Source organism: Chiloscyllium plagiosum, unplaced genomic scaffold (assembly GCF_037043375.1).
Source record: "Chiloscyllium plagiosum isolate Xiang-an unplaced genomic scaffold, Cpla_swu_hap1 HiC_scaffold_41, whole genome shotgun sequence".
Taxonomy (NCBI): Eukaryota; Metazoa; Chordata; class Chondrichthyes; order Orectolobiformes; family Hemiscylliidae; genus Chiloscyllium; species Chiloscyllium plagiosum.
Genome location: NW_028270179.1, coordinates 1,748,738 through 1,820,826, shown reverse-complemented (window position 1 = coordinate 1,820,826; position 72,089 = coordinate 1,748,738).

Genomic DNA, 72,089 nt, shown 5'->3' with positions numbered 1-72,089 from the left:
GAAACGTGTCAGTTTTTACAGGGAAGTGTTGGGCATTCTGTCAGTATTTAAAAATGTGTTGCTGGAAAAGCGCAGCAGGTCAGGCAGCATCAAAGGAAAAGGAGAATCAACATTTCGGGCATATGCCCTTCTTCAGTATTCCTGAAGAAGGCCCGAAACGTCGATTCTCCTGCTTTTAAACTCTGATCTCCAGCATCTGCAGTCCTCACTTTCTCCATTTTGTCAGTATTTACAGGGTCTCCCCAGGCAGTGTGTCAGTATTCACAGGGAGTCCTGGTGAGTGAGTTAGTACTGACAGGGTGATCCAAGGTATAGTGCCAGTATTCACAAGTGTGGTCCCGCGGAGATTGCCAGCATTTACCGAGATGTCCCGGGGAGTAACTTCGACTTTACACAGTGGTGTTGTGAATGTGCGTCCCAGCCAATACGGCAGTCCTTGCAGGAGGTTCTGCGGTATGCATCAGCATTTGCACGTGTGTCACGCATAAGTGGCAGAATTTAAATTGAGGGCCAAGAGTGTGTGTCGTGGTTTAATGGGATGTGGAGGAGAGTGTGCCATTGTTTACAGGTGCACTTCGGGGTGAATAGATTAGAATAGATTACTTACAGTGTGGAAACAGGCCCTTCGGCCCAACAAGTCCGCACCGACCCGCCGAAGCGTAACCCACCCAGACCAATTCTCTACATTTACCCCTTTCCCTAACACTACGGGCAATTTAGCATGGCCAATTCACCTAACCCCTGCACATTTTTTGGATTGTGGGAGGAAACCGGAGCACCCGGAGGAAACCCACGCAGACACGGGGAGAATGTGCAGACTCCACACAGAGAGTCGCCTGAGGCGGGAATTGAACCCACGTCTCTGGCGCTGTGAAGCAGCAGTGCTAACCACTGTGCTACCGTGCCGCCCACAAGGGTGTGTGTCAGTATTTGTGGCGTGTCCCAGGAAGTGCGTCTATATTTACATGAGTGGTGTGAGGAGTGTGTCAGTACTTCGAGTGGAGTTCCTGTGCAGTGTGACGGTATTTACAGGGTTGACTTGGGGGGTGGGTAAGGTTTTACACGGCAGGTCCCAGACACTGTATCAGTATTTACAGGAGGTTCCTGTGAAAGAGACTGTATTTATCGGGTGGGTCCCGGGGAGTATGTCAGAATTTACAGCAGGGGTCCAGAGGAGTGTGTTGGCATTTACAGGTCGTTCAAAGTTTGTGCAACGAATTGTAGCTCGGGTGCTCGTTGTTGTGGTTCTGTTCGTCGAGCTGGAAGTTTTTGTTGCAAACGTTTCGTCCCCTGGCTAGGCCACATCATCAGTGCTTGGGGGCCTCCTGCGAAGCGCTTCTTTGATGTTTCCTTCGGTGTTTATAGTGGTCTGTCCCTGCCGCTTCCGGTTGTCAGTTTCAGCTGTCCGCTGTAGTGGTTGGTATACTGGGTCCAGGTCGATGTGTTTGTTGATGGAGTTTGTGGATGCATGCCATGCCTCGAGGAATTCCCTGGCTGTTCTCTGTCTGGCTTGCCCTATGATAGTAGTGTTGTCCCAGTCGAATTCATGTTGCTTGTTGTCTGCGTGTGTGGCTACAAAGGATATCTGTTCGTGTCGTTTCGTGGCTTTTTGATGTTCATGTATGCGGATTGTTAGCTGTCTTCCTGTTTGTCCTATATAGTGTTTTGTGCAGTCCTTGCATGGGATTTTGTACACTACATTAGTTTTGCTCATGTTGGGTATCGGGTCCTTCGTTCTGGTGAATTGTTGTCTGAGCGTGGCTGTTGGTTTGTGTACCGTTATGAATTCTAGGCGTCGCAGTAGTCTGGCTGTCAGTTCCGAGATGCTCCTGATGTATGGTAGTGTGGCTAGTACTTTTGATTGTGGTATGTCCTCGTTCCGTGGTCTTTCTCTTAGACATCTGTTGATGAAGTTGCGCGGGTATCCGTTTTGGCGAATACCTTGTATAGGTGTTCCTCTTCTTCTTTTTGCAGTTCTGGTGTACTACAGTATGTTGTGGCCCTTTTGAATAATGTCCTGATGCAGCTTCGTTTGTGTATGTTGGAGTGGTTACTTTCATACTTTAGGACTTGGTCTGTGTGTGTGGCGTTCCTGTATACCCTTGCAGTGAAAACACTATATAGGACAAACATTGAAGACAGCTAACAATCCGCATACATGAACATCAACTAGCCACGAAACGACACGACCAGCTATCCTTAGTAGCCACACACGCAGACAACAAGCAACATGAATTCGACTGGGACAACACTCCTATCATAGGGCAAGCCAGACAGAGAACAGCCAGGGAATTCATAGAGGCATGGCATTCATCCACAAACTCCATCAACAAACACATCGACCTGGACCCAATATACCAACCACTAAAGCGGACAGCTGAAACTGACAACTGGAAGCGGCAGGGACAGACCACTATCAACACCGGAGGAAACATCAAAGAAGCGCTTCGCAGGAGGCTCCCAAGCACTGATGATGTGGCCTAGCCAGGGGACAAAACGTTTGCAAAAAAACTTCCAGCTCGGCGAACAGAACCACAACAATTTACAGGAGTGTTCCCGAGGAATGAGTCAGTTCCTCCGGTGGGGGGGGGGGGGGGTGTCACGAGGAATATGTCGGGACTTACGAGGATGAAGTTACCAGGGACTATGTCAGTATTAATTGTTTTTTTCCTGGGCAGTGTGTTCGTAATTAACGGTTGATGCCGAGGTATGTATCAGTGTTTACAGGGTTGTGGCGGGGAAATTGCTCGTATTTACGGGGACGTGGTCTCGTGAAGCATGTCCATATTAACAATTTACAGATACGTTTCGGGAAGTGTGTCCTTATTTACAGGAAGGGTCGTGGGGAGAATGTTGGTAATGAACAAAGACCATAGAACATTACAGCGTCGACCTGTCACACCAATCTGAAGCCCATCTAACCTACACTATTCCATGTACAACCATATGCTTGTCCAATGACGACTTTAATGTACGTAAAGTTGGCAAATTTACTAAATTGCAGGCAAAGCATTTCATACCTTTACTATTCTCTGAGTAAAGAAACTACCTCTGACATCTGTCCGATATCTGTCACCTCTCAATTGTCCGCTCGTGCTCGCAGTCACTATACTTGGAAAAAGGCTCTCTCTGTCCTCCCTATCTCACCCTGTTATTATCTTATACATCTCTATTAAGTCATCTCTCAACCTTTTTCTCTCATACGAAAACAGTCTCAAGTCCCTCAGCCTTTCTTCGTAGGATCTTTCCCCTACACCAGGCAATATCCCAGTAAATCTCCTCTGCACCCTTTCGAAACTAATTAGCTTAGCCTCTTGGTGTCAGTGATATGTTGTCACAGCGATGCTATTGGTAAATTAAGGGGATGACTCAAATTAAACTAAACTGCCTGTGAGAGCGATTTATTCCAGACTTCCAAAGAGTGTGATCTCTGGGATGATCTTAGAGAGAGACTTTACATTTCTGAGTCCACAAGAGATTTTCTGGGCCAGTTGAAATCTCAACTTTAAGACTCCCTTGCCAATTCGGCCTACTGGTCATAAGTGCGAGGTTCTAGGCTTTTCATGAATGCAATTTCTTCTTATTAATAACTAAGAGCTAGGCCCAGGCCTTTTGGCCACCTTTATCCCTTGTGATCAGTCCAGCTGATGACGAGGAGCTAGGCTTTAGGCTTCAGTCACTCCAGATCCTTGACACCTCAGCCCATCCAGTGTGTGATGATGTAGTAGTCGTTGACTTGGCCTCCCAGTGTGTCATGCCCGAGGGTGGGATGGAATGTTCCTGGGGCTGCTTGACGCTTAGCAGCTTGTTGGAGGCCAAGCGCAGTGAGGTCACGATGCAGCACATTTTGGCATCCGGGCCCTGGAGGCCTGTAATGGTTCACTGCAGCTACTGGTGAAGGTTTTGCCTGGCTTTGTTCAGCTACCCACTCACTCAGGATAAGTTGCAGGAGGGCAGCCAGGTGATGGCATGGGGCACGATGTTGACGCAGGTGGAGAGCAGGCTCCCAAACATCCAAGTCGTTGTCAGGGCTGGGCGTGCAGGTAGCTGGAGTTGGGCATCTGGGGACCCTGAAGTGACGTCGGCGACTCCTGCTGATCCATTCGCTGGGAGGGAAGGATGATGGTTCTCAGGGACGGGGAGGCTGCACTCACCCGTGGAACAGTCGTGGCCCCCCACGCCAATTAGACAGTGCTGAGGCCTCAGTCAAAGACCCAGCTGATTGATGAAGCAAGTGAAAATGAAGCCTGAGTGTTAATTTCCCTGAACTGAGCTTCTCAATAAGTCCTGCACTTGGATTGGCTCCTTCAGCACTAGGCCCATTATACCATTTGGTCCTATATTTCCCCTCATTTAATCCATAACTGAGTGTGAAATTGTCTAACCCAGCTCTCGCCCCTTGACACATGCTGAGCCGATATTTTCCAGCATTGTGGAGATATTGGCTAATTGCCTAACTCAGCATTAGGCCTGAGATGCAACCTGGACCTTTATCATGGCCAGGGTAGGAGTGGGATATGGCTCATTTAATCCACCACCATGAATTACATTGGCTGACGAGGACCAAGATACATCTTTACCTCTGGTGTATGGGTGGTGTTGATAATCACTGATCTGATACCGGGAGTGGAATTGGCTAATCCAGTCCACGGCCAAAATTCGACCTGGGCTACATCTTCCAATTCTGTTGGTTTCAACTACCCCTCGATTAGCAGTAAATATTTGGTTCGGGACTGGATGTTCGGCCTAAGTTTCCCCACACTGTGCTTCTCGATTCATCCCACATCATCGAGTGTGAGATCAGTGTAAGGATGTGCCTAAGAATGGAGCCTGAGACTCTCCGGCTCTGTATGCACATGTATATCGCTGGGACGGTGAGGAACCTTGGTTCCACATTATTCCATTAGATCAATTAGCTCTAGGCATACGATGAAGCCTAAGTTTACGTTTGCTTACGTTGTGGGTTTTGGTCAGTTCGAGAAGGAAATGTCAGGAAAACTGGCAGATGAGGCAGATTGATCTGGGTCACCTGGTTTACTTCAAAACAGAGGACCAGTACATTTACTTCCAAGGATTACTGGTTTTTACTCTCTCTGGTTAAGAATGAGATTGGTAATCTCAGAAGTATTAAGCCAAGGTATAAGCGTGCCTGAGACAGAGCCTGCACGTAAATTACACAGTCTGTGTCTCCAGATTTCTCACATTGGATAGAATTATTAAATTCAGTGCTCTGCTGATAATGGTACCTGAGGCCTACATTTCTCAACATGGGGCTCCAAAGCTCCCACATTAAATCATAGAATACTTATAGCGTGGAAACGGGCCCTTCGATCCAACAAATCTACACTGATCTTCTGAAGAGGATCCCACCCATAGACCCATTCCCCTAAACTCTTACTCTTTATTTCACCTGACTAAGGTGCACCTGACCCACACATCCCTGAACACTGTGGGCAATTTAGCATGGACAGTCCATCTAACCTGCACACCTTCGGACTGGGAGGAACCCGGAGCACCCGAAGGAAACACACACAGACACAGGGAGAACATGCAAATGCCACAGAAGCAGTGATCTAAGGCTGGAATCCAACCTGCCTCCCTGGCGCCATGAGGCAGCAGTGCTAACCGCTGAATCATCGTGCCACCTCACCACTGATCCACCGTGCCACATTGGGTGGAATTGTTATATTCAGAACTAGGTCCAAGATGGAGACTGAGGTCCACATTACCCCACACGGGGCTCGAACATCCCACACCAGGTGAAATTAGGAAAAGAAGTGTTAGGCCGTGGATAGAGAAATCCCGAGTCTTTGATGTGCATCGCCAGATGGGAGGAGGATTAAGTTCCTGGCCAAACAACGATTCAAGGAATAATATCAAAGATCAAGGGCAGAGTTTAATCGCTTAAAAGTCAGGAATAGGAAAGGTGAAACCACAATGGTATACGACAGGACACACAACAGCCAGCGGAGACAGAGGAGAGAACATGTGGACAGTTTTGGATAGACGCAACATTAGCAGGATTGCTGTTTTGGGTAATTTTCATTTCCTGTACATTGACTGGGACTCACTGTGTGCTCGGGACTTGGATGGGCCAGAATTTGTAAGGATCATTCAAGAGGGATTCTTGACATGATATGTAAACAGTACGACCAGGGAAGGGATTATATGAAACCTGGATTTGGGAAATGAGCCCGGACAGGTGAGTGAAGTTTCAGTCGGGGTCAGGAATCGAAACTGAGTCCGTAGCGCCATTGGACAGCAGTACTCACCGTTGAATCACCGTGCCACCCCACCACTGTTCCAACGTGCCACATTGGGGAGGGGGGGAGGGGGGGACTTGGTGGGGGAGGTGGGGTATTTTGGGAGTAGCGACCATAATACCGTAAGATGCTCGTGGATTAGCTGCCTCAGGTGAAGGCCTTAAATTAGAGGAAGGGGAGCTACTACAAGGCTGGAACTGGACATTATTGATCGGAGCCGGCTGTTTGAGGGTAAATAGACATCGGAGATGTGGGAGTATTTCAAACAAAAGTTGATAAGAGTTCAGGAGTGGCACAATCCTGGGAGAAAGAGGGATGCGAATCGCAAGATGCATGAACTTCGGATGATCAGGGATGTTAAGACCATGGTCAGAAAGAAAAATAAAGCATTCCTAAGGTTTGATTTGAAGTTGCTAGTATTGGACGATTGTGGACAATGTTAAAAATCACACACCAGGTTATAGTCCAACAGGTTTAATTGGATGCTCGAGCTTACTGCACGCTGCTACTTCATCAGGTGGTTGTGGAGTATAAGATTGTAAGGCACAGAATTAAGAGCAAATGTCCACAGCGTGATATAACTGAAGTTATATATTGGAAAAGATCTGAAATGTTTTTTAAGTTTCTTATTTTTTAGAATGGGCATGATGGTTTCAGTTCTTTCATATGCAAATTCCAGAACTTTCTAAAAGTTACATTTTCTCGGAAACTTTCACCCTCGGTGCCACGTTGGCTCAGGTAATGCATTGGAGGTGTGAGATGCCCTGTGTGAGGCTATCTGTGCCCTAGTGTTCAGACTGATACTAATCTAAAATAAGGATCTACAGAATCTTACATGGGGTTAAGCCGTTTTTGAGCGAAATAAAATGTAATTCTGCAAGTGAAAATTCACCCCAAAAAACTAAGAGGTGTGTGTGTGTGTGTCACCTGTAGGGTCGCATAAACCTAAGGTCCCGGTTGAGGCCATCCCCCTGAGTGCGTGGCACGTAGTTATGTAGTCATGTGACTCTGCCAACGTTGTCTATCTCATACACTGCAGGAATGAATGCCCTGAGGTATGGTATATTGGCGAGAACAAGCAGAGGCTACGGCAATGGTGAGTGGGCACCGCACAACAGTCAACAGACAGGAATGTTCCTTCCCAGTCTGAGAACACTTCAGCAGTCCAGGATATTCGACTTCAGACCTTCGGGTGACCATCCCCCAAGGCAGACTTTAGGACAGGCAACAACGAAAAGTGGCCGAGCAGAGGCTGATCGCCAAGGTTGGAACCCATGGGGTTGGCCTCAACCAGGGGCTTGGGTTCATGTCACACTACACGTGACCCCACGACATTAGGCACACACACACACACACACACACACACACAGACACATACACACACACACACCTACAGACCCATTTACCCACAATTCTACAGACCCATACACTCACGCAAATATTCTCTCATATGCAAGCTGTCTCTCATAAGCTCACGCACACTACCACACTCACTCAAGCACCCTCTCACATACTTATAACCCTATTCACTCACACTCACACGCATACACAGACACGCTCTGTCTCACAGACACTCAACCACACTCCCCCAAGTCCACATGCACGCGTGTGCACACACACACATATCAGTTTGTGGGGAGATTTTGTGCTTGCAGAATTACATTTCATATTGCTCAAAAATTCTTCAATGCATGTAAGATACTGTATAATCCTTTTTTAGATGAGAATCAGTCTGAACATTGGGGCACTGACAGCCTCAGGGCATCTTGCACCTTCAATGCACTGTCTGGGACAATACGGCACAGAGGGTTAAAGGTCATTTGAGAATGCAACTTCAAGAAACTACTGGAATTTACCTATGAAATGACAAAACCCTTGAAGTAAAGAAATAAAGTAGAAATGGACTTATAAAAGGAATTAGAATGGCTAAAAGGGGCCACAAAAAGTCATTAGCAAACAGTATTAAGGAGAATCACAAAGCTTTTCACACATATATAAAATAAACAAGAATGTAGCCAGGGAAAAGATTGGCCCACTCAAGGATAAAGGAGGGGATCTATGTGTAGAGTCAGAAGAGGTAGGTGAGGTCCTAAACGAATACTTTATGTCAGTATTCACCAAAGAGAACGAATTGGTGGAGGATGACCTCAGGGAAGGGAATGGCAAGTATTTAAGCCAGGTTACTGTTAAAAAGGAAGAGGTGTGCGTTTAAAAACATATTAAGATAGACGAAACACCAGGTTCTGATGGGATCTGTCCCAGAGTATTGAGTGAGGCAAGAGAGCAATTTACTGCAGCATTCTATCAACAAACTCTATCAACAAACACTTTGAGTTCGACCCTATCTATCACCCCCTGAGAAAAGGAACAGGAAGTGGCTTCACCACAGAAAATAACATCACGACAGCAAATGACATCACCAACCCAAACAAATGCAAACATACAAATATAATGCAGGAATTTTCAGCATTGCTTCACCAGAGACCTACTGAATATGTTACCTCGTAGGGAATCGAAATATCTGGAAATGAACCTTGCAGCTCAACGACAAAACCTACCTCCAAAAAATCAACCTGAGCTACAAATCTTCTCAAAACGTATTACTAGAGCACAGCCAGATACATTTGTGTCTTTTTTAGCCACAGGTGATTTCACAGAGGTCTGTCAATAGCTCATATAGTCCATACAGGCTGTCAACCCATGTAATATCTCGTAAATTTCCCTTTGCAAACAGAACCATTCTGGCTCAAGATTGGGTACAGACAGACACTGATCTCACACCTTTAAAGCATTGTCTGAGCTGAGATGTCACCATGTGTTAGAAAACCTTAAGTTAGCTCATGGAGGAGGCTTAAAAGATGTTCTGGGATTTACTTATTATTGAATCGAAACTTGCAAACCATTCTCAAAGATGGAAGAATTAACAATCCGGTTTTGTTCAATGTATCATGACACTTTATACATTCTGTATCCTGTGATCTTTTACTCCACAACCACCTGATTAAGGAGCAGCGCACTGAAAGCTATTGCTTCCAATTAAACCTGTTGGTCTCTGACCCGGTGTTGTGTGATTTTTAACTTTATCCACCCCAGTCCAAAACTGGCTCCTGACATAGTCCCATCATATCAAAAGGATAGCAGGGATAATCCAGGATTTTACAGGCCTGTGAGTTTCACATCGATGGGAGGGGAATTACTTGGAAATATTCTCGGGGAAAAGATCTATGTACAGTCATAGGGATGTACAGCACAGAAACAGACCCTTCGGTTCAATCAGTCCATGCCGAACAGAATGCCAACCCGATCTTTGTCTATTTATCCTATCCATGTCCCTGTTAATTTTCTTAACCTCTGTAAATTCACCCCTCAGCCTCCGACGCTCCAGGGAAAATAGCCCCAGCCTGTTCAGCCTCTCCCGATAGCTCAAAACCTCCAATCCTAGCAATATCTTTGTAAATCTTTTCTGAACTCGTTCAGGCTTCAAAATACAGAAAGGAGACCAGAATTGCATGCAATACTCCAACAGTGGCCTAACCAATGGCCTCGACAGCCGCAACATGACTTCCCAACTGCCGTAGTCAATACTCTATCCAATAAACGAAAGCAGACTAAACGCCTTCTTCACTATCCTGTTACCTGCGACTCCACCTTCAAGGAGCTATGAACCTGCACTCCAAGTTTTGCTTGTTCAGCAACACTCCCTCGGAGATTACCATTAAGTGTATAAGTCCTGCCAACTCATCCCTGGTCCTTACTAATTATGCATATTATGCTCACATCTAAATCATTTACATAAATGACGAAATGTAGTGGACCCAACAACGATTTTTGTGGCACTCCACTGGTCACAGGCCTCCTGTCTCGGGCGACAGCGCGTGGTCTCATAATACTTGGTCACTTATTTAAGAACGAGATGAGGATCAATTTCTTATTATCACTGAAAACTATTGAGACTGGTTTATTAAGTGTACTGAAAGCTGAGATGGATAGATTTTAATCAGGAAGGCAATCAACGGTGAGACAGCAGAAGGTAGACTGGGTCTGGAAGTGGTGACCAGATAAAGCACATATTCAAATGATTTCGGGCACAGTGTGATGCATCTGTTTTTGTTTGACACAGGGAGAATGTCTGAAGATTTTGGAAAATGTTTGAATGGGAGTTTGACAGGCGAGGCCAGAAGTGGATGCACATCTCTAATTATCCCGAAAATGATGTGGAGGAGCCGGTGTTGTACTTGGTGGGTAAAATGAAAATTCACACAACACCAGGTTATAGTCGAACAGTTTAATACTCCATCACACGCATGTGCATATTCTACCGAGCATGCACACATGCAAACCAACTCTCTCTCACGTACACTCACACGCACTCTTACACACACACACACACACACACACACACACACACACACACACACACACACACACACACACACACACACACACACATATATATATATATATATATATATATATATATATACACATATGTAGATACATTCTATTGCTCAGAAAGCATGCAGCCCGCAGAGAGTCAATTCCTACCGCAATTTATAAATTCCTACTCTAGGAATTGAACCAGTCTTACTCAAGCTTGGGATGCAGACAGATTCTAACCTCATAGCTTGAATACATTGTCTGAGCTGAGATATATTTCTGTTTTATAAAACCTTAAGTTACCTCGAGAATGTGACATAAAAGTAGTTCTGGGATTTACATCTTCATGAAGCGAAACCTGCAATACGTTCTAAAAGGTGAAAGACATAATAGCCATCTCGGTTCGTTTAATGTATCATTTCAATTGCAGGCCACTGTGATAGTTTACTATAAATTCACTCTTTTAGGACCCCACTGCACTAATTACCTGAAGCGTCAGCACTCTCAAAGCTAATACTTTCAAGTAAACCTGATGGACTATAACCTGATGCTATGTGATTTTTAACTTTATCCCTGAAAAGTAATGGTGTGTTCGTCAGCTACTTGAAGTGCTGCAGACTCTGCGTCTCTGTGTCTGCCTTGAGACCACTGGATTCTGCTTCTCTTGCAGAATAAATGTGGATGTACTCCTTAAATTGGTATTCTTGCAAACGGTCCCAATGAATGCATGGTTGGTTGTAGGAGGGTGGGAGGCGGTTAACTGTTGCGAGAGGAGGTAGCACAACAATTGAGTGTGGACTGCCATTTACAGGCCCTTCCATCCCTTCCTCCCGACGTTGATACACACTAACACACATGCCCCAGACTTGAAACCCACACAGAGATTCCTCACTACCTTGTGGATGATCATTGGGAGAAGGCAGCCCCGGATCCTGTTGTACACTACCTTGTGAATGATTGGGGGAGGGGAGAGGGCGGTCCCAGCTCCTGTTGCGCTCTCCCTTATGGATGATGGGAGAGGGGAGAGGGCAGTACCAGCTCCTGTTGCTCACTCCCTTGTGGATGATGGGGAGCGGTTAGGGCAGGCCCACCTCCTGTTGCTCACTCCCTTGTGGATGATGGGGGAGCAGTGAGGGCAGTCCCAGCTCCTTTTGCTCACTCCATTGTTAGGGATGGATTTTCCAGAAATTGCCTGAATTGGGCGAAGACCGACCTGACTGACTGGAATGGGCGAATGGAAAAGCAAGACTATTTGAAAAATGGGCTTCCCGCTTCTCTGAAACTTGTGTGGACAGCATGACGGCCAATGAGGGATGGTGGAATGAAGGGGCAATCGTGGAACTGTCAAATGAGGAAAAGAAATGGGGACTGGCTAATGACAAGAGAGGAGTGTGTTGGGACTGAAAGTGTAATTGATCAATAATGGAGGAAAGGGTGGGAGCCTCGCTGTGGTTAGACATGCTGTGGGACATAGGTAAAGCAGTGTTACTTCTGCAACCATACTTTCTTATGCAAGATAAATGAATTAACACCAGTGTATAATTGTTTCAGCCAAGAGCTGAATAAATAATTGATCATGCAAGGTAAATAAACTAACACCAGTGTATAAGTGTTTCAGCCAAGAATGGAAACTATATAAAGGAAATACATAATTGCTTTCATTAGCTGAAATGTGAATACATCATGAAATGTGCCTGCAAACAACGGAAGATGTTAAAGACAAACAGATAAAATGCAAAGAACATTGAGTTACGGCAGACTTGGCACGTTGCCCTCATATAGGCACTGAAATGAACCAAGTTAGTTTCAGGGTAAATTAGAGTGAGGGTCACTCAGCTTGGAGTAGGGGAGGAAGTAAACAAGGGCGGAGCGCAGCTAGGCAGGCGCAGAACACAATAAGTAATATTGATAGGTTTGAAGGCCAATGAGGGAAACGGGGAAGTATCGACAGAGTCTCAAGTAAAATGCATAAATTGTGAAGTAATTTTTGGATTGAGGTGCCTCCTTGCGAGACACCCTTCTTGCAAGAACGTTTCAATAAAGTTCGCTGTTTCAGAATTTGACTCGGGCTGATATTTATTATATTGTGAGCTCTGGTTCTCACAAATTGGACGCTCAACCGGGGTGTCCATCATCACCAGCCGGGTAGACAGCGTCGATGGTTGGTAAGATGCATCCTGTTCCTTTTAGAATGATCCCGTGTTTCTCAGTAGTGGGTTCCCCCTTCTGGTTGACTGATCGAGATCCGATGAGCGTCTATCTGATGGCAGGAACGCATTGCTTGTTTGCTTTCAAAGATGATGTGCCTTTTCTGTGCTTGCAGATATAAAATGAATATCTGTGGCCTGTAGCCAGAGAGCGTGTAATGACACAGAGAAACACCCGAATTGCAACGTATGTATTAAAAAGGCCGTACAGTCAGCAGGACAATCAACAGTTTTTACCAAGGCGACAGGCTTTTGAATTTAGCCAATCAATTTGAACCAGGCACTTAGGTTCCAAAATCCGGTATATTAATGCCTGCTGGTTTTGACAACATGGGATCAATACTATTGGTATGTCATCATAAAAAGAAGGGCCCAGTGCCAGCTGCCATCTACTTGATATAACAGACATCAGCTCCAGACAGAAACTGTCTAGAACTCACAAATCCTCCATAACTGAGAGGAAGCCCCATCTAAATTCCAACCATAACACACACGGAACTATCTAATATTCCTGAACTTAGACTCAACACTGAAAGCAAACAGTATTCTGGAAGACTAAATTTTGGGAGAATAAGTTCCAATATCCTTGAAGAGATGGGACCTGTATTTATTGGAACAGCATGACAAAATCATCTTGCTTCATTCGGGATTATTTAGTAATCAGAAGTGATTTATTCAGTTTGTTGATGGTTCAGATAGGTTGTTCACTGTTAGAATCGGAAAAATGAATTGTTACTTTTTTTTAAAGTGAGTGTCAAGAAGTTATTTTATTGAGCAGAAGAAGTTGATGAAACGCAGTTGTCACTACTTCCCACACCGTGTATGTTGCCGTACTGTAGACGTTGCATGACAGTAGTAATACAGGCTGCACAATTCTAAAAATACAAATATCAGTTCTACTACATTGTAGCCATTATATTTCTGTCGATAGTATGCAAGAGCAATGTGCTGAGTGTCCAAATATCAGTCGACATGGTCGTCCTATTTCATACAATATTTCTACTTCCCTGTTATTGTCCCTGGCTTCCAGTACAATGGAGGTGGAGTCAGGTATGTGAGCCCAGGGTCGTCTGCTACATCGGGTTTTCTTCTCGTGTCTTTACATTTCTCTCCTCTTTTTGTCTTTTTATAATCTTCTCATACATTTTCCTTGCCTTTGGGTGAAGAGCTCTGACACAGCGATAGCATCTGTGACGGAAAGTAAGCCCAGCAGCGTGGAATTGTGCAGGCTCAGCAGCCCGGACTGGTGATGGTGGCTTCTGCAATGTAGGAACACTCTGAACGCAGATTCCTGGAGGCGGTGGCGGAGGCGAATTTGGCGGCCTCAAAAGAGGCTGCATGTCAGACGGATGCCCGAAATGGTGTCGCAGAAATATAGTGGATAACAGCAGGAGGAGGCTACTCAGCCCTTTGAGCCTGCACTCAAATTAGTTACGACCATGGATGATCGTCCAACTCAATAGCCTCATTCTGCTTTTACCCATTCACAACGGGTTTGTCATGCATAATGTCCCCTTCATAAATCCATGTTGACTCGGTTTGATCCAATCACTGCATTCGAAATTCTCCTGGCGGAGTTTGTGCCCGTCCTGAACCTGTCAGCACCTGTTGGGTGTACATTGGTAGAGCTGAAAATGTGTTGCTGGAAAAGCGCAGCAGGTCAGGCAGCATCCAGGGAACAGGAGAATCGACGTTTCGGGCATAAGCCCTTCTTCAGGAATGAGGAAAGTGTGCCCAGCAGGCTAAGATAAAAGGTAGGGAGGAGGGACTTGGGGGAGGGGCGTCGGAAAAGCGATAGGTGGAAAGAGGTCAAGGTGAGGGTGATAGGTCAGACTGGGGTGGGGGCGGAGAGGTCAGGAAGAAGATTGCAGGTTAGGAAGGCGGTGCTGAGTTCGATGGATTTGACTGAGACAAGATGGGGGAGGGGAAATGAGAAAACTGGTGAAATCCGAGTTCATCCCTTGTGGTTGGAGGATTACTAGGCGGAAGATGAGGCGCTCTTCCTCCAACCTTCGTGTTGTTGTGGTCTGGCGATGGAGGAGTCCAAAGACCTGCATATCCTTGGTGGAGTGGGAAGGGGAGTTGAAGTGTTGAGCCACAGGGTGGTTGGCTTGGTTGGTCCGTGTGTCCCAGAGGTGTTCTCTGAAACGCTCTGCAAGTTGGCGACCTGTCTCCCCAATATAGAGGAGGCCACATCGGGTGCAGCGAATGCAATAGATGATGTGTGTTCAGGTGCAGGAGAATTTGTGTCGGATCTGGAAAGATCCCTTGGGGCCTTGGAGGAAAGTAAGGGGGGAGGTCTGGGCGCACGGTTTGCATTTCTTGCGGTTGCAGGGCAAGGTGCCAGGAGTGGAGGTTGGGTTGGTGGGGGGTGTGGACCTGACGAGGGAGTCACAGAGGGAGTGGTCTTTTTGGAACGCTGATAGGGGAGGGGAGGGAAATATATCCTGGTGGTGGGGTCCGTTTGGAGGTGGCGGAAATGACGACGGATGATACGATTTATATGGAGGTTGGTGGGGTGCGGGCGCAGCCGCATGCGGTGTGTTCGTTTTGCAGGTTAGTGTTGTCACTGGGGGCGGAAGTGACTGTGGGGACGACGGAAACGGTGTTATTCCCGATAGCTGTCGAGCCCGCGGAGGCCGCGAATCTGTCGGTGAAGGTCTTCCTGGCGATCATGGAGGCGGTTGTCTGGGCGGCGATCGCACAGGCTGCAATGTCGGTGGGGGCGGATGTGACGTAATTGTCCGCGGCGACGGTTGCTGCCGCGGGCACTGCAGCGTCCGCGTGGTTAATGGCGCCTGAAAGATTTCGAAGGCCGATGGAAGATTCTAGAACAGTTGAGGAACCCAGAGTGTGGGGGTAAGTACATTAAAGTTTTTGGTACTTACTGTCTTTAATTTCCGATATGGCTAGGATGAACTGTTTGTTTAGTGTATGGATTCTTCTGTGGGTGAAGAAAAGTAGAGGTCCTTTGCAGGTCTGTGAGAGTGTTGTCCTGAGATGGGGTAGATCTAATTGTAGGGAATGTAGGTAGCGGCGCATGGCTGCAAGCGTGGAACGGAGGATCCGGAGGGGGGTCTGTTGCTGGAGGCTTCGGATTTGTTTTAGGTACTGGTTGTCCTGGTTGAGTCCAAATTTTGTTGGTCTGAATGTAGTCCGGAGTCCGTGCAGGGTCAGTCGGTTCCGTAGGCAGGTGCCGAGGAAGGAGATGAGGCTGTGGTAGCGAGTATGTTTGAGAACGTGGCTGAAGAGCTTCTCGGCAGTGGAGAGGAAGCGAGTACTCCATGTGGGGTTGCGAGGGTGGAGAAACTCTGTTGCACAATGTAAGTTTGGTGTAGACACAAGGGGCTGAATGACTTATTTCTGTACTGTAGGGAATCCATGATTACTCTGTGAAATCATAAATGTTCTGACCTTCAGATGATTGGAATCTTATGTAACCTTCAGTTCTCTGCCTTGAGAGAAAAACTGAGGGCCACAGAATTTATCTGGCTTAGTTCTGCTTTAGCTATGCCCAATTCCAAATAAATACCAGCATGCACTGCCAGTCACGAATATCTACACGAATCCAAACAAGAATCGTTTTCTTCTACCTTTTTCCAGCTCGGCGAACAGAACCACAGCAAAAAGCACCCGAGCTACAAATCTTCTCACAAACTTTGACCATCTCTCTCTCAAAGAAAAATTTACTGGCAATTGTGATGCTATCACAGGGAAATTGGGGGAGATCCAGCTGCTCCAATCGTTATGTGGTTGCCATGGTAATGGTGTAGAGACTGACAATTATCACTAAGGTTATGCTGAGCAGAGACAATAGTTATTAATTCACATTACCTCTTTTGGAACTGACCTCTTTGCCTAAAGGTTGCTACCACCTGATTCACATTGTAATTGACTGTTCCTCGGATGCTGCCTGACTTGCGGTTCTATTCAAGCGCTAAACTCTCGACTCGGATCTCGAGCATGTGCAGTCCTCACTTTCTCCTAATGGACTTTTCTATCTACGTCTCCATGACCTTTATCTTTATTTAATATGTTGCAAGACACTGATGTCAAAATATTGCAACCAAAAAGCTGCTGCAGTGCCTTTGCAATATACAGTATTTTTCTTGGTTTAAGAAACATTCTCATCTTCTTTTGATTTAAGCTCAATCTGATAAACAACAATGTTCGACTGGAATGTTCTATAGGTGAAGCTATTTTTACTACCTGGGATGGGATGGATTTAGAATGTCGGATAAAGATTCAACGACATTTCTAAGATGAACTTTAATTATGTTGTTGAACGTTCCCTTCGACACATTTTAGTGTGCTATTCTATTTGGGAATGAACTGACTGGTCAAAGCAAGGGTCAGAATCAAAATGACTCATAGTTGGAAATCAGACAGAAGTCTGTGATTATACTCTACACCATATTGTGCAGTTTTATGCTGCTGTGGCTTATGTATATTCTGTTGACTTTTAGTTTAAAGAAAACTTTAAAAGATGAATATGACTACATTTTTGAGAAAGTTGCATAAACACTGGCAAATTTATGCTCCTGCATAGACACATTAATTTGTGCTGCAACTCAATGGAAGTTCAGAGTGCAGTTGAAGACGATTGCGAAATATCTGGTTACATCAATTATAAAAATGACTTTCTCCAGAAAACAACTGAGAACTGCCGATACGTGAAGAGCAAACGGAAAGAGTGGATCCATAGAGAATCGTTAGGAAAGAGAATAGAGAAGGAATGATGACTGATTAACACGAAGGCACACAGGAAATATATTCGCAGCTGGCGTCTAATTCAACAAAGTAACAGTGGCACCAGATCGAATATAAACTTTATGGCGGCCTGGAAGAAATAAGCAGACTTAACTCGAAACGAAACATAGCCACAAAATAATTTCACTATGAACTTTGTAGTGGTGAGTACGATAGAAAAGGTAGATTTTTACAAGCCAGAAATCGAAGGACAAGGTCAAGGGCCGACATCGTTCTGCAAAATCAATAGAAATGTTTGTTCGAGGGAAGAATTTGGCATACATAGAAATTAGAAGTCAAAATTGTCTGCCTGCGGGATATTTCATGACAAAGAATGAAGTCAAACTCTCACAGAAAGGGCGAGGTGATTCAAGAACAATAACAACAAAAAGGAATTAAAACATACAATCTCGAGATTTCCGCATTTCAGAAAAAGAAATGACATTTGCCGACAAATGATTTCGCAGCCCCCAACTTCCAAATTTCAGAGTAATTCAAATACAGCATTGTTGTTGTTGTTTCAGAGTTACACCGCTCCATTCAACGTGTTTGCAGCAGCTATTTGAATGGTCATTATGACACAGAATCATACTTATTTCTTTTCTTCATTATGCGAAATATTATTTCTATATCCAGTATCATCCATTGCATTCCTGAGTGCATCAGCTCTGTCTGTTTCAAGCAAAATTTCAGACGGTGAACTTGACAGCCTACATTCTCGCTGTTTCCTTCTCTTATAAATAATTCTATAATTGTGCACTCTCGTTAATTTATTTTTTTCTATAATATGGCCATCGTTGAGTCTCCAACAATCAATATCAAGGTACTTACCATTGCCCAGCCTTTTAAATGTACTTATGACCATCCTTAAAAGGAACAGATTAGATGTCAGGGCGAAAGTGGCTGATAACTCAGCCCCACTCTCCACCACCTTTAAGCCCACGTCCGAAATAATGAAATACTCTCAAATTTGTTTGGATAAAAGCAGCTCAGGTATTACTTGAGGTCTCAACAGATGTAGCAAAAGTCACCTGGTGAAATTGATGGCAAGTTCAGTTGGAGAAGAAGAGCCAGATTCTGACGAGATTTAAATAAACTTACACACACACACACACACACACACACACACACACACACACACACACACACACACACACACACACACACACACACACACACACACACACACACACACACACACACACACACACACACACACACACACACACACACACACACACACACACACACACACACACACACACGAAGTAAGGTAGTCTGCAATATGCCCATGAGCTGAAGTGCTTATACTCCTTCTGCAATAAGTAAACAATAATGTAAGTACTGCTTTTGCTACTAAAATTCCTGTTACGTGTCGACCTATCACTTGCTGATGCAACAATGAACTCAAGATCAACAATCAGTTCAAATATCTCTCCGAAAACTATCTGTCGAACCATTCCGATGATCGGAACGAGACCATTCAGACATTTAAGTCCGTTCTTCTGCGAATTTAAACCTTAGTTGCTTTATGTCTTCATTCTGTTGTTTGTCATCCGACGAACATCCTGTTCAGGATGAGTGGAAAATGGTAGAAGAACTGTTCATCGTATTTGCTTCCGTGTTGCAAAATGAGCAATGAGTACAGGTTCTGTACTTCGACATCCAGCTATTGAAGGAAATTCATAATACATGAGAGGTATTTCAGAGAATGTATACAGGGGTGAGGTTGCCAGATAATTCTCAGCATGTTATTTCACTGCAGTTAATGAATTAAAGTGATGGCAATTTGACAATCGTAATTTCAGAATGCACGTTTTTCGGCACAGATAGGAGTAAAATTCAGGATCATGTTCGCGGTCAGCTCATTCTTTATAACGTTCCTCATGTGTCTCTGGTTTTATGGTGACTGGTGACAGGACAGGTCAACTTCAGAGCGCTAAGTGCAGCATGGACCTTTGATCATGGAACCATTATCGGTCAAAATGCAACAAGCTGCAGGGAAGACACTCTTGTGCTGAAGATGAGCGAAGGTAATCAATGTCACACAGTTATCAGTAAAATCCGAATTCAAACAGAACGAAACAAGCCACTTCCTGCCGTATAACCATCTTGATAGTCAATGATGTTCCCATTGCTGAATGCTGCCCTATTAACATCCTGTGGGCGTTCATTCATCTTAATATGAATAACATTGTTCATGCTGGTGCAACATCAGGAGGTCAGAGCCTGTGAATTCTATTCCATCGACATTGACTCTCCCAGGAGACTGTCGGCCGTTTGAATAAAAATGCAGCGACAACATTGACTCACTTCACTTCCATCAAACAACATCACGTACAATACACACTGCTGCTACTCTGAAAGGCTCCATTGGCAACATTTTCTAAAGCCAATATTTATGCAAACGAGAAAAACTGAGACAGTAGATGCAGTCATATCGTGAGGCTCACCTCCATCCACAATACCTCAAGTGTTCGGACTACATCACTATTCTTGCATATTGATGGGACAAAACTCTGGAAGTTGCTTCCTGACATCACTCAAGCATGTGCTTGCCATAACATGAACAGCAGTGCCTCAGTGAGGGAGCACATCACCACCGTCAAAGGGGCATTTCCTGTGAGTAGTCCACATTACATTGAGCAAACCATCCAACGTAGTAATGAACGAACATGCGGAGAGACAAGCACAATGTAGAGGAACACTTGGACACATGCTGCGACTTTCTAAGCTGTGACCTATTACAGTGGACACTTCACACAGAAATTAGTGCAGAGCGATGGAATATGCAACCAGTGATTGGGAGGGGAATTGTTTCCTGTTGTGATAAAATGAGATGAAACACATGAGGCACTTCGAGTTTCGATCACACTAAATATATTGGCTTTATCACTGTTTAATGAATTTAACTATTTGATGAAAAGGATAGTTCAGCACGCTTTCCACTGATGTCTGAGCTTAGTCTGGGTTATGGCATTAATACAAGAAGGTGTGCAGCAATTAAACAACTACATCATGAAACTTATTTTCTTATTAATGTCAGGTATCCATTGGGGATGCAGCCGGAAAAGAATATGCAAAGCCACATCGAATAACTCATCAATATTGTTGATATTAAGACAACATTCCATCAGACAACAATTAATAACACGATTTATTTCCTTTGATTATAATTCTTATTTCGATCTGCCCATGTCACAAAGTCAACATCACAGTAGATTGGAGAAAATTGTTCTGAGATTCCAAACATATTCCGTGAACCATGAAGTACGAAAGACTGTCATGTTGCACGCTGGCAGCAGGGCAGGAACTATCAACTGGCACTCGTCTTCTTCATTTGCTGTTCTTATTTGCCGGTACCTCTTCTCTTTCTCATTCACCTTTTTTTCCTTTTCCATCTCCTTCTTGTTATTTTTACCAGTTAATTCCTGACCTCCTCGGACGACTCCAGCCTCTGGCGAGCTCTGGTGAGGAGTGACATTCCTTGGCCCTTGTTGAGCAACTCTCCTCAGCTTGTGGCGTCTGACGATTCATCGCTGCTGAAGGCGATCACATATCTCTGACAACCCCTCCAGTGATGACTCACAGGCTAGCGCAATAGTCTCTCTTCCTGCGTGGCGTAGCAATCTTGCGGCTTCCAGCATCAGCCTTTTGCAAAGTGTCCCCCACGTGTGGCGATCTCCTGGAGTGGCTTAGCGACCTCCCGAACTGACCCAACAGCTTCCGACAGCTGTCTTCCAGTGTGCGTGACGACCTTTACCCTCCTGCAGCGTCTTCCTCGTCTGGGATTTCAGTGGTGTATGTGGAGCCAGGATCCAGTTGTGACTGGAAGCTAAGTGCCACCGTGTTCTGCTGTACTGAACTATTTTCTGAAATGCTGGCTATTTCATTTCTCTATTGTCTTAATCTAGTAACGAAAGAGGCTGTGGTGTTTGACTATTGCATTAATGTCGGTTCTGTAATTAGCGGCAAATACAATTTCCATTATATTCATTGAGTTATTGTGACATAAAAGGCTGTTCTCCTCCTTTCCATTCTATTCTTTTCCAATTTTGCAAGCTGTGCAATTCAAATGATTGTATGCCTTCTCCAAAATAAAATTCTCTGTTTATGCATTGACGAAGGGAGGTAAGCAGTGGGTGTCACTGGACAGACAGCTGATGTTATTTTGGAGAAAACAGGAATTCCTTAACTTTTCAACTTGCAAAATTGGAGTAGAATAGAAGAGGAACAGAGAGAGGAAGTGAAATGGACACACACACACACACACACACACACACACACACACACACACACACACACACACACACACACACACACACACACACACACACACACACACACACACACACACACACACACACACACACACACACACACACACTCCGATCCTTTCAAGTAATTTGTTCCAAGTTTGTCCCAGTGCAGGCAGAGCTAGTCATACAGCAACATTCCAAAAAAAACGGAGACACAGAATTGACCACATACAGAAACAGACACAGATAAACTGAGATGTGCAGACACATATGTAAATGCACACAATAATAGAAATAGAAACATTCACAGACACACGCATATGAGGACAGAAAGACAGATACTCAATGTTTCTCCGCATATTGTCAGGCAAGACGTCGATCTTTTCAATAAAATGAAGTACTTTGGCGCATGAAGCTCGTGCTAATTTGTACAATCGATCTGTGTAATAACTTGATGCTCAGAAAATCAGAAGCCTTTGATTCATTACGTTTTAACTGATTCATCCGAAACGTATGTCCCATTTATTGCAGACCTAATAACACAGAGATGCATTTAAATAAAGAGATACACACACACACCGAAAAACACACCCATCCATCCACACACACCCACACTCTGCCACACAAACACACATCCATACATAAACATATATATATATATATATATATATATATATATATATATAGACTCACAAATATCAAATAGTGGAGCGGTTTTGCTTTGAAGCGATGATGTGTAAGCTTTCATGCATGATGTACCGGAAAATGCTGGTTAAACAGTTCAGTGCAGTCACTGTTCCCAGAAATGCAGTCACCGGTTTTCTTTTTGTTATGTCTGCAATCCCTTTAGAGTGGAAACAGACCTACAAGTCCACACCGACATTTCGAAGAGTAATCTGTACTTAAGTTTCAGCCTCTGGCAACAAAAGGCCACAAGTCGATCAAAGGTGAAAGTGATGGTGAACCAGCAAAAACAGCAAGTCATTGCACAAAGCAAGGATGTGTGGACATTTCACACAGGGATGGACTCTAGGATAAATCAATGTATTTTCAAAAATGTACCTAATCAATTATTTGGGGGGCATTGTTCCAGGAAACGACTTACAGCCAAGTAGTGTAACATGTTATTCTTGATGTAAACAATTTCTTTGTTCCTGCTTGAATGTAAAGAACTAGCCTTAACCATAGAGTATACTGAGTGCATACTTGATCATCTGATGTGACCCATCTTCACGAGTTGATTCTGCGATTAGAATTTATTTGGCCCACTCTATTACAAATCAGAAACCAACCTGGAGAATGATATAACTGGTCTGTACTTGCATCGCGTCTCAGAAACATTTATTTGCAAGCTGCACACTGCAAGCATGTCAATAAACCTGGAAAACTGCATCGTCACTCTGTCTCTTTAATAATTTTGTGTCATGTGTTTGGAACATGATTTTAAATGAAACAGTGATTCAGTGGTTAGCTCACAGCAACAGCGTCCGAGGTTCGACCACACTATCAGACCTCTGCCCGTTTGGAGTTTGCATATTCTCTCTGTATCTGCTCTGGTTTTTATCCACAGTCCACAGATGTGCAGGTCAGGTGGATTTACCATGGTTAACCTTTCTCACAGGGACTGGGGATGTGCAAGCTTGATGAATTACCTATAGAAATGCGATGATAGGGTGAGGGGGTGTTTTTCTGGGCAGTGGTTTAATGCTGAATAGCCACTTTCGGTACTGTAGTGAATATCCAATATATTATTATCAGTGTAACAAAAAGAATTGAAACTGTAAGTCTTATTAAATATTTTCTATGAAAATAATATTTTAAGTTCTCAATACATACATATGTCTTTCTGTTAACCCTTGTGCCGACAATCCTCATCTGTGGACTTCTAATGTATTGTGGTCACAATGCATTACTACACCCCAGTCCCATCTCCCACCTCCACCCGCACATGGAGGAAAACAGCGGTTGCAGGACTGGATGGAAGAAAAACAGACATTTAGATCATTTTTTCTTCACAGCTGGCTGGACGTTGTGGCGAAATTCGTACATTTCCTACAAAATTCCTAATGGATGTGTTTGTAAAACTGTGAATAAGGCCTGATTCTCTATCGGGGTTTTAGCGAAATAAACCTGGTCACGTCTAAAAACAGTACCTAAACGGGCCATACTGCAGCAAAGCAGCATGTACTTAGAATTAAAGACTATAGGTAGAGAATCTAAAGGAGAGTATTTGCCTGATTATATCACCTCAAAACCTCAGGGAATATTGACGACATTCGTTCTCAACTTCAGTCTCCTGAGCAACAACAGCAAAAGTCAACGATCGACATTCACTGGTTTATTTCTCAGCCCAACCAGATTCCCACAAATTGGTTTGTATTTAAACGGTATTTACTATGTATTGTCAGCCTATATTGATGGATATATTCCCTAAGGAACTGATCCTCCTCATCTATCAGATTCACACTGTCTGGTGTAATTTTCGACAAAGAGTGGCAGATAACTGTCAATCTGTAAATATGGGCGAAAATTCACACGAATCGCCCTGACCACTCTGAGTCATAGTTTGCAATTTACGTGTAACAAATCCATAGAGTTAAATGTCATGCTGCATCCACTGGTGCACTTCCCATTGGATCGACCTTACAAACCAGAAGCATAATGCCTAGTTCAAATGTAGCCAAACCTGGTAGTTAACTGTTAATCTGCAGCACTGGATCCATTATTCAAAGAAATAATGGACCAATCAGCTATATATTGCCAGTTTAAATGTAACCTGGTCTGGCCAATAACTATCAATCTGCATCAATATGTTCATGGTCAACAGGAATACTCCGACGGATCCCTTCTAACTAATCACTGATCTCCTGTCCTGAAGGTTGAACGGTGTTTTTCAAAAATCAGTTTGAAATATCAGGAAATCTCCTGATGAATGCAAAGCAATCGTCGTCGACATTTCCTTCAACAAGAAACCTAGTTAGTCTAGAAAAGCAGGCTATTGAACTGGAAACTTTACAAAATACAAGGTGAAATGAGTAGTTATGAAAGTAACTGGAGCAAATATAAAATGGTGACTGTCTGACTTCGGATACCTGAGTCCACGTGGATGAGAACAGGCACTGTCCGACTTCTTAGTATTATCTATATTCTGGCCAAAATGTGTTATTCCTCGTCAGTCTTATCAATCTGCCTTCTTAACACCATCATATGTAGGTGCAATATAAGGCCACACGGTGTTTCCAGACTTTTGAAACATTCATTAGATCGTGAATGACCTGATCGTCCTCAAATTCACGTTCCTCCCTTTTTTACTGGTAAAAAATCGATCTATCTGAACTTTGAATTTTCTTAAGGATGCAATTTCAACAGCCTTCTGCGGGGAATAATTCCACAGATAAACTAACTTATAAGAAAACAAATCCCTCTTCGCCTCTGCTTGATATTGGTTACATCTGATCCTCACTATCAACGACAATACTATATTTCAAGTCATCTGCCAATTTAATAATCATATGTTTCATATTCTCACCAAAGTTGTGAATACACAGTTCAGATTCCAGAAACATGGGATCCTATTGCTTCAAAATAAAGAAGAGATTGTAAAAGAGAGATGAGGAGACTTGTTTCCCTCGAAATCAGAGGGTTGTGAGTCTTTGGAAATGTCTTCCTCGAAAGGCAGTCTTTGCAAACATTTTTTGTTACGGCAGATGTTGATAGATTCCTGAGGATTGAGACAATCAAAGATGACCAGATGTAAGGCACGAATGCAGATTTGAGGATAAAATTGAAACAACCATGATCTTACTGAGTGTGGTTGGTTTCGGGCGGATTGGACACGAAGGGCTAAGTGGCCTATTCTTGTTCTGTGTTCGGGTGTTCAGATGATTTCAAGGAGAATGTCTGCTGGCTTCTATTACCAATACATGGTGTTTGCGACAGGGAGATACTTTAGTGTATCCTGCCAACTCACTGGTTTGTTCACCTCCTAATGAAAGCCATGCATTGTTGCATTTCACTCCCTGCTTGAACAATGTGGATTGTGATGAAATAAGCCTAGTGTTGGTGGCTGGCCAGCAAGCAATGTTTTTTTGTTGTTAGTTTCCTGCTCTATCCCGCTGTAACTCCCAATTTTCATCCAGTATTTGGGCTGAGAACATGAGGCCACGGTAATTCCCACTGTTCCACCCAAAGTGCCCTTCGAGTTGAAAAGAACGCTGCCTCTTCGACACCATCCCCACTCAAACCCTCACTGCCCCACCCACACCCACCTCTGCCATGAAGCCTGCAGAACGAACCAGTGACTGGCTGCAGGCTGCAGTTTGAGTGTGTTCGAGAACAGAATCATAAAGTACAAGGTTATTGGAAAGTCGACTGCGTGAAATGATTCTTGAATTCTACACTGGATTCCCATCACCCCACACGTTAGCACATGGCTTTGAATATTAGGGTATTTCAAGGGGTTTCAAAAGGCTTGTAAACGTTTGTCAGGTTAACCGCCTCAGTTACCAACCGGACAATGCATTGTAGATGCCCAAAACCCTCTGTTGGAAAATGTTTCTCCTCACCTCCTCTTTAAACATTCTCCCCATCAATTCCGAAATGTAGTGACACGGTATTAACTTTTCATCTGGGGGGGAGCATGTGTTTTATGTTAACTCTGTCAGTTTCCCTCATAAGGAGAAAATAAGCACTGCAGATGCTGAAGGTCAGACGTGAGAGTGTGATGAAGGTCTTATGCACGAAATGTCGATTCTTATGCTCCTCGGATGCTGTCTGACCTGCTGTGCTTTTCCAGCAACACACTCCTGAACCCGTGACCCTCATAGTCTTTTCACCTCCTGAGTCTCTCCCCTACCTCCAGTTCTCCAAAGAAAACAAGCAGAGCATATCCAACCTCTCTGCATTAAAAAAAAAATCTTCAATAAAGAATAGAACAGTACAGCACAAGACGAAGCACGTCTGCCCAACTTGTCTCTCAGAAACACAATGTCATGGAACACTCTGCCGATCTGTTCAGACATTGCCTGTCTCCCTGTATTCTCTGACTACGTATAAATGTATATCACCTTTGCTGTAAGTAACCATTTCCACCATCTCCCTTGGCAGTGTCATCCAGACGCCAAACATCGACTTCGATAATGCTTTCCTCGCTATTTTCCTTGAGACCTTTCCCCTCTCACGTTGGACCTAAGCACTCGAGTATTTCATATTTTCAAAACTGGAGAAAATGCACTGACGAGATAACTTATACATGCCTCTCATAATTTGAGATACTCTGCTCATGGTCTGACTCCCTGTATTCTCTGTCTAGGTACAAATGTTTTTCAACTGTGCTGTGAGTTACCATTTCCACCGTCTCACTTGGCAGTGTCATCGAGATGCCCAACACGGACTGCGAAAATGTTTTCCTCGCTATTTTCTTTTAGACCTTTACCCTCTTACCTTAGACCTAAGTACACTAGTATGTCATCATTCCAACCTGAGAAAAGGCACTGACGAGATAATTTATACATGATTCTCATAATTGTATATACACTGCTCAGGTCGTCCCTGAGCCTCCAAAACCCCAGCAAAAACAATCTAGCATTATGCAATCTCTCATCATTGATGATATTCTGCCATCCAGATGACACTCTGTTAAATCTCTTTGCTCCCTCTCCAGAACCTCCACACCAGAACATTGCACTGTCCTCCACTTTGGGCATAACCAAAGGCCCGCAGAGCAGCTCGGCTTCTCCAAGCAAAATGCAATCAATGTATGTTGTTTGTTTTCTGAACTTCCTCTCTGTCACTTTTTTTAAGACACGGATCTGAATGTGAAATGAGACCTAGACAATCCATGTTTCTCATGTTCACACAATTTTATTCACATTGCTGAGAAAACAGAGTGTCAGTCTCAATGGATTAGCACAATCAAATGGAGCCTGAAATGACAGATCTCTCCAGTCGGAAACTCAGATGCTTTCCAGCGTTGGCATTTCATCTTTGATGTCAGAGAGGTAAACAACACCATCGCATGGACGGGCATTTCCCTTCTACCAACTTTGCCTTTCGTTCCTCACATTGTAGTCTACTGCAGAACCTTCCGCCCCCATCACATAAATCGATAGGAACTAGAATAAAGAATTAAAAAAGATAAAAGATGCATTGATTTTACCAGTCAGACACAATATACTTTCGATTATAGGCGGATATAATTGATTTTTTTTTTCAAGTGAGCAGATCAGTGATAGGTCATATTTAAACCTGAAGTGTAAGGTGATGCGCGTTGGAAGCAGGAGCAAGACAAGGGAGCACCCAAGGAAAGGCGGGTCACTAGGAAGCTGAGAGTGGCAGAGGGATATTAATCTGCTTGTCCACAGATCCCTGAATGTGGTAGGAGTGAATAATAGGGGAGCGAAGAATGCAAAGGAGCAACTTGGCTTTATCAATAGTGTCGTATATTTTAAGAGCAATGAGGTTATTTAGCCGATTATCATTACTTTGGTGACACGCCGGGTGGAGTATTGGACGGAGTCCTGCTCTCCACCGAAAAGCTGTGATTGGACTGTAGAGGGTGCAGAGGATATTCACTAAGACATAGCCTGCAATGACGCATTTACCTTTTGAAGAGATGTTGAACAGCTCGAGTTGTTTTCTATTGAGAATGGAGGGTTGAGATGGTGTCAGTATGATGTATTTAAGATAATGAATGGTATGGACAGGTTGAATAGAAAGCAGTGGCGAAGTCAAAGTGCTAATGCAAGAGGGAGCACGATTTTCATGTGAACGTCACGATGTTTAGCACAGATTTGAGGGTAAATGGCATCACCCAGAAGGAAGTGGGTTCAAGCAATGTATTGTCTGGTAGGATATTTGATGCAGGAAACCTCAAAACCTTTTCAGAAAGAGAGCGATGGGTGCGTTGAATTTACTGCCTTCAGTTGCAAAAGAACGAAATACTTTAGGGACACTTTAGCGACTCTTGGATACACACATGTGAGATACTACAATGAAGTATGTAGTTTAGACTGATATTAGAGTAGAATAAAAGGTCGGCGCACATTCGAGGGCCGAAGTGTCTGTACTGTGCTATGCTGACCTGCTCTATGTTTTATGTTCTAAGACGTGGCTGAACACTTGCAGAATTTTAACATTCGGGCTACATGCCAGACCTTGGTTAATGAGGTTGTTGTAGATTTGAAAGTGCTGTTTCATGGTTTAGACAAGATGGATTCCAGGGTATCTCCGAGGGTCTGATTCTGTGATCGAGTGCTCCATTACTCACAAACTCCCACCCTTCAGCCAAAGCCGCTGGTTCACACCCCTCTGAGGTGTGAACCTTCTTCACATTTCTTCACATTTCTGTGTTTAATTGGTGGCACCTCATTAAGTAATGATGCCCTCTGTTCTGAAACTTTCCAAGAAGGGATACTAACAGCTCTTCAGCCACGTTGTCAAATCCACTAAAAATATTAAATGTTTCAATAAGGTCGCTTCTCGTTCCTCTGCACTGCACTCAGCGCAGGCCCAACATGATCAACGCCTCATCACAAAACAATCTCTCCACAAATGATTACAGCTGAATGAACTCTCAATGGACTGCCCCCAAATGCAGTTTACATTTCCTTCACTAAGGGAACAAAAATTGTTCACACTATTCTAGCTGTGTTATAACAGGAGCCTTGGAGACTTTTAGATAACCTCCTGACTTTTATCCTACAATCTCTTTGAATTTTGCCATGAATATGTCACAAATTTTGGCGAAGCTGCATTCGAATCAGCCTCTTCAGCGAAGATATTGTTCACCCGTGGATCCAGTAGGACCTGAATAAAGATCTTCCCAGCTCTGAGAAAGGGACACTGTGTGTGTACCACAAGAATTCGCTGTTACTGAAGTGCAGTATGTCGATGGGACGCCTGATGTGGCAGGGAACAGCTCCTTGGCCAATAATGATTGCAATGAGAAAGAATGAATGGGCATAATGTTAAAACAGCGGAATTCCAAACGGTAACTTTCTGAGTGGAATAATGCTTCTTTTCCATAATTATGGAAACTGTATGGGCAGATGGAAGGAACACACATGATCCAACCGAACAGAAGCAAAAACTTTAAGACCACAGTGGCCATTGTTCCAACCCGTGGTTCCTCTGTTTGCCGACGGAAGATGCACAAACCTCTACATGCAAGGTCAACAAATGTACGTACCAATAACATTAGCTTCCATTAACACCAGAGCTCCAAGCAGCAACACCAGTGTCATCCACATCTCTGTTGTGATTCTGAGAGGGAGAATGTTTAGATTTGAACAAAGTTCCACTTCTTATGAGCTCATAGATTACTGCGGTATTATTAATTATTGACACAATAGCGACTGGCTGCACTTCAGATTCTATTAAGATGTAGCTTAGTAACTGAGACTGACGACAGCTGGAACCTAAGTTTAAATGGATCATAAACTGACCTCACTATTGAATGAAATGACAGAGATCAAAAATCAGTTATTCTTAGGAACCGGAGGTGGTTATTCAACCAGTCGACCCCTGTCAGCCACTCAACAATATCGAGGCTGATATGTGGATAACTACATTTGCCTGCCCTGGGCACATATCCTTGATACCCTTGGTATATTTTATAAGCATGTCTCTTTCAGGTATAAATTTAAAACTTGCATTAGCATCCACTGCTGTTTGAGGAAGAGAGTCCCAAATTTCGAATACTCTTTGTCTGCAGAATTGTTTTCTATCATCTCTCCTGAATGGCCTGCCCCTGACTCTTAGACTACCACGTGGGCGTCACTGGCTGAGCTCAACAATTAGCGTTAACCTTCTAATTTCGAGAGTAATAAGGCTCAATGCTCTCGTCTCTCCTCAGTGTGTAAACATCCAAAATTCAAGTATTATCATTGTAAACTTGTACTGAATGCCGTCTAGGATCAAAACCTTATTCGTAACGTATGGTGCCAGGCTTTTTCCACGGTACTTTCAGAGAGCAACGGACTTGGATCCAAGATGCATCTCTGTACTGTCTTCTCAATACTTTTTGGATGTTATGGATCTTATATTCACCACCCTCACAGTTCCAGAATCTCACCACCTATTGAGCAAAAATCAAATTCGTCGTCCCCTCTAAATCGTTTACCCTTTACTGTAGATCTATACCCCGTGTCTTTGATCGCACAATAAGGCAGAACAGTTGTTTCTGCGACCTGTCAATTATTTTCATCTTTTATAGACCACTATCATGTCATCTCTCAAGATGCTTTCTTCTGTGAAAACATATTCAGTTTTTTCAAGTTCTGTTCACACCAGAAACTCTTAAATTCAGGCAACACGACAGCTAATCTGCTCTATCAACCACTACGTGGTTCCTACCTTCACGTTACGCCGCAGTTTTATCACACCCCTCCTAAAACGTGGATTCCAGAACTGCGCTCTCCACTCTGCCTGTAACCTGAGCAATGCTTTATGCAGTTCCACCAGAACGGTTCTCAGCGGCGTCATGACTGATTCAGATCTTTAGTGAACTGAACGACAGTTGGTGCCTCTTGCAGAGCCCTGAAAAGCTACGCAGAAGGTCTTCAAGACACGTCCTACTTGGAGAACTGGTTCCTGTACAGGCTGACAGTAGCTGAGGGGTGGAGCACACTCTTGACTTCACCCATGCACTCTGATCCTACTTGCCCACCATGCTCATGAAAAGGTTTCCTAAACTAATCACAAGTAAGAAGGGACTATCTGATGTGGAATGGTTTAGTTGTTGGTCGTGTACTCATTGACGTTTCATAGAACGAGAGGCAACTACATTGAAATATACCAGATTCTCAGCGGACTTGACAACGCAGATGACGATAGGCTGTTTCCTTTTGTCAGAAACTCTACGACCACAGGATAACAGCTCAGAATAAGGGGTTGCCCATTTCATGCAGAGATGAAAAGTGTTTTCTTCTCTCAGGTGGCAGCAAATCCTCAGAGTCATTTACAGCCAGGGGCTGTGGACCTTAAGTTCACTTAACGCTGTGATTCAGAGATTTTTAATCAGGAATGGTATCAAAGGTTATGGGAAAACGGCAAGAAAACAGACGTGAGGATGATCACGTCAACCATCATTTCATTGACAGAACCCTCTCAATGGGCATTCCAGCTCTGTTGAAAATCTACTATTTGAGGTAAAGAGACCAGAACTACACACAGTACTGAAGCGGTACTCTCTCACAGGCTCTTCTGAACTTCAAACCTCTTGCAATGAAGGCTACCATCCGATAGCCTTCAAACGTTTTCTGCAATTCAGACAGTAAGCTGTTGGTTTACAATGACCACACAGTTTCCAAGCAGCTTGTGAAAGAATGCCAGACAGGATGGCGACTGGCTCCGTTTCAGAGCCAAACAATGAAGAAAATGTCAGCGGCTCATAAGAAATGTTTAACTATTGGCAGACAGCTGATAGTGGTTTAACCAAAAGGTACCACACCACAGGCGAGGGATTAGCTTCAGAAGATAGGACCTGCATGATATTAATAACTTGGGGCAAAACATTTAACGCTCTGTCACCTGAATTGCAGACTACTAAACCGGTTTAAATGCAATTTATGCAAGGGACAGAAGCAGGCTATAGAAAGATACTGATATTTCAGATGAGTGGGCAAAAAAAAGGTAAATGGTGAAAAATATGGGATAATGTGAAGTTGTTCATTTTCGAAGGGAGAAGGAAACAACAAAATGTTATTTAAATGGAGAAAGCTGCAACACCAGGACACTGTTTTACATGTGCACGAAGCACAGAATGCAGCAGGACAAAAGAACGCAAGGTGTTATTTCGAGTTTTTCTTTTTACATTATTCATTGGGAGGATGCTACATCGTGGGATCGACAGAATTTATTGCACGTCATTAATCAATCTTGAGAAGATGGTGGTGAGCTTTCCTCTTCAACCGCTGGAGTCCTGCTATGTGTTGAACCACCATGCCATGGGGAAGAAATTAAAATGTTATGATCCAACAATAATAACTCGCCTTAACAATATTCGACCCAAATTCATGACCCCACACTTATTCACGTTAAACTGCATCGACAACATTTTGGCCCACTCTCCTCATCTATCTATATTCATTTGTAAGGTTTTATTTCCTCCTTGCAATTTATTATCCCGCCCAATTTTGTGTTGTCCGCAAATTTGTCTATAGACCCTTCTATTTCTGTATTGAAATCGTTAATGTAAATTGTACATAGCTCGGGTCCAAATGAAGGAACGGCACAAAACTTCCAATTCACAATGGTTAGTGGCTCGGGTAGAAACTTAGAAGTAGCGGTGTTCTCATATATCTGCCTCCCTTGTTCCACTTGATGGATGTGCCCATGTGTTTGGATGGTGCGGTCTGAGGATATTTGGTGAATTTCTACAGTGCCTTTGTTGGAAGTGCACACTGCTGCTGATGAGATTCATTGGTAAAGGGAGTGAATGCTTGCGGATATCGTGCCAATTAAGCGTCCTGTTTGTCCTGATATTGTCAAGCATTTTGCGTGTTTTGGGGGCCGCATTTATCCAGGCACGTCGGGCGTAATCCATCACACTCCTGTCTTGTGACTTGTAGATTTTGGACAGGCTTTCGGGAATCACGGAGTAAGCTACTCGCCAATTTTGGCTTGCTATCGCCGCTTCTGGCTTGTATTCATCACTTCTGGCTTGTTCTTACAGCCGTTTTGTTTAAGTGGTGAGTCAACTTCTGGTTCTGGTCAGAGTTAACCTCAGGATGTTGACAGTCAGTGATTCAGTGATGTTAACACCATTGAGCACAAATGGGTTTTGTTTGGGTTGTCTCTGATTGGTGATGGTTCGAACTTGGCATTTGTGTAGTGCAAATGCTACTTCTGACTTCTCACCCTAAACCCAATTATTTTCTTGACCTTGTTGTATTTGGACTCCTTCAGTATCTGAACGGTGCAGAACATTGTGCATTCATTGGTGAATATTCCAAATGTGACATTGTGCTGCAGGCAAGGACATTGATTACGCACCAGAAAATGGTTGGGCACAGGGCACTATCTTGCGCATTACTGCAGAGGTATCCTGGAGCTGAGATGACTGACCTGCAACAATCACGAACAGTTTCCTCAGTCTCACGAATAACTCTAACCATCAGAGATGTTTCCCTGGATTCCATTTGATTCCATTTTTGCCAGGTCCTCTTGATGAGATACTCAATCGAATGCAGCCTTAACATCAAAGGTTGTCACTCTCATCACCCCTCTGGAAATCAGTTGTCTTTCCCGACTTTGTACCAGCCTGTAATGATGCCAAGAGTTAAGTGATCCTGGTGGAATCCAAACTCGGCGTCACCAAGCAGGTTTTGTTGAGCAGGTTCTGCCTGTTGGAATATTAATGACACCTTCCATCACGAGGGGTGATGATCAATAATAGAATAATGCGGCCGTAAATGGCCACATTGGATTTTCCATGATTTTTATTATATCAACAAAAGTTACTGGGGTAATTAGGCACATTGTTTGCTCGAAGCTAGCATTCTCATTGTATGGGAATGGCCTGGCTCAGAGAGCTGAAAGTTCTGGAATGCAATTCGTCAGTACTATTTTTGGATAGTTATCAGCGCTAGTAGCCTTTGGAGTATTCATTCTCTCGAGTGAACTGAATTGGCTGACGGATGATACCTGTAATCCTGCAGACCACTGGATGAGATCCTGGATGGATCATCCATTTGGCACTTCAAGCTGAGAATTGATGGAAATGTTTGAAACGCGTGTTTTACTCTGATATAGGGCACTCTTACGTCATTGTGAATGGGCATATTTCCGAAGCCTTCTCCTCCAGCGAGTTGCTTCATCGTCCATCGCCATTCATGACATGATGTGGCAGGACTGCACATTTTAGATCTGATCTGATGGGTCGTGGGATCGCTTAGGTCTATCACTCCGATGTATGCAGTTTGGAATAGAAGCAGCCCTGTTTCGTATCTTCACTACGTTTGCACCTTATCTTGAAGTATGACTGTTGCTGTTCATGACATGACCTCGAGTGCTTTTCATGACCTGGTTCATGACCTCATTGAACCAGGGTTTATCTCCTGGCTTGATGGCTTTGACTGAGTGTGGGATATTCTGGGCCATGATGATCCAGATTGTGCTGAGGTACATTTATGTTCCTGTTGATAACCCAAAGCTCCTCATGGATACTTAGTCATGAGTTGCTGGATCTGCTCGAATTTCGTCACTTTATCACGATATTAGTGTCACACAACACGGTGGAGGCTAGTCCTAACGTGAAGTTCGGATTTCATCTCCACAAAACGGTGCGGTAGTCACTCTTCCCGATACTATTAAGGACAGTTGCAGCTGCAGCTGCCAGGTTGATGAGGGTGAGTACAAGTCTGTTTTTACCTCTTTTTTTTATCTCATCATCTGCCACAGACCCAGTCAAGCAATTAGACAGTTCTGTCCATTTCAACCCTGACGAGCCACTGCGGGTGACGGATATTGAAATCCCACACCAAGAGTATGTTTCGTGCCTTTGCCATCCACAGTGCTTCGACCGAGTGTTGTTCATCATGGATGATTACGATTGTTCAGCTGAGGGGCAACAATACATAGTAATCAGCAGGAGGTTGCTTTGCCTTGCTCACCTTAAAACCATGCGTTTTCACGCGGTTCAGAGCCAAAATTGACGACTCACAAGACATTTCGCGCTCTACCGTGTAACAAAGTGCTGCCACCTTTGCAGGGTCTGTTTTGCCAGTGAGACAGGACATATATAGGGACGGTAATGTTGGTATCTGAGACGTTGCCTGTATACAACTATGTCAGACTGTTGCTGAAAAAGAATCTGTGAAGCAGTTCTCCCAACTTTGGCACTAATTTTTGGAGGACTTTGCAGTGTCGACAGGGTTGCTTCAGTGTTTTTTTTAAAAGTGCATTGGTCGATGACAAATGATTCTTTCAATTTCAATTGTTTTAGAATTTGTAGCAATTGGTACACCTGTATGGCTTGCAAGACCATTTCAGAGGTCAATTGACAGTTACTCAAATTGTTCTGTGTGGAGTTACATTTATGTTACACCAGGTGAGGACGGCAGATTTCCTACCATGCAGAAGGTTAGTGAATCAGATGGTTTTTATTCAACATTCGGCAATGAATTCATAGTCATCATGGTATTCTGAATTCCAGGTGTGTTTCTTACTGAATTCAAATTCCTCCGTATGCTACGTTGGGAAACGAACCTGCAGCCCCATAACATTATCTTCGGCTCTGTTCACCCTTATTAAAACCAGCTCGTTGCCTTCTCCTTAGAGTATAAGAATTGGAAAGTCTTACTGCAAACTTACAATTTACTGGTGAGGCCATATCATGAACACTCTGAGCAGTTTTGATACAAACATTTTCAGATTTATGCCATTTCATTGGACATAAAGAAAATAAAACTTTGTGGAATTACTGTGGAAGTAGAAATGGAGAGAGACAGAGAGGGAGAGAGATAGAGAGAGAGAGAGAGAGCACGCGATCAGGTCGAGGCAGCGAGTTCAAGATGTACAGACAGAGGCCAGCGGGGGGAAAGCAGAGTGGGCTGCTGAAAAGGTGACAGATCCGAAAAGGTGAAGAAATAAAGTAAACAATCGATAGCACTCTCCAGAATTCTTGGCGGCCTCAAAGTGTTGAGCAAACATGTCATGAATTATGTGTGATGTGAGTGCTTTAATGGGAAAGACAGTACTGCTAATTTGCATACCGTTCGCTCCCAGAGTTCGCTGGAAATTATTGGCTGGTCTGGCCGAGCACTGAGGTAGTGGGACGGCAAATCTGAAGGCTTGATTCCAAGAAATGTCTGAGTTTGCAAGATATTCTTTTACCCGGAGATAGACACCGATCGGGAACTGAGAGGATAGTGACTTGGAATATGAGGCCAATCGGTGTTATGTTGGTTAACGGTAAACAACCATGCGAAGTCCATAAGACCACACGAGCAAAAATAATGCTTTTTGACCCATCAAGTCTGCTCTGCATTCGATCATGTCCATTTGAGTTTTAGACACCATTTTCCAGGTTTCTCCACGGAAACATTGACCCCCCCTGGCAATCAAGATCTCATCTGTGCCTATCTTAAATACGTGCCCTCCGCAGTCTTCTGTGGCAATGAATTGCACAGATTTACCAGACGGTGGTTGAAGAACATTCCTCTTATCTCCGTTCTAAAGAGTCTTACCTTTACTCTCAAGTTGTGCCCTCGGCTCATTGTGAATGGAAGCATTATCACAACCTCCATTCTGTCCTGGCTGTTCATTGTTCTGTCCGTTTCAGTCCGATCACCCCTCATTACTCTATAATCCACAGAGTACAATTCCATTGTCACTCATCTTCCCTCACATGTGACACGTTTCATTTCTGGCATTATTCTCGTGTGCATCCCCTGGGCCTGTTTCTGATGTATGAGCTCTAATTTACTCACAATACACTCATTGTGGTTTGACCAGAACCTTAAAAATCATCCGAAGTGCATGCCAACATTTCTCTTCTCGTCCTCTCGAGATGATTTGCAACATTGCATTTGCCATCCTAATTAGACACACATCCTGCAATTTTACCTTGAGAGAATCCTGGATGAGGACGTCCAAGACACGTTTCGCCTGATTTCTGAATTTTCTGACCGTTTTGAAAATAGTCCATTCTTCTATTCCTTCTCGGAAAGTGCATGGCTTCACAGTTTCCCGCATTGTGTTTCATTTGCCAATTCTTAGCCCATTCTCACAATCTGTGCAAATATTTCTGTGGCCTTCCAGACGTAACAGTACAACTGGTCTCTCCACTTGTATCATCTGCGATGTAGCCGACGACCCACAGTTCCTTCATCCAGATCATCAATAATTAAAGGGAGAAGTTATGGTGCCAACACGATCCCTTGTGAGTACCATCTGTCACTGACTTCCATCCTGAGAACGGCCATTTTTTGACATGATTTGGAGATGCTGGTGTTAGACTGGGGTGTACAAAGTTAAAAATCAGACAACATCAGGGTATTGTCCAATAGGTTTATTTTGAAGCACTCGCTTTCGGAGCGCTGCTCCTTTATCAAGTGATTGTGGACAATAAGAATTTATGACACAGAATTTATAGTAAACGTTTACAGCGTGATGTAACTGAAAATATATATTTTAAAAAACTTGGATTTTTTTGTTAATACGCTCATCTTTCAGAATGAACATGTTTATTTCAGTTCTTTCACATGTAAACCGCAAAACGTTTTTTTTTAAATGTTACTTTCTCAATTGAACGGCAACAAATGATGTCAGATCGGCCCAGATAATGTATTGAATGTTTCAGCTCTGCCACAATGGCCATATTGATTATAACCTAAAGAAAAGATTTTACAGAATCTTACAGGGATTCATGCAGTTTATAAGCAAAATAAAATGTAATTCTGATAGTACAAAGTCAACTCACAAATATATGTGTGTATGTGTGCATGTGGGTGTGTGTGGGAAGGGAGTGCTGGAGGGTTATGAGTGTTTGCGAGAGGGTGTGTATATGTCTGTGATTGTAAAGTGGTTTAAGTCTGTGAGATTTCATGTGTGCGAGTGCATGTGTGCATATATAATAATGGTCTGAGTGTGTGCGTGTGTGTCTGTCTGTCTGTGCGTATGTATAGTATGGGCACTCGTAAATACTCAGGAAATGCTTTCATAAGAACGGGGTACGATGTTCAACTCATGGACCACCAGGTACGACGTCCTACATAGAGGAACCGTAATGACCTCCTCAGGAGACAAACACAATCTGCAACTGTCAGGGTACCGATTGTTGTCCAGTAACACGCAAGAGCTGAAAACTACGCCATGTTATTTGCAGCCTGCAACACATTATCAATGAGAATGAACACCTCGCCAAGACAGTCCCCATACTTCTTCTTCTCGCGTTTGCACAGCCACCAAACCTCAAACAGATCATTGTTCTTATCAAACCACTCGGCTTTCAGGACAATACCATACAACCCTGTCACGGTAGATGCCTGTCACATGTCAGAATGCCCACACAGATACCACCATTACGCGTGGGGACACCTCTAACCATCAACGTGGCAGGTAATCACGTCACTCATCCAACGTTGTCTGTCTCATACGCTGCAGGAAGGATGCTCTGAGGTATGGTACATTGAGGAGACCAAACAAAGGCTACTACAACATCTGAATGTACACCGCAGAACAACCAACAGACAGGAGTGTTCCCTCCCAGTCGTAGAACACTTCAGCAGTCCGGGACATTCGACCTCGGAACTTCGGGTGACCATCCTCCAAGGCGGACTTCGGCATGGCAATAACGAAAAGTGGCTGAGCAGAAGCTGATAGGCAAATTTGGTACCAATGGGGATGGCCTCAACCGGGACCTTGAGTTCATGACACACGAACTCTATACACAGACAGACAGACAGACACACACACACACACACACAGACACTCAGTCTCTCTCTCATATACTCACGTCTACACTCCGACACACGCCCTCTCACAGTCTTAAACACCTTTGCACCCACAGTTACACACGTGCACATACTCTCACACAGACACTCATAGTCAGCCCCAGCCTTCACCCCACATACAGCTGCATGCACATATACACATATAAGTTTGTGGATTGAATTTGTACTTGCAGAATTACATTTTACTTTGTTCTAAAACTGCATGAATCCATGTAAAATTCTGTAAATCCGTTATTTTTCGATTGGAGACAGACTCAAAGGGAGCTAACACCTTCAATACATTATCTGGGCCGACATGACACCAATTGTTATTGTACACTTGGGAAGGTAACTTTTAAAAAAAATCGTTTTGCGATTTACACATGAACGAATTGAAACCGACATGATCATTCTAAAAGATGAGAGACTTAACAAATATTCCAGGTATTTTTCAATATATAATTTCAGTTACATCACACTGTAATGTTTTGCGTTAAATTCTATGTCATGCAATCATATTCTCCAGAATCATCTGAAGAAGGAGCAGCACAACCAGAGCTAGCGCTTCCAAATAAGCCTGTTAGACTATAGCTTGGTGTTCTGTGATTTGTACATTCTTATCTCCACTCTTTGACTTCTGCGAGGCAGCCAGGCAAGTGTCCATGCTCGTAACGCCATATTACTCAGCAGCCTCCTGTGTAACACTTTATCAAATGTCTTTGCATAAGTCTAGACAGCTCACGTTTATTGCCACTCGTTGATATAACCTGCTCGTTGCCAGTTTAAAGAATTCTAACAGTTTTGTCAAGCATGACTTTACTTTGATGAAACCATTGTTAACATTGCCATATTTTACTAAGCATTTCCAAGTAATCAGAAATCTCGCAATGAACTGTTAACAATGTTAACAATGACTACAGTTGTCTAATCGGCCTGTAATTTACAATCTTTTGCCGAAGTCTATTCTTCTATTTGGTTGGGGGGAATTACATTAGTAATTTTCCAGACCTCTGGGATCCTCCACCATGTCCCCAGTGAAACCAAACGTTTCTTTACTGTATCGTCCACTATCTCCTCAGTTATCTCTGCCAGGACTTGAGAGTGTAGCACATCTGACTGAGTTGATGTATTAACTTTCAGACCTTTCAGTTGTTCTGGCCTCTTCTCCTTTACAATGGACGCCGTACTCATTTCTGACCATTAGGTCTCGCGATTCCTTTGGATATTACTTGTGTCTCTCACCGTGAAGACCGACACAAACTACTCATTAACTACTTCAGCCTTTTCTTTGCGCCCCATTACCAATTTTCCACATTGTATTCCAGCTTTTGCCAATCATTTTCTTTCCTTTAATATCGACAGCAACTCTTGAAATCTTCCTTAATACTATAGTCTTGCTTATATTTAATTTTCCACCATCTTATTATATAGTTCATTGTCCGATGTTAATCATTGTCGGCTTCCCATTCCGTTGATTTCCTACTCCACTTTGCCAGATGATATGCTTTCTCCTTTACTTTTCTGCTGTGCCTCACTTCCATGGTCAGCCATAGTTGTCTCATCCTCCATTTAGTATGCGTCTTTTCCTTCGCGATGAACGTTTGCTGTATCTGTTACTGAGTAATTTTTTCTTCATGTTGCAAATATTTTGCACTATATTTTGTACTGGAGACTTAAATAAGTTTTACTGAGCTATCCTTTCTTTTCATGTTTGTCATATTCTTTTCAATGCAGAAACGAGCCTTATCGATGTTTACCTGCAGATTTTCACCGCATTGCTTATTAGACTTCTTGGAGTTTTCCTCTTTGCACGAATTACTAGTTTGATGTACTGTTGACCACCCGATTAACCTTTTTCGCCAGAACCCTTGCTCCAAATCAGTTCTGGTCTTCAAAGTCCCAATGGTAAAGATCCCTCTTTTTCCAATACTGATACAACTGCCTCATGAAAAGGCAGCCCTCTTTGCTGCTCTGCTCTATTGGCGGCATGTTACTTCCCTTATTCTCCTATCTCTACGCCAATTTGCGAATGACTTGGTCAGGAATCCAGAAATTATGCCCATTGAGGATCTGTTCTTTAAATTGGTTCTTCCCTCCTGATAATGTCTGAACAGATCCTTTTTCCTAGTCTTGCCGTTGTTATTTGCATAGACATGGACCATGAAAATTGGATCGTTACCCTTCCTGTCCAATATCCTTCCGAGGCAGTCGATGATGTCCCGCATCAGGAGCTGAAATTGGCGTGTCGCAAAGATGTTACGACAGTTGTTACGGGGGATTTCAACATGCAGGTAGACTGGGAGAATCAGGATGGTATTGGACCTCAAGAAAGAGACTTTGTGGAGTGCCTCAGAGATGGATTCTTATAACAGCTGGTGCTGGAGCCGACCAGGGAGAAGACTATTCTGGATCTGGTAATGTGCAACGAACCAGAATTGTTCAGGGACCTCGAAGTGAAGGAGCCATTGGGAAGTAGTGACCATAATACAATAATCTTCAATCTGCAATTTGAGCGGGAGAGGGTACAATCGGAAGTGACAATTTTTCAGTTGAATAAAGGGAGCTATGGAGCTGTGAAGGAGGAGCTGGCCAAAGTACAATGGTGCAATACCTTAGCAGGGATGACAGTGGAGGAACAATGGCGGATATTTCTGTGTATCATGCAGAGGTTGCAGGATCAGTTCATTACAACAAGGAAGAAAGATAGGAAACAATGAGTAGTGATAAACAGCCCCATTTCTGAATGGCAGGCAGTGACCAGTGGGGTACCGCAGGGATCAGGACTGAGACCGCAGCTTTTTACAATGTATGTTAATGATATAGAAGATGGTATTAGTAATAACATTAGCACATTTGCTGATTATACTAAGCTGGATGGCAGGGTGAAATGTGATGAGGATGTTATGACATTACAGGGTGATCTGTACAAGTTAGGTGAGTCGTCAGATGCATGGCAAATGCAGTTTAATGTGGATAAATGTATGGTTATCCACTTTGGTGGCAAGAACAGGAAGGCAGATTACTACCTAAATGGAATCAATTTAGGTAAAGGGGCAGTACAGAAAGATCTGGGTGTTCTTGTACACCAGTCAATGAAGGGACGCAGGCAGGTACAGTAGGTAGCGAAGAAGGCTAATAGCATGCTGGCCTTCATAACAAGAGGGATTGAGTATAGAAGCAAAGACGTTCTTCTGCAGCTGTACAGGGCCCTGGTGACACCACACCTGGAGTACTGTGTGCAGTTCTGGTCTCCAAATTTGAGGAAAAACATTCTAGCTATTGAGCCTGGGTTCACGAGGTCATATCCTGGAATGGCGGGATTACCTTATACTGAAAGACTGGAGCGACTCGGCTTGTATACCCTTGTGTTTAGAAGACTCAGAGGGGATATGATTGAGACATATAAGATAATTAAAGAATTGGACACTGTGGAGGCAGGAAACATGTTTCCGCTGATGGGTGAGTGCCGAACCAGAGGACACAGCTTAAAAATACGGGATAGACCATTTAGGACACAGATGAGGAGAAACTTCTTCACCCAGAGAGTGGTGGCTGTATGGAATGGTCTGCCCCAGAGGGAAGTTGAGGCCCAGTCTCTGGATTCATTTCAGAAAGAGTTGGATAGAGCTCTCAAGGATAGTGGAATCAAGGACTATGGACATAAGGCAGGAACAGGATACTGATCAAGGATGATCAGCCATGATCATATTGAATGGTGGTGCAGGCTCGAAGGGCAGAATGGCCTACTCCTGCACCTATTGTTTATTGTCTATTGTCTATTGTAAAGAATAGGCACCAATACCTTTGGACAACGTTAACAGCTGAACATGGAATATAGAACACAGAACTGTTCAGCAAAGGCAGCCATTTAGCTCTCGAAGCTGTGCCGAACTTCTTTCCTTTTCTGAGATCAAACTAACCGATATTGCCTTTATTTTACGATCATCCATGTGCCTATGCAACAGACTATTACATGTCCCTCATGTATCTGAATCTACCATCAACGTTGGCAGTGCATTCCACACACTCACTACACTCTGTGAAAAGAACTGACCTCTGGTGTCTACTCTGAACCTTCTTCCAATCACCTTAAAATTATAACCACTTGGGATAAGTATTTCTGCCCTTTGAATATATTTCTACCTATTCACTCTATCTATGCTTCTCATCACTCTGTACGCCTCTATCAAATCACCTCTCATCTTTCTTTACTCCAATGAGAAAAGTCATATCCCCCTCAAACTTTCTTCAAAAGACATGACATCCAGTCTCAGCATCATTCTGGCAAATCTCCTCTGTGCTCTCTCTGAAGCTTCCACATTTTTCCTGTAGTAAGGAGACCAGAACTGACCACAATATTCGAAGTGTGGTCTTCATCGTGTACTATACAGCTGGAGCATAAACTCAAAGCTTTAAAACATAATACCGATATTGAAAGAAAGTACACAATGCGCCTTCTGAACAAGCCCATCAACAAGGGTGGCGACTTTGAACAATCCATGAACGTGGACACCAAAATCTCTATGTTCCTCCACACTGCCATTTTCCTGCCTCAACCCCGTATTTTGCATTAAATTTCGAATTTCCAAAATGAACGACTTCACACTTTTACAGCTTGAAGTCAATCTGTCACTTCTCACCCCAGGTCTTTATTATGTCAAGGTCCTGTTACACCCAACAAATTCCCTCCTCACGATCCACCACTTCAAAATCTTCATGCCATCGGCAAAATTACTCGCCCCATCCTGCCACCTCGTCATTCATGTATAAACATCACAAAAGTCAGAGGACGTGGATCGGAACCCGATGGAACACCTATGTTCACTGGGTTCCAGTCTGAATGATTTCCATCTACAACCACACTATATCTTCTATGGGTCAGTCAAGTCTGTATCCAGACAGCCATACTCCCCTGTATCTCCTCATCTGCTGAATGAGCCTACCATGAGAAAACCTATCAATAGCATTAATAAAATCAATTTGCACCACGTCGACGATTCCACGTTCGTCAGTGTGTTTTGTGACATCCTCACAGAATTCAATAAGGCTTATGAGACATAATATGCCCCTCACAAAGCCTACTGACAATCTCTAATCAAACTATGGGTTTCCAAATGATGATACATATTTTCTCACAGAATCCACTCCAACATTTCATCGACTGGAGTCATAATTCTCAAGATTATCCATATTCCCTTTCTTAAACAAAGGTATGATTTTTTTCAGCTTCTACTGATCTGGCACAACTCCAGGTGATTGTAAGAAAGCAAAAATCATCGCCAACGGTGCAACAATCTCGACCCTTCCTTCCGGTAGTAACCTTTGGGTTTATCTTAACTGGCCCAGGGAACTCCACACTGCCATTTTCCTTTATTCTTTTGCTTCTTTTACATTTTTAAGCACATTGTCACTCATATAATCAACTTTTTCGAGCATGTCAGCCTGTTCTACGCTGTCCTCAAAAACATCAAGGTTCGTCTGAGCAATGAATACTGAAGAAAAATATTCATTACATACCTCCCCTACCTCCTCCAACTACAGGCACAAGTTTCCTCCACTGACTGTGTTTGGTTCTATACTCAATCCGGACATTTTCCTGCTCTTCGCATACGTATCGAATGCTTTAGGGATTTCCCCAATGCTTCCCACGAAAGCTTTCTTATTCCTCTTCCAACAGTCTTGAGTCCAGGTTTCAGTTCAGTTCTGGCTGCCTTGCAACTCTTTAGAGCCCTGCCTCATCCTTAAATTCTTATACTTATAGCCGGATTCCTCTAAATGAAGCCCACTACCTGCCTCACTTGCAGCCACACTTTACTGTTCCTGGCTTCCGACAGAGTTTGTGAAAGTTCATCTACCAGGTATGACCGCCTCCTAAAATAAAGTGTCCAGGTGCTTATTCAGATCCTGGATATGCTGCAGCGTTTGAAGCTCAGATTCCAGCTTATCAAATGAACCAGACTTCTTCAAACAAAGAACAATTTTGCAGATGTGGTCAATGCAAATCGAAATGTGATCAGCCATCTCCTACATCACACAGTGACAGTACATGGCCTGCACAGCCGTCTCTACTTAGTTAATTAAATTGGTAATTAGTTAATCATCGATTAACTTTTTTTCTCGATTTGCACTGTTTTTTTGTTCAAATCTCGGACAGATTTCCGATCAGCTAATCAGGTCAGATCTCTCGTATGACGTGCTTAAAGCTCGGTTAATCATGCCATTCACTGTTGAAAGCAGACATGTAAAAGACAAGTCTGGTCCCATCATAACCATCGGGAAAAGACAAGCGATGGTTTCGGCATAAACTCCCAGTCACTTTCAAAGTAACGACCGCAACATTCCCTGCAAAATTTCAATGAGTTTAAACACAGACTACATCTCATTTTCTCCGTGCCAATGATGGCTCCAGCAAACAGCAACCGTTCTTAATTCTGAAAAGAAAACGAACAATTGCCAAACTTATCATGTTGGCTTTATGCTTCCGAAGTCTGACGAGGAGAGTTAAGCTATGAATCCAGTCCTCCTGGATTAACGACTGATGCAATTCCCTTGCATCACAGCATCCCTCTGGCGTTTGCCTGTTACTGTAAAATCTTTAAGAGCAACACGGTGATGACGATGAATTGGAGACGAATTTCTCCTCAGTGATCAGATCAAGCTAAAAAACTGGATATGGAAACTATTAACTGAAACACTTTCGTTTCAGGATTTGGTTCTCCCACCTTGTTCCGGGATGCTAGAAGCATCCTGAAGAAATGTGGTTAACTTGAGAAATTTGGTTGGTTCCTGGGACTTCGATGTTGTGGCCATCTCGGTGACATGTATAGAGCTGGAACAGAGTGCGTGGTTCAGACGATTCAGTAAATCAGTAATAGTGGTAAAAGAGGAGCGGTGTGGCATTGTTAGTCAAGGACAGTTTTATTGTGGCAGAAAGGATGGTGCTGAGGACTCGTCTATTGAAGTAGTACTGGCTGAGTTTCGGAACAGAAAAGGAGTGGTCACCCTATTGGGTGTTTTCTGTAGCTGTACAATCAGTTCCGGAGATGAAGAGGGAAGGATAACGAAGACGATTCTGGATTGTAGCGACAGTAACAGGGTAGTTGTTATGGGAGCCCATAAATTTCCCAACATTGACTGGGACTACTATAGTTCGACGACTTTAGATGGGTCAGTTTTTGAACTCTTGGGTGTTTTCTGTAGGCCTCGAAAAGGTTTCAGAGATGTAGCAGAAAGGATTGTAAAAAGTAATCTGGGCAGGAGCGAAAGTAACAGGGTAATTGTCCTGAGAGACTATAGTTTTCCAAATATTGACTGGAAACGCTTTAGTGGGAGTACTTTTGATGAGTCAGTGTTCCCAGTTTGAACAGGATGGTTTAATGACGCAGCCAACAAAAGGCGAGTGCACAGTGGTTTTGGTACTGGGTAATGAACCAGACCGGTTGTTCGATACGAAGTGAGGTGTGCACTTTGGTGTAAGTGACCACAATTCAGTGACGTTTACTTTAACGATGGAAAGGGACGGGTATGTACTGAAGAGCAAGAGTTATAGCTGGAGTGAAAGCAACTATGATGTGTTTAGGCAAGATTTAGTGACTATAGGTTGGGGAAGTAAACTGCAGGGGAATAGGCACAATTGAAATGTTGAGCTTATTCAAGGAAAAGCAACAGTGTCACCTTGATAAGTATGCATCAAGGCAGAGAGTAAATGGTCAAGTGAGAAAACTGTGGTTTACAAAAAAAGTTGAATCGCTTGTCAAGTGTAAGAACGAGACTCATTAAAGATGAGACGTGAAGGCTCAGTTAGGACACTTGAGAGTTACAAGTTAGCACGCAGTGACCTCGAGAGAATCTACGTAGAACCAGGAGGGGACGTGAGAAATTTTCGGCCGATAAAATCAATGGAAATCAGAAAACTTTCTGTTGGTATAAACAGTAATAAAAAAATGACAAGATCAGATTAGGGCCAATCAAGTAAAATAGTGGGAAGTTTTGGATGGAGTCTGAACAGATAGAAAAGGCGCTAAATGACACAGGAATAATGCAATGCTGTCGAGGGGAACACTGAGACACAAGATACGAGAATAGACGGCATTGAACTTCTTCAGCAGACGGTGTTATCAATTGTCACAAGTATGAAAATAGGAAAGTCAACTGGGTCGGATGGGATTTATCCTGGGATTATCTGGAACCCTAGTGAGAAGGTAGCATATCATTTGTCATTGATATTTATGTTTATGTCGTCATTGTCTGTACGAAGAGTGCAAGAAGATTGGAGGATAGCAAATGTGGTTCCCTTGTTCAAGTCGGGGAATAGACACAACCCTGGTAATAATCGACCAGTGAGCATTACTATTCTTGTTGGAACGTTTTCGGTGGTATTGTAAGAGATAGGATTTATAATATCCTCGAACGTAATAATTTGATGAGGAATATTCAACACGGTTTTTTGAGGGGTAGGTCGACCATCACAAACTTTAGAGAAGGTTCTTTGAGAAGGTGACGAAACTGATGGATGAAGATAAAACTGTTGATGTGCTCTATGTGGATTTCAGTAAAGCTTTTGATAAGATTCCCTGTGGTGGGCCATTGTAGAAAATGCAGAGGCATGGGATTGAGGATGATATAGCGGTTTGTAGCAGATAATACCTCGATGTCCCCTTCTGGTTCTTCCTTCTTCCCTCTTGAGGTCCTACCTGGCTAGCTTGTAACACTCAAGCGCACTAACTGCGCCTTCACGTTTCATTTTTCCATGAGCCTGGATTTCCGTTCGTACTGCTGCACCGCAAGGATCTGCTTTTGGACCACTACTGATTTTCATATTTATAACTGACCTGGATAAGTGCGATGAACGATGTGTAAGAACATTTGCCGATGACCCTAAACTAGGTGGCGCTGTGGACAGTGTAGAAAGATATTGCAGGTGACAGTGGGACATAAGAAAGTTGGAGAACTGGACTGAGAGATGGCAAAAGGAGTATAATGTGGAAAATTGTGAGGTGACGCATATTGGATCGAGGAACAGGCATATAGCATACTGGGCTCAGGGTAAGACTCTGGGCAGTGTGCATGAGCACAGAGGTCTCTGGGTCGATGTGAATGCATCCCTGTAATTTGCCACAAAGGCTGATAGATGTGGTGCTGGAAAGTCACAGCCTGATCGGCAGCTTTCAATGAACAGGAGAATTGACGCTTTGGGCATAAGTCTTTCATCAGGAGTGTCTCTTCTGCTGCAGGGCTTTTCCTAAGCCTCGGATGTTGCCTAATGGGCTGTACTTTTCCAGCGCCACACTTTTCGACTCTGTCCTCCAGCATCTGCAGCCATGACTTTACCTCAGGTTGATAGGGTTGTTAAAGAAAACGTTTAGTTTTTCAGATTTTATTCGCAGACGATTTGAGTTTTGGAGCTATGTGGTGTTGTTTCAGCTGTACAAAACTCTGGTGCGGCCATATGATTGGAAGTCTGTGGAAACTTTGGAAAGGCGTGCAGAGGAAATTTAGCAGGATGTTGCCTCGTATCTTAGTAAAGTCTTATAAGAAAAGGGTGAGAGACGTGAGGCTGTTTTTGTTCGCGAGAAGGGGGATAAGAGGTAACTTCATAGAGGCATACAAGATGATCAGAGCATTAGATAGGGTGAGAGCCTTTTTTCCTTGGATGGTGATAGCTCGCAAGAGGTGACATAGTTTTAAATTGAGGTGTGATAGATATAGGACAGTTGTGACAAGCAATTTATTTACTCAGATGTGGAAAGACCTGTCTGCAACAGTAATGGACTCGGCAATATTATGTGGATTGAAATGGTAATTAGATAATCACATGAATGATCATGAAATAGTGTAGGTTCGATGGGCTTTCGAATGGTTTCACTGGTCAGCACAAAATCGATGGACGAAGGGTCTGTACTGCACTGTAATGTTCAATGTTCAATATTGAACATTCTACGTTGTACGTTCAATGATGTGTGGGGTACTAATCTCGGATCATTTTGAATAGTTAATTGCTTTGTTAAACATTCACCTCGTAAAAGGACCTCGCCGGCTAAAAGGCTGTATCTAATCTTTCAGCGCTCAAGAAAGGCTACGTTGTTTTCATGCAAAGACCGGAAATGATGCAGTATTTCACATGCGCTCATGTTTTAAATACTGGGGTTGCACAACTGAATGTGCACGTATCAGTCTCCCACAATAGCCATTGCCTGCCTGTACACAGTACACTGTTTCTAATGTGCTAAGCATGCAAATTTCAGTAGTCCCGCACGAGACATTGTACTACTGCAGTCAATGTACATTTTGCACACTGCTGAGTGTTCATATATGAGTTATCTCACATTACATATAGTACTACTGTAGTCATTTTATTTCTATAGGCAATAAACATGTTGCATATTGCTGTGTTTCCAAACATTAGTTGGCCTCCACAGTAGTCGTTCCATTGATAGACACCATTCAGCAGCTGAATATTAGCTGATGCCCCAGTATCTGCTTTCTCACTGTGTTGAATTAATATTATTGCAGTTAATGTCTCTTTGCGCATGAGGGGGTATCTCACTGTAACTGTGTGTATGTTTGTGTTGTGTGTGTGTGTCTGCATACATATGTGTCAGTCAGTGAATGCAGTGTGCTTATGTATCTGCTGGCATTACTGCCTGTTTGTATGTGTGTCAATGGAGTTGAGTTTGTGTTTATGTGAATGTGAGTGCATATACCTGTGTCAGTTTGCGTGTGTTACTGTTTGACTCCACAGTGCACATCATGGATTCTATCTGTGTTGTGGTTTTAGCAATTGTTTATGCCAGAATTATCTCTGTCATCAATGCTGTTTTATCATCTGGGTCGTTCAGTGGAGGCTGAGATCCAGCCTGTTTGGAGACCTTGGGTGTTTGGGATGGTGCAGCTCGGGACTTCTGATGAACGAACAAAACCAAACCTTTTATTAAGACGTGATTCCATCTCCATTGAAACCACCTTCACAAACATTCTGCAGGACAGATTGAGTGTAAAAAGTCCTGGGCGAGAAAGTTTTGTTCCGTTGGCGTTCAGCTCACAAAAGCATAAAATCCATCGCTTGATACTGTGACGATACTGCCTCTTTCACAAGTTTATTTTGTCATTTATTTTTACGTCAAGAGGGGGGTCGGAAAGGCAGTGGTGCTGGTTGTCCTGGATTGGCAGTAGAATTCCCAGTCCTCAGGTGGTGATAGTTCGGACGAGGGGACGCAGCTTTAAATTGAAGGATGATAGATATAGTATCGATGCCAGAGGTAGTTTCTTTACTCAGAGAGTAATAGCGATGTGGAGCATACTGCCTACAACAGTAGAAGTCTCGCCGACTTTAAGGACATTTAAATGGTGATTGGAAAAACATATAGATAAAATGGGATAGTACTGAATATACAGGCTTCAGATTAGTTCCACTGGTCGACGCCAACATGGAGGGCCAAAAGGCCTGTGCAATACTGCAATGCTCTATTTTCTATGTTCCGTGTTCTGTGATGTCTTAGTGATGAAATTGAGTCCATCACATGTCCGGACAATTGAGTAATGAGTGGAAGTTCATGCAGTTATATACCAGTGTGTTATCGGAAGAACTTGCTTTGGATAGTGCACGGACTCCAAATAGCAGGTCATTTACGGGTTCAAAACTCTTAAGATAAAATGCAAAATCATTTTTACTGGCACCGACTGCTCAAGGATATAGTTGAATTTTGCCAGACATGTCACTCGTATCAGTTAATTGTAAGCCGCAGAGAGTAATGAAGCTTGCTCTTTGACTACCCATTCCTGCATTTCAGTAATATTTCACAAGTGTCTCAATTGATTGCGTAGGACTCCTCCCTGAATGAGAAAGTGGAAAATCAATATTTCTTAACAATATGGTATTTGTCCACTAGATTTAAAGAGGCCCTTCCATTATGCAAAATCACAGCTCAAAGGATTGCTTAAGAGTTACTCTTTTTAAATACAGTATTGATTATGCACGGCGAATCAGTCCGATTTGAGGACAAACGTACATCAGAATTATTCAAGGAAGCTGTGGACAGCTCCCAAATAAAACAATCTAAATCCATTGCGTTCCATACAAAGTTGTAGGAAGAGCGACAAATCTACTGGGACTGAGAGAAACAGCCACATTGAAAAATGCGTTTCTCGTTTCAACCGTGGTCTTGTCAGAAAAATTTCTCTGATACCACTTATGCTTGCATTATACTTTTACATGATGTATGATCATGGGATGTTGCAGAGAACGGAACAGTTTTATTAAATTGCGAACTCGTGTTAATTAAGTTTACAGTAAGTTATACGCAATCATGCTTTCTTGTGTTCCTGTTTCATTCATAGTGATTTAATAAATTCTATTTTGTTTAAAGCTCTGTGGTTTGACCAGCTGCATCAGTGCTGGATAATCCACTCTGCATCTGCATTTACAAAAAAAAAAATAAGTAGTCCAACTTCTTAAAATATTTTGACAAGTTCTGGCGTGGACCATAATAATATCAACAGCAGTTATTCATGACATTCAGGCATTGCTGCCAGAAGCAACATTCGTTTCCCATTCCTTTCTGCCCTGCAGGGCATTTAGAAATGAGTCACATGACAAATGAAAAATTTGATCAGATACGGACCATAGATTTTCTTCCCGAAAGAATGTCAGTAAAGTAGATGTTTCATCTTTTCATTATACTATTTGAATATGATAACCATTATAAGATTCGATGGTGAATCCACAGAGCATGAGTTTGCTGGTCGTGTATTGATAGTGAAGAGATAGTCCGAGCCTCCACCAGCCAATCATCATGCATTTGGTGATCCGACGAGAAAAGTTGCCATCACTTCACAGTCTCCAGTATCAAATACGCAAAGCTGTTGCATGTAAGATGGAAAAGCAGACACTTCATACACCACGCATCACTGGCAGCGACATGACAATCTGGAAATTTTCCCGCATGTGGCCTCTTTTGAATAACACAAGGCAAAATAACTATCCCATCCAGCGACATCAAATCTCTCATTCGGCAAAAGTTATTCTCAGCAAAGTGATGGACAGTGTCATTGGCGGAGGCATCAAAACATGCAGGCACAGCTTGTTGCATTTCTGTGTCGGGGGAGCGTGAGCAGCAAGAAGTCATGGTTAAGGTGAGACAGTTAGGAAAATGCATGACGGCATGGCAACTGAATTTAAGTAGTGAGGAAGGAGGCGAAAAAGTAGCACCACAAGAATAGTAAACGCTGGTGTTCTCGCTATGTCACGCACCAGTGAGGGAAAAATTAAGAAGATTTGTCAGGCAAATGCTCGGCAGAAGAGGTGATGCGGAGTGCAGGACAGGATTTCCGATTTGTGCAACATTAGAACGAAGAAACTTTGAAATGTACGAAAGAGTTGGGTTACACCTGAACTCGAAGGGGACGACTATCCTTGCCGGGAGGTTTTCTAGAGCTCCTGGGGAAGCTTGAAACAAGGTTGGCCGGGGGTAAGGTTTTTGTGAAACATAGCATCAGGTGAGAAGATTCCTTGTTTGGTTGGATGGCAGATGTAAAAACAGAAAGACTTTGAGGAAGGTTCGTCAAAAATGGTAAAACGACGTGAGTCCACGCAGAAAGGCAGAAGGAAGCAATGCTGAGACCAAAGCAAAAGTAAGAAAAGAAATAAAAGTAAAATTGGGTGACAAAATAGTTCCAAAGACTAGCTCGATTCGACAGCAACAATGAGTAAAACGGCAGCATTCGGAATGCCCGTAGTATTCAGAATAAATTCAATGAACTTGCGCAAGTCTCTACAAAGGATTACCATTACAGAAACGTGGTTGAAGCAAGATGATGGCTCGGAACTAAATATCCAAGGGTATCTTGTAATCAGCAAAGACAGGCAGGACAATGGGAGATGGTGTCACACTCTTAATTAAGAATAGGATTCGGGCAATAGGGAGAGACGACACAGGTGTATGAGAAATATGTTGAATTCATTTGGGTGGAGATCAGGAATAGTAAAAGAAAGAAGTCACCTTCGGATGATTCTGCCGCCGACCCAATAATAGCACAGGCAATCAATCAAGAAGTAACTGACGCAAGTATGAATGGAACGGCAACAGTCATGCAGGTGTTCAACATGTACACTGATTGACCAAATCAGGTCTGTTGAGGCAGTATTAAGACGAGTGAAAGTAACATATCCATGATAACAATCTTGAACAGCATGTTACCGAACATTCAAGAGAGCATGAAATCTTAGACCTGGTCCTCTGTAACCAGACAGGAAAATAGAATGATATTGCATTTAGGAATCCTCTCGGAAAGGGTGCTCACAATATGGTCGAACCTCGGACACAAATGGGCATTGAAATAATATCACTAAAAATCAGGGTGTTTTGCTTAAACAAGGGATACTATAATGGGATGAGGAAGGAGCTGGTTAAATTGCACTAGGGACACAAGTTATGTTGTAGTAGATTTGAGTAACAGTTGAGGAAATACAATAAGATCTTTTCACAGCGTTGAAGGAAAGTATACTCCTGTTCGAAATAAGGACAGCAAGGGGAGGATGGGTCAGCCTTGAATTGATGAGGACAGATAAGTTACCTGGGCAAGATGGCATATATACAAGTTTTCTACGGAATGTAAGGGAAGTGTTGCATACTTGGCGAAGGTCTTCGCGTCCTCACAATCCACTGGTGCATTATCAGAAGTTTGGAGGGTGGATATGATATTCTCTTATTCAAGAAAATGATTATGGATAACATTGTGTATTGCAGGCCAGCTTGCCTGCAATACACAATCTGCTGGCAAAAGTGTAGGAGAGGATTCTGATAGGCAGGGTTTATGAGTATTTGGGAAAACTTAGTTTGATAAGACATAGTTTGCATGCCCTTGTGATGGGCACGTCATTCCTCGCAAGTTTATTCTTTGAGTATGCAACAGAACACAATGATGAATATCGAGCAGTGTCTGAGATGCATCTGCAATTCAGCCACACAGTTGATGAGGTTCCTCATGGTAGGCTCATTGAGAAAGTTTGGAGGCAAGGGATACAGGGAAATCTAGCTGTCGGGGTGCAAAATTGACTGGGACATAAAAGACAGCCTGTGGTAATGTTCTATGGATATTGAGTATTCAGCCGTGTGCTCGGTGATCTTTGGTGTTTCAAAGAGATCGGTTCTGGGACGTCTGTTTTTTGTGATTTGTATAAATGTCTTGAATGAGTAAATGGAAGGGTGCATGAGTAATTTTGAGGATGGCATTATAGTTGTTGGCGTTGTGGTGAATGTGGAGTGCTGTTGTAGATTGCAACAGGACATTGACAGAATGCAGATGTTGTTGAAAAGTGGAAGATGGTGTTTAACTTGGAAACATGTGAAGTAGTTCATTTTGAAAGGTCGAACTGGATTGTAGCTTACAGGGTTGAATCTTAGATTCTTGGCTGTGTAGAGGAGAAGATGAATCTTGGGGTCCACATCTATCGGTCCCGCAACGTTTCCATCCAAATTGATAGGGTTGTTAACAAGGCATATGGTGCGTTGGTTTCTTTAGCCGAAGGATTAAGTTTAAGAGCCGCAAGGCTATGCTGTAGCTCTATAAAACTCTGGTTAGTCTATCCTTGCAATATGGTGTTCAGTTATGGTCTCCTCATCATAGGAAGGATGTGGAAACTTAAGATAGAGTACAGAGGAGATTTACCTGGATGCTCCCTGGAATGGAGGGCATGTATTAAGAGGAACATTTGAGAGAGATGCACAAGATGATGACCTTCATAAATCGAGTGAATAGTCATTTTCCCCGTTCGAAAATGGCAATCACAAGTTGGCATAAGTTAAAGTTGATTGGAAAAATGGTATAGGATAGACATCAGATATTGTTTCTTTACACAGAGTGTGGTGCATGCGTAAAATGCACTGCCAGCAGTGGCAGTCGAGTCAGGTACATTCGGGACATTGGAGCAATTTTGCACAGGCTTATGGATAATCGTAAAATGTCCGGTATGTAGTGTTATGGACCAGAACAGACCGCATTGAAACATTTCAAGAAATAAGCCCAGACCGTAACTTTGCTCGTTGTTTTAAGTGGGTGTAACACAGATATTGCAGGAGTAATACAGATGATTGAACCACTTAGTTTGAAACAAAGTCATATTTATTTAGAACGTTACCGAATGAGACACGAAAAAAAACATTATACACTATCCAAAAACCCAACAGACCACCTCAACTTAATGACGATGGCAAAAATAATTGCAAGAATCCCCATAAATAGTCCTTGTTACAAAAGGTGCCATGGAGTGCAGTGTATTACAGGAGAGATGGTCAAAGAAATATTCAGCAATAACTGACATATTTGGGTCCATCAGCTTGCAAAATCTGCCCGCTCGACTGCTTTCAGTGAATAGCCATTTTGACAAAAATAAATAAAACCTGAGAAAAATGCTGAGCTGGTAGAAATGGACGTCCATCTTTCATTGTACAAGTGTTCTTTTCTAATCTTGATAACCATTTGCCATGAGGCAGAATTTGTGTGCGATAATCAAATTGGTCCAAACATCTTTCAAACTTGGATGCTTCTGAGTCTGTGCCTTTCCGACCTCTCTGAAATGAAAAAAAAAGCCAAGGACAGCATAACCTTGTCAAATGTGCATCATCGTCACAGTAGGTTAGTTTGAACTTAGAGCAGGATAAAATATTGGCACCTCTTCAAGGGCCGAAAGGCTTGTACTGTGGGGTACTACTCTATACTCTATGTTCTAAACATGGATTTAAAAGAAGGCAGCCAACTAACAGCTCAGGCTTACAAAGTAGCCAATAGTACTGTAGGAGGAAACGGGAAGATTGGTTAAAATAAATTAAAAAGCAACAAAATAAAAGCACGACGCAAGCAATAAAGAAAGGAAAGATAGACGATAAATGCGAACCAACACAGAGTAAATAGTCAGGTAGGAAACGTTTTTATAATTATGAAAACATAAAAGGCTGGCTAAAGTAGAGTTCGGGCCATTGCAGGAGCCGAAATGGGAATTAACGTCGGGCAACGATGAAATGGGCAAGGCTTTGAATAACTATTTTCCGTCAGTCTTCACAGTGGAGAATATGTCTCACATGCCAAAGAATGGTGTTAAGGTATGATGGGAGATCAGGTTATCAATTCAAATGTTCTCACTATCGGAGTAAAGGTCAGCAAACGTGAGGGTCGAACGATCGTTAAGTCCCCTAGAATCCATCCAGGTTGCTGAAAGGAATGGCGGAAATGTATTTGAAGCGTTAATGTTAATTTGCCAGATTCACTGGCTGCTCGCAGTGGACTGGAAGACAGCGAATGGCATGTTGCTGTTTTTAAAAGTGAGTAGGTAAAAGGCAGGTAAATTAAAGGCAGTTAGATTAGCATTTTAGAACTTAGAATCTCGACAGTGTGTAAACAGACCCTTCGGGCCAACACGTCCACTCGAACCCTCTGAAGAGAAACCCACCCAGCTCCACTGCCTTACCCTATTGCCTGATATTTACCCCTGACTAATGCATCTAATCTACACATCCTTGAACACTATGGACAATTCAGCTTTGCTAATTCACCTAACCTGTACCTTTTGGAATTCTGGAAGAAAACCAGGGAACCCAGATGAAGCTCACGTAGACACGGTGAGAATGTGCAAACTGCACGCAGATAGTCCGAGTATGGAATCGAATCCGGGTCCCTGGTTTTGTGAGGGAGCATTGCTAACGACTGCGTGAACGTGCTTCCTCAAACACATACCCTGCAAGTGTGAACCCATGACTTGCAAATCCCAAAGACACACCTGGTCAGTTTTAGGAGTTAAACTACGACCTTGGCGTTATTACAGCACTCTTTAACCATCTGAGCTAAACCTCCTACCTATTTGTAGTTGGGAAAATTTTGGAGTGCATTTTTTTACAGGAAATAGTGAGACATCTGGAAAAAAGGGTCCATCAGGCAGAACGTAAAATCAATACAAGAAGGGAAGGTCGTTCGTGACAAGTCTACTGGAAGTTCTTTTAGGATGTAACAAAGATGGTGGATGAGGGAGACCGGTTGGATGTTGTCACCTTGGACACACACACGGCGTTTGATAAGAAGCTGCATAAAATACCCATTCATAAGATACGAATGCACGGAGTTGTGGGGAATTCACAAGCATGGATGGAAGATTTGTCAATCAATAGAGAGCAGAGAGGTGCAGTAAATGTTTGTCTCATTAATTGGAGATCGGTCTTCACCAGGGTGTCGCAGGAATCAGTGGTCAGGCCAAAACTGTTCATTGTATACATCAATGATGTGGAAGTGGATATCGAGTGCAACGTATCCAACTTTGCTAATGACACTAAATTGAGTGGAATAGCAAAGAGGATGTGGTGGGGCTGCAGAGAGAGTTTGATTAAGTGAGTGGGCTAGAGTTTAGCATGTGGAGTACAATATTGGTGAAAGTAACGTTGTTCACTTTGAAAGTAATGATAGTAAGACAGCGCATTATTTAAATTGTGAACGATTGAAGCATACTGCTGTGCACAGCGACTTAGAGGTGATTGTAGATGAATCCCGAAAAGCTGATTCGCAGATACAACAGGTAATCAGGAAGATAAATGGAATATTGGCTTCGTTGCTAGAGGGAGTTTCTGCTGCAGTTGCACACAGAGATTGTGAGGTCGCACTCTCAATATTTTCTGCAGTTCTGGTCTCATTATTTGAGGAAGGACATAGTGGCCTTGGAGGCCTTTCAAAGGAGGTTCACCAGACTGATTCCAGAGATCAGAGGGTTACCCTATCAGGGAAGTTTGAGCCGCCTTAGGCAGTACTCGCTCTAATTTAGATGGAATAGATGGGACATTACAGAAACATATAAACTTATGGAAGGGATTGTTAAGAATAAGGCAAGAAAATTGTTTCCGCTGGTGGCTGAGACTACAACTCGATACATGGCCTCAAGGTTAGGGGGAGTAAAATTTAAGACAGTGAAGGGGACGAACTGGTTTTCCCAGAGAGTAGTGAATGAATGGAATTCTCTGCTCAAGGATGCAGTAGACGCAGCTTCGTCTATGAGAAAAAAGATAAGTGATAATAAAAATAGCGTGTTTGTTAAATTTGCTGGTAACGTCAACTAAATCTTTGGAAACGGCAAGAATTCAATTGTAGGCGAGGCAGAATAAAGACGAAAATGATATGATACAATTTCAGTAACGGTTAAAAGCCGATCATAAAGACAATGAGATGAAAGACTGAGCCGAAGATAGAGGTAAAACTTGAGAAGGATGAAAAACAGAGAGACGAAAGGTAGAAATAGAGAGACCTTGAAATTAAGGAATTGGCTTAAAAGATTGTATTTTACACATCGTGAGGAAGAGAGTGAGGATGAGCAAACCCATCGTAGTGAAAGGCCTGGTAAGAATCGGTCTAAATATATCCAAGCATTGTCTGAATTTGATAGAAAGGAAGCAGAAGTCTTGTTCATTTAATTTGAGAAAATGACTAAAACAGCACAGTGGCCAGTGACTATGGTGGTTCGTCGATCCAATCAGAACGGGTAGGTAGATCTCATAAGGTGTTATTACAGGAATATCTTGAGAGTCTGTTGAAGTGAAGGAAGCTCTCTTAAATGCACATAAGCTTGGAGCAGAAATAGAAAGAGACCATACCTGAATCTAAGGAGGGACCAGGTTAAACATACATTGAATGTGAAAGGAACAAAAACCAATGCTGACGGATGAGTACAGACATTAAAATATTTCATATATGTAACTCTTAAGGGAGCCGACGGTTTCGGAGCCATTGAAATATTTACTTCCAGAGGTAGTGAGAACTCACGGGGAAGAGCAGAGTGACAACGACAGCATCAGCAGTTAAAATGGCTGAATATTATGGACTGGTTTATGAATTATGGTTTGGTTGGTGTGTGCTGTCAAGAAGTGAGGCGGGAACGAGAGGTTCCTTGTTATGGGAGTCGAGGAAATTAGATCGTCTGAAATTTTGAGACTTGTTTCAAGGAACGTCTTTTTTTTCGTGAAAGACTGCCACAGGCTTCACTGTCTTACTACAATTTCTCGAGTTGAACACTCAGCCTATGTTTATACAATGATGCATAAAACGTTGCTTGTTTTACTTAGATTACATTCCGCACTCAAGTAATGTAGAATGCAATAATTCAACATAACCAAAAGCACAGTGCCATTTCTCTCTTTAAACTGGATTTTTCTCAAGGACAGAGAGATTAGGAGTGTAAGATGCACTCTCCATAATTCGTCAAGTAGTATGACACAACGTCAGTCTTTATCTCCAGAATTACGTTTCGATGACAGCTGCAATTCTGAGAGCCGGGTTACCTAACATCTTGGCCAAGTGTCCGATAATGCAGCAGTATGTCAACTTCTTACTGCTTCCACAACACTCTCCTTGTTGACCTTCCAGATCAAAATCTAAGTTTACAATACCGATTCATCAAATAAAGGGAGCGCATTTCCTTCTGGAAAATGGAGCATACTTATATATATTTTTTCATCGTAGGAATCGTGATGGGGTAGGGTCCAGTAGATGATCACTGGATTTGGACTAAAAAATGTGGAAGGAACAAACTGCGCACAATAACAGCCTGTAATTCTCGGTAGGATGTAAAGTATCCGGAATATGATAGCAAAGGTGACGATCCCAATGCGTGGAAGTTCCCCTTTTATCCAGCCAGGCGAGTTCAAAAGCCATCCTCAAATAAAACAAGAGCGTAAGTTCGTAATTTCCGTGATTCACGAAATCGGATAGATTTTCGGAATTATCTGGTAGGGGGTACAGCATTCCGCAACAATAACAGCATAAATGTCACACACCCCTCTGTGATATTAGAAAACCGAAGGCCAAGCGGTTTACAGGCAAGACTGTTCTATATTCGACGTGCTCAGTATTGCTCTCGGTCAGGCCTGCAGTGCTATCATTGTCGACAATTTCCAACACTATTTCTAATTTGCCCAATTCTTGGGAATGCCAACAGGTTCAAATAGGAGTGGAAGATGTTGTGGTTCTGTTCGGCGAGCTGGGAATTTGTGTTGCAGACGTTTCGTCCCCTGTCTAGGTGACACCCTCATTGCTTGGGAGCCTCCTTTGAAGCGCTTCTGTGATGTTTCCTCCGGCATTTATATTGGTTTGTCTCTGCCGCTTCCAGTTGTCAGTTCCAGCTGTTCCTTCAATTGGTCGGTATATTGGGTCCAGGAGGAAACGACTTGCCAACCCGGGTTAGCAAACAGGTGAAGGAAATCTTGAGCTTCGGTGTAAAGGTATCCTACATAAAACTATGATGCATGTTAAGACATATCCCATTGTCCATCATAACACAGCTGACAGGGACTCTTGGCACTCATAATGCAAGGCCACACACCTGCACCTTTCAGGGGGGAGCAGCCAACTGCTCTCAACAATCTCTTGTCCAATGATCCTTCTGATCACAGCGAATGAAACCTTTATTATCCTTGGACTAAACCATCCACTGCCAACCCATCCAATTGGTGTGGGCAATACTTTTGGTGCCTTCCTTAAGAGATTGGTTATGTTGGAGAAACTGGCATTCAGACCCTAATATACCTGATTAAATAAACCATGTCAGTCCACATAAATGAGAGATTTAAAAAAACAGCCCTGCAATTCTGCCTATGCTAGATGAGATTGATAATTTTGTAAACCGGAGCGAGCTGGCGCTCAACACAATTTTTTTTGTTCCCAGGGGTACTCCCACGAATGATTCCGACAGGAAGGGAGTCGGAAGATGTAGTGTTAGACATTAGTGAATAATTTGCTTCACTATTCATTACTTAGTGGGACATTCACTTTTCTGAGGAGAGCTTGAAATAGTCTTACATGAAATAAAATATTGATTTTAGGAAGAAAAATGTGCAGCAAATTTTGAAAATATCGAGGATAGACAAATCCCCTACACCGGACGGGATATACCCGAGGTTTCTAAGGGAAGTGAGGGAAGAGATTGGGCCTTTGGCACAAATCTTCGAATCCTCGCTGTCCATTGGCGAAGTGACAAATGGTTGTCGGTTGCAAACACCATTCCCATGTTCAACAAAGGGTAAAAGGATAATGCTGATAATTATAGACCAGTAAATGTTATGTCTGTGGTGTTCAAATTATTGGAGACAGTTGAGAGACAGGATTTATGATAACTTGGAGAACCTCAGATTGATTAGAGATAGACATTATGAGCAGGTATAGTTCATGCCTCACAATCCTTCTTGAAAAGTTTGAGGATGTGACAAAATACGTTGATGAAATTAGAATAGTGTTGGTGGTATATATGAAGTTCCGCGACGTTTGCTCATTCAGTCAGTAACGAGGCATGGATGCAGCGCAACCTAATTGGCTGGGTCGAGAATTGGCTAATCAACAGAAGACAGATGGTGGTGGTAGATGGAAAGTGTGTTCAGCCTCGAACAAAGTGACCAATGTTCTGCAGAGACTGGTTCTGGGGCCTTTGTTCTTTGTGATTGTTATAAATGATTCGAATGCGGAAGTGAAAGGATTGGGTAGTACGCTTGCTGATGACACGAAGTTTGGCGGAGTAGTAGACATAACGAAGGGCTGCTGTGGATCACAATGAGACATTGGCAAGATGCAGAACGGGGCGGACAAGTGGCAGATGGTGTTCAACCTGGAAGAATGTGAAGTCATTCACTTTGGAAGCTTGAAAGTGAATGTAAAAATTATAGGTTTTCAGGCAGGATTCCTTGCAACGTGGAGGAACAGAGGAATCTTGTTTTCCCTGTCCACAGATCTGTCAGAGTTGCCACGCAAGTTGATTGGCTTGTTACTAAGATGTGTGCTGTGTTGGCTTTCATTAATAGGGAGAATTGGCTTCAAGATTCACGAGGTTATGCTGAAACTCTTTCGAGTCCGAGTTAGACCACACCTGGAATATTGTGTCCAGTTCTGTTCGCCTCATAATAGGAAAGTTGTCGAAGTTTTAGAGAGGTTGGAAGCAAGATTTACCAGGATACTGCCTCGACTGGAGGGCATGTCTTACCAATTAAGAATGAGTGAGCTTCGCCTTTTCTCATTGGAGCGAAGAAGGATGAAAGATGAATTGATAGAGGTGTAAAAGATGAGGAGAGGCATAGACAGAGTGGAAAGCCAGAGACTTGGGAATGCATTGCCAGCAGTGGTTGTATAATTAGATAGGCTAGGTACATTTAAGCTACTCTTGGATAGGCACATGGAATTTAGTATAATAAAGGGTAAGTAGGTTCATCTGGGTTTTTGAGTAGAACTGAATAACAGCACTACAGCAAAGGTGAAGTGTCTGTTTTGTGCTATACTGTTCTATGTTCTATGTTGTTAAGTTGAATGGGTCCTTAATATAGGGAACGTAATCAGTAAGACATTCTCCTTTCTTATGAAGGCATCGTGTGATCGCCCCAAAAACACGATGCTGCTTAACCCCATTTTATGTGGGCCTGTACAGCTTGATTGCGGGGCCACACTTTCTGGCGATGTTTCCCTGACCCCACTGTTCGTTTTTGGGTTCCTCTATCCAATACATATTTTCCATGTCCGGGACTGAGACAAGAATCCTGGAAGCCACCATTGCATTGCATTATGTAACTTTTATCAGAAGAAGAATATACCCGTGTAAGGATGTCTCTAAATTTGGCAGGTATGGACAAGCCAGTTATTGAAGGCGCAGGCTTCCTCAATGGGTGAGGATCCTCATTAATCATGTTTTGAACCTCAGAGAGTGTGTAGGCTTCAGGTCAGCGATATCATCGACCGGGCACACGTGTGGCAAGATAAGTGAAATTAAAAGTTTCATTAGCATCAGTGGTGGTGGTGAGCGACTCAGATGCTATATCCAGGGGACGCATTTAAACCTGGAGGCTAGTCTGCTTCATAATGGGGTCGGTAGAATCAGGTGAGGATATTGCCATGCCAGTAATCTGCACGAATTCCCGGCACTGCAAAGTTTGATTAGAGTTGGGGTGGTACTGGGTGGGGTGGGGGAGCGGGGGGGGGGGACCTGTTGTTGCTCGGCCGTAGTCAGGAGGATATTCTCCTGAATTGTGACCTGCCGATATTCATTCTGAGGATACAGACCCATCGAGGCAAATGAAGGGCATTTTTACATTCATGACGTTCAGCAACGTGTAACCATTTAATGAAACAATGCATCTTATAGCATTTGTCCCAGTTGGATCAATAACACCTTCCTGAGTAATTTCTTGCCATTCCTAATTTTATTTAAGTCAAACGATTCTTCATAGAGCCAACGGTCCTTGGACTATCTGAAAAGATCATAACAAAAGGCAATGACGCACCCACAATCTCGTGTTTCACGGAGGACCATAACACCAGTGACCCAGTGGAACGATGAGGATCAATACCAGTTACCGTAATATTTCCACCTTATGATGCAAGTTATTTTTCTCAGTGATTTTGCTTCAACCTTTCAGCTGTCTTGGTAAAACTGGATAAGATACACTTTCTATAATTCAGCAAACGAAATCACACAACCGAAGTCTCAAAATCAAGCAATATTTTTCCACTGTAGCTGCAAGTCTGAGAGCCAGGTTATTTTTTCAGATTGGTCAAGTAACCCATCATAGTATGTCAAGTTCTTACGACTTGCAAAATGGGGCACTGGCATTAGTATTGGAACAGAAGGGATCTGTACCGATACCTAAATCGCGTTGGTGCCAGTGTTCCAGCAGAAAAGGTAACTCGGGTGATCAACAGGACTTTAACCTAATAAATGAGCAGAAGGGCAGGGAAAACTCCAAAACGTGTAATGCCCAAATGGTAGCGAATCTGCAGTTTAGATCTGTGGTTGTGGATTCAATTACATTGACATGTATGAAAAAAAGAGAAAATACAGGACAACTCAGGAGGGTTGATTAAATTTCACAGCACACAAAATAGTGCAGAGTGTTTGGAATGGGTTAGAAACTATACTTTAAACAAATTTGATTAACGAATAACAATCAGAACAGGTACGATCAATACAGAACTAAAGGTGTGATTTCCGAAATCATGCCATATACGAAATAAGGTAAATGAGTTTGTGACGTGAAACAAATCTGGCAGGCATGGGCGGTTACAGAGACGTGGCTGAAAGGGAGTCGGACAAGTGACAAATTATCTGTGGGTAACGTTCCACAAAAAAATCAGACAGGTGGGCAGAGTAGGTGGGGTTGTGTTCTTTCTAAAAATGAAGTTAAATCTATAACAGTATATGAAGTAAGGTCAGGTGATGTAGAATCTGTGTGCGGAGGATACAGAAAAGTTAAACAAAACTAGTTTGGTCGTAATCTACAGAGTTCCAAATCATAATCAGGATTTTGGGCATACGATAAACCAAGAAACAGAAGGGTTGGGCAAGTCAGGCAAGATTACAGTAATAATGATTGAATTCAATGTTCAGATAGAGTGGCAAAATCAGATTCGTCGTGGATGTACAACAAAACGTAGTTGTAGAACGTCTATGAGACGTTTTCTTTCATCACCTTTTGGTGGATCCCATGCAGAAGAGGCAGTTTATTATTTACTGTTTTGCAGTGACATAGATTTGGTAAGGGTGCTAAAGTTAAAGAAATTCCTAGATCAGTGACCATGACATGCTGGAACGTACAATGCAACCTTTAGGGAGAACATGGATTCTGAGCTAACAGTATAACAGTCGAAAGAAGGCAAGTACAACTGCACGATAGTGGAGCTGGCAATAATTGACTGGAAGATGAAACCAGAAGGAATGACTTTGGAACAGCAATGACAGGACCTTCCCGTATAATTGAGAGAGAAGCAGCAAAACTCCATCCGAGACAAACAAGTAGACTAAAGGGAGGATGATGCAAATATTTGACGAGGGAATTCAGGGACAGCTCACAAGCAACAGACAAAGCAAATGATTTGGCGACTGCTATTGGCAAGACTTGGAATTGGACAGTGGAAAAAGACCAACACAGGACACTGAAGAAAGAAATAAAGGTGGAGACGTTAAATATGAGTGTAAGCTTGAGAGTAATATTAGGAAAGATTGCAGGTGTCTCTTTGGATATATAATGGGCAAGAGGGAGGCAAAGATTGTTAGTGGATCAGGAAGATGATGGAGGATTAATGGGGAAATAAAACTAAGGAAATGAATAAGCACAATTAATCATTTTGCACAGTGGAAGAGATATGTTATATCACAGAAATCCAAGAGGGTCGCTTGAGGTGGGGTGGGGAGAGAAGATGAGAATGGTGACCAGCACCGTTGAAGAAGCTGCTAGCAAAATTGAAAGGTCTGAAAATCGGTGGATCGCGCAGAGCCGGATCCACTCGGCACGCAGCTCAGAATGAGATATCTTGAGAGACAGCAGAAGCTTTAATTCCAATCATTTGGTATCACTGGAGTCAGGGGGATTAGATGAGATTCCCTGTAGTGTGAAAGCAGGCCCTTCGGCCCAAACAGTCCCTACCGACCCTCTGATGAGTAACTCAGCCAGACCCATTTCCCTCTGACTAATGCAACTTACACTATGTGCAATTTACCATGGCCTGTTCACCTGACCTGCGCATCTTTGGACTGGAGGTGGGAACCGGAGTTCCTGGAGGAAACCCACGCAGACCCGGGGAGAAGGTGCGAACTCCACACAGTAGACTGAGGCTGGAATCAAACCTTGGCATTAGTGCTAAACACTAAGCCACGTGCCGCCCCAATGGTCTCAGACGATTTAAAAATCTCCTTGTATCAGAAGGGAGTAAGCAAAAGAATTGGGATTTTTTAGTCCGTTGAGCCTGACTCAGTCGTTGTTATGCTTTTGGGGTTTATTATGAAAATTCAAATTTCTGGATACGTAGAAGTGCATGGTAACATAGGGAAATGCACATTAAGGGGAGGTCATAACTGACAAATCTATAAGTATTCTTTGAGGAAGTTACAAATGGTGAGACCAAGGAGAGGAATTGGATGCCATCTACCTGGACTTCCAGAAGGCCCTTTGTTATGGTGCTGCACAGGAGGCTGCTCTGTATTACAGGAAAGGTGCGAACATAGATCGAAGATTGTTAGTTAGGCAGACGGTAGAAACTGTGAATAAAATGGCGGTTCTCAGGAAGGAAGACACTACCAAGTAGTGTACCACAGGGGTCAGTATTGGGGCAACACTTGTCTCTTTACACATTCATGATCTGGATGAATGAACAGAGGAGTTCATTCTGGCTAAGTTTGCAGCTGATGTAAAGGTGGATCTAAGAGCAGTTAGTATAAGGAGGCAGGGAGGCTGCAAGAAAACGTTACAGGTTAATAGAGTGGAAGAAGAATTGGCATTTGAAATGCAATATGGGAAAGTGTTAGGTCTTGCACTTTGATAGGTAGAATACATGCATGGAGTATTTTCGAAATGGCCAGATAATTCAGAAATTGAATGAGAAAATGTCCTGTTATTTAAAATTTGCAAGTTTGTCGAGTTAGGAAGGCAAATATAATACTTTCATTAATCTCGAGAGACGAGACTATAAAAACAGGAATGTACTTCTGAGGCTTTATAAGGCTTCAATAAAACCACGTTAGGACTGCTGTTAGCAATCTGGGGGCGCATCTCTGAGAAACGACATATTGGCCCGAGAGTGGATCAAGACGTTGTTCAGGCGAGTAATCCCAGGAATGGAAAGCTTTACATGTGATGACCATTTGAGGACTCTGGGACTACGGTTGATGGAGTTTAGAAGGATGAGGGGAAGCTCGGTCTGAAACTTACAGAATACTGCACGGCCTTGACAATGTGGACATTGGGAAGTTGGTTCCATTGGCTGGAGAGAGGAGGACACGAGGACACATCGGTAGTGTAAAGGGAATATCATTTAAATGCAAATCAGGAGAAACATCTTCAGCCGAAGAGTGGGCAATCTGTGGAAACCATTGCCATGGAAGGCTGTGGGGGACACGGTACTGAGTATATTACTTATGTAGGAATAGGCGATTGCTTGATTGCCAACGGGATGAAAGATTAGGGGAGAAAGTGGAAAAATGGGGTTGCACAACTGCGGCAAAATTTAGGTAACGGTTAAATTGAACGGGAGCGTTTTCTAGTCAACATTAAAAAAACACATTCTATGAGGAAACAGGAAGCCTCTTGATCAGAGAAGTTTGTTTTCAGGTAAAATAACCTCGAGCAAGTGGAAGGCCCGGAAACGTGAATTAGCTGGATATGTCGAGTTCAAGCTCATTGTACCGTTGAGTTTGAAACGCAAGATATTCTGCAGTATACAAACTGAATATGAAGAGATCTTGATGCTTTGATCAGAACAACGAGCAATGTATAGCGCAGCCACAGACAGCTGGGATCAAGAGTTTTCCTGGAGGTACACAGGGATTCAGTAGTTGACTGAAGAAGTGACATACATAGCTGGGACGATTAGTAGGTTGCATGCAAGTATGACCTTTATGTAGATTAAAGGGGAAGGAGCATATGGAGAGAGTAGGAGTACTGAAGTTCCAAAGTGGAAGGGATACTTTTCAAACTTGAGGCCTGTGACGAGTGGAGTGCCTCAGAGTACGCCTCGTTTCTGGTCCCATTATTGTTTGCTATTCATATGAATTGGAAGGAAAAGTGCAAGGCGTGAATAGAAAATTTACAGATCTCATGAAATAAGTGTCAAAGTGGAACTTGAAGGTTATCAAAAATTGCACTAGGACCTTGATCAGCTGATGCAGTAAGCCAAGAAAAGTCAAAGGGAGTCTGGTATAGATAAGTGGAAGGTTTTGCATTTTGGAAATTCGATTCAAGGTAGCTGTCCTATAGTGAATAGTGTGTAGTAGGACTTTAGGAGTGGAGGCGAACAGAAAGAATATTTTTGTTCAGATTCTCTGAAAGCACAGTCACAGGTAGAGAGGGCATTGAAGAAGGCTTTTGCTGCACTGGCATTCGTCAGTCAGGGCATTCAGAATAGAGGTTGGGAGATTATGTTGCAGTTATACAGGACGTTGGTGAGGCAGCACTTGGAGTATTGCAATGAATTTCGGTCATCTTGCTATCGGAGGAATATTATTTACCTGGAAAGAACGTTGAAATAAATGGTTTGTTGCCAGAACTCAGGTGTCTGAGCTATATGGACAGGATGGACAGGGTTGGATTTTTCTTTCGAGTGTAGGAGACTGAGGGGGGATTTAAGGACGTTTGAGAGACCATGAAGAATGGATAGTTTGAATGCACACATTTGTTTTCGCAGGGTTCCAGAATTGAGTGTGGGAAGTCATCAGTTCAATGTTAGAGGAGAAAGAAAGGAAGAGGAACTGAAGGAGAAATTCGTTACTTAGAATGTGGTACGGATATGGAATGAGCTACCAGACGACGTTGCTGAAGCGAGTATGTTCACAACATTTAAAAGACGTTTGAGCAAATGCATAAACAGGAATGTTAAGAAGGATATGGGCCATTTGCTGGGAAATGGTGCAAGCGTGGATGAAACAGTTTGCGTGAAAGTGTCTGCCTCCTCGACGGGGGTCTCTTTGAATCTATGACCTCGAAATCAAAATAAAACTCATAATTTTGCTCACAGAGATCAAGTGTTAATGTTACTTTCAGTATATGTGTTTCAACGTTGCTGCTTCAACAAAACAAAACTGGTACTTAAAGCGAGTGAGAAATTTGCATCACTCATACAGTGTATTTGGTGCATATGAGGAGGTGAACAAATCCATCTTAACTGCATCTGAGCTTGTGCCCGCGTTTCATGAAGCTAACGAGGCAAACGACATTGAGTTGGAAAGGATCAAATAAAGTAATTTTGATAAGTGAAAAAACTGGGAGGAATGTTTATGTTGGAGAAGAGTATGGAGTACTCATGTGGAAGAGCACAGAGATAAAACGGCAATATTCACAGCCGAGATGATCCATAATTATGAATTGGTTCAGAAGTCAAAGTTGTGTTTCTGACATCAATTTCAATCTATGAGGGACAGACATTATGAAAAGAGAAAATCTGGCGTGGCAAGGAAAGTTTGGAACTCGATGAGTATAATCAGGATGAAGGAATAGCTTCAAATTGAAAGATAAGTTGGAAAACTCCCGTAGTTTCACTGCACTGAAGTAGAACACGTTAATAACAATGTTGGTGGGTCAGAAAAAAGCATAGGACGCCAGAGGTAGGAAACATAGTAAGACAGTGAATTTTGTCGATGTGATAAAGAAAGACAAAGTGGAGGCTAAACGCCTACACCAGAATGTACAAGCCAGTCGGAGGTTGGATCAGAAGGAAGTGTCAGATCTTTTCAAACTATATACTTGCCAAGTTAAAACTTACTCGCATAGTAGCAGCAGGTAAAGAAGTTACAATATGAAGGTATACAGGATCCTCACAATCTTTGATGATCAAAAAAGAGAACCTACGTACCTCTGAAGAATAGTTATCGGAGTAAATGAGAGTCATGGGAACTCAAAGTGAGAGAACAAGTGTTCAATTACATAAATTGAGGCAAAAGTGTCAAGTGAAGAGTGGAGAAGTCGTGTTAGAAAAACGATACAAATTCTCAGTTCCAGAACACAATCTGTCATAGCTACTCATATAGCTAGTTCAGAGTTAGGAATGCTGGCTACTCTGGTTGAATAGACAGTTGTTTACATCAGGAGAAAATGAGGATTGCAAATGCTGAAAATCAGAGTCGAAAAGTGTGGCGCTGGAAAAGTACAGCAGGTCAGGCAGCAGCCGAGTAACAGGAGAATCCACTTTCGGGTATAAGCCGTTCATTGGGAATGTGTAGGGTGTGGACGTGGGGTAGGTATCCAAGACTGTCCTATGCTTGCTGTGGTTGGAGGAGTGGAGTTCAATGGTGGAGGTGCAGCAAGTGAAGGAGATGCGTTGGAGGGCATTATTAAGATCATCAGAGAGGAAATTGTGGTACTCAGGATACGAGGACGTCTGAGATACGTTGGAGTAGAATTGTTTCCCGTGGGAGCAGATGCGGTGGAGACAGAGGAATCAGAAAATTAACCGAGTTACAGCTGAAAGGTGAGAAACAGAAGGAATTGATCGAAAAGTATAATCAAAGAAGACTCTAGATGTATCTCCGTGTGGTGCATTCTTAAAAGTGGTACCTTAATAATAAATTGGAGGCCACCACTTATTCAGTCAGATAGAGATGGTCTGAAGTGCATCAAGTTATATTGCAAGTGAGTTTTAGAAAGGAGGTGCTGCGGTAACACGTGAATTACTACGAGGATATTTAGGAGCAAGAAAAATTCAAACTGAAGAATAAAGACATTTTTACTGGCTTGGACATCCAAGAATGTAATTGAATTTTGTCAGTCATGTCATACCTGTAAAGTAATTGGAAAACCACGGGTAGTAGAAAAATTCGCATCTTTATAACTATTCCTGCATTTGAGGGACCTCTGACAAGAATCTTAATTGATTTTGTAGGATCGCCTACGTAAATCAAAAGGTGGGAATCAATATGTGTTAACATAAGTGGATGTATCCACGCGATTTGCAGACGCCACTTCTTTACGCAATATCCCAGCTCAACTGAACTCACAAAGAGAGCAAGGTTCACACGTTGCACCAAAATTACTCAAGGATATTACGGGCAGCTCAGGAATAAAACAATTCAAATACAGTGTGCCCCATACAAAGTTGCATGGAGGGCTGGAAAGGTGGCGTCTGACATTAAACACCATGTTCAGAGCTGACATTCAAGACTAATCAGATGATTGTGATGAAGTAATTCCATTTGTAGTTTTGTAACAGAGATGCATGAAATGAATTGAACACATTCTGTTCGCCTGAAATCGTTTTCCTTCATGAAGTGAGAGGAAAAATAACATTGAGTCAGGTGAAATTCGGAGACATAATTCAGAGACCACATTTTTGGGCTATGTGTCAAATTTTCGGGGACACATAAATAGAGCAGTGGAGATGGCTACACAATATTTAAAACTTTTACAGCATACCATGCAGGAAGCAGACACGAAAACGAAAACGCTGCAATTTTGCAATTGGAGACTAAGTGTTCGTGTTACTTCCAGTGGCAGGTGAATCTTTAAAACCAAGGATTACTCGACTTTATCAAATCGAAAGGATACTGTGAGCTGAACAAGTTGATAAGAACTGCAGAGAGAAAGAAAGATCACAGAGTGTATCATGTTAATAAGCACAGAAGTATTTTCATAGGGTAGGAAAACTAGGGGAGAATGAGTTATTTATTGCAAAACAGAAGGAAGAATCAAGTTCAGAACATTCTGAACTGGACTCTCCCCAAGTTAAATTACTGAATGGGGAAGATGTCAAAACGTGGGATAATGTTTTGAGTTACATTCTCGTGGAAAATCCAAAAGACCTCATGCACTTATAACGATCGGTATGAAGATGTGGGTTTACTGTATCTTTAAGAGAGTTCAAAGACAGCAGAACTACCTGACAACACAAAATTTCCTGAACAAGATATAATGTAACATGTGGCTCAGTAACTGGGTAGCTGGTTGTCTGGAAACGACCAAATAGATTTGAGTTAGGTCAATCATTTTAAATTATACCCCCCACAAAAGAAAGAAACTCCAACTGAATCTGAATTTAGTATATTTTCAATCTGAAAAGCCAGTGACACAATCAGATGGTTTGGAGGTGTAAGACCGGGCAAAATTGAACAGTTGGGAGGAGAACTGTCACGCCATCAGCATCTGCAGGCAGCCCGGGTAATCGCTAATTTAAAGGTGCCTTTATTGAAAGGTGACCTGTGAGACAGAAATCCCGAAGAAGAAAAGAAGATCGATGGAGAAAAGGTTCGAAATCTGGCTAGTTTTGAAAACTTGAACTTTTGGTAAATCTTAATCGTGGGGGTTTAATAAGATTAGAAATGTA